At 38.6% G+C, this 72,089-nt stretch overlaps 1 long non-coding RNA gene across 1 annotated transcript; it reads left to right on the forward strand.

Annotated features, from left to right (window-relative positions):
* Positions 1–10,047: 10,047 nt before the first annotated feature.
* On the forward strand, positions 10,048–27,326 carry LOC118979377 (uncharacterized). Its single transcript, XR_005064897.1, has 3 exons — positions 10,048–10,059; positions 17,334–17,341; positions 27,129–27,326. It is a non-coding gene; the product is annotated as an uncharacterized LOC118979377 (long non-coding RNA).
* The last annotated feature ends 44,763 nt before the right edge of the window (positions 27,327–72,089 follow it).

Genomic DNA, 72,089 nt, shown 5'->3' on the forward strand with positions numbered 1-72,089 from the left:
AACACCAGGATACCCAAGGAAATAGGAAATCCAATAACAAAGGAACCTCCAACAGAAAACAACAGAAGAAGGTGAAGGAGGGAATAGAAACCACACAAACCTCAATCCAAGACCTATCTGGAAATACAACTAAATAGTGGAGAAACTATCCAGGGCAAACAACTGAACAAGAGCAAAAGAGAATCCTTAAAACCCTGTACACCCAGAAGAACTAGCTTCAACGGAACCTGCCCTCACCAGCACAGCAAATTAAAATGGGTAGTGGACAGAAAGACTATAAGTTAACCAGCTGGTGGGAAGGACCCACAAAAGAAAGACCCCTGAGCAACCTAACCCAAAGACAAATACAGAGCCTACTTAAAGAACAGCCCAAGACCAGGGAGCTTTGGAGATCAAGGAGACTACACCACCAAATCTCACAGGTATTTTACTGCAGAAGTTCACACCATAAATCCAGGAAGCCAGAACAAATCAATTTAAGAAGCTGAAGCTAACAAGAAAAGTCTCACAAACAATGGGAAAAGAAAGAAACAAACCCCCAATGAAAGGAAGGGAGGAAGCCTCAGAAAGAATGCTAGATGAAATAGAGGCAAGTCAACTATCAGATCTTGAATTTAAAGCACTGGTTGTCAGGAAGTTCAAAGAGCTCACAATGAGTTCCCAGAAACTACAGGGGAGCTACAATGAACTCACAGCAAACTATATAGAAATGAAAAAAGGAAATAGAAACTATCAGCAAGGGCCAAGAGAAAATGAAAAATATAACTTCGGAGCTGAAGAACACAGTGGAAGAAATCAAAAGCAGGATGGATGAAGCAGAAGATCGGATCAGCGAGTTGGAGGACAAAGTAGAAAGAAACTCCCAGAAAGAGCAAGAAAAAGAAAAGAGGCTCAGGAGTGGGTTAAGATGGCGACAGAGTAGCACGGAGGGATCCCAGCTCCGGTGTATCTGGTGGAAAATCTGGGCAGATCTACCAAAGAACAGCATAATCAACCAAGAGTTCCCCAACATTTATGAAAATAGGAGACCACAGAGTGTGACAGAGGAAACAGATACCTGCAGGTCGGGGAGGACTCCAGAAGGCGAGTGAGGACAAAAGCGGCTGCGCGCCCACGGCCTCCTAGGCTACAGGCTGTGCCTGGGCTCGCCCAAGGCGGGCCACCTCCAGCGGCACATGAGGACAATCTGGGCCGGCACCATCAGTGGGAAACAGAAGCCCCGTCTGAATCCAGGGCCGGTGCGCCTGTGGAGGAGGGAACTCCAGAGGACCGGCACCCAGTGGGCAGGCAACAGACTCCTGCAACAGACTCTGTGGGAGATAACTGACTCCCCCCACCCCTCTCTAGGCAGGCAGGTTAATACCGGGCAGAGACCAGTAGGCTTAAGTTAACGTAAAGGGTGGCAAGGGCGGACTCTGTGGTCACCAGCCCGCCAGCCCACCAGTCCAGGGGTTTTAAGAAGGACACTGTAGTTCCTGGTCTTTTGGGATTGGGCTGGGCTGAGAGACAGGCTTTGTGGAGAAGTCTCCATTGGAAAGTGAACTGAGGGGTTCTAAGACCGCAGCTTGCCTCATGGCCCAAGCAGCCAGCAGCCATCCAGGGGAGGGGTGGGAACACCTGGGTCCTGCCATGGGACTGAGGAGAACGGTGCCGGATACCACAGGACACAGGCAGCCCCCGGGGGTTGTTCGCACCCACAGCTGAATGGCCAGCCTCCTCTCCTGAGTGCCTGCATACCTGCCCTCAGAGACGCCGCATTCAGAAAAACGGGTTTGGACAGTTGAAACCAACAAAGGAAGGGTGCTTCTTTTTTTTTTTTTCCTCATCTAGTGTGTGTGTGTGTGTGTGTTTTTCCGTTCCCCCTTTTTTTCTCTCTCAACTTCTTTTGTAATTAATCTTATATCTTGTAAATTGTATTGTTGTTCTACCTTTCAATACTCTGTCCTTCATTTCTTTTTCTTTTTGTCCAGTTTTAGTCCTTCCGTTCTTCCCAAATTTTCTGCTTATTCCTTTTTTCTCCTGACTTGTGTGTGTGTGTGTGTGTGTGTGTGTGTGTTGGATTGTTTGTTTCTGTGTTGCTTAGTTTTCTTTTAGGTGTATTATTATTTTTTGGCATTATTCTTACCACCCCCCCCCCCCTTTTAAAGAATATCTTTGTATCCCTCCTCTTTCTGTACAGGTTTCTTAGTACTGGCTGGGTATATTGAACTACCTGACAGGTATCCACTGCTCTTTCCTCCACAGTGTATTGCTAATTTTCTATACTTCACTTGCTTTCCTTTGCTATACTACCCAAGCTCTATAACCACCATTTAGACAGATCACATACAATCTACCACGTGAGTGTTGCTCTAATATTATTGTAAATAAGAGTTTTTTTATACAACAGTAATACTTCATAACACATCTCTTGTACCTTAGACCACCTTACAGGTGCCTGAATTCTATTACTCTATTTACTCACACGCTACACCCAGTTACTAACCTGTACTATCACCTTACCTCAAATCTGAACACCCGCAACCACACTGCTTTCTAGATACAACTCAAAAGCCCCCCCCTTCTCAACAAGACACTGAACTTATGTCCACCCTTTCCTAAAAGTGTCAAGCAGGGTCAAAGAGCACGATTAACTCTATACATAGCCTAAAGATTGTCTATTTCTTCTCGGCCAACTGTGTCTGTAAATAACATAAAATAATCTTCTGCTATCATAAACCATTTTGCCTCCCCCTCCAACTGATCACACATGTACAATAAAGAAAGGAGTAGGTGGAAGCGGAGAACACCAAGATACCTGCAGGAGACCGCACAACTGAATTTCACAGGTATCCTACCACAGAAGTTCACACCATAAACCCAGGAACCCAGAACAGATCAATTTAAGTAGCTGAGGAAAACAAGAAGAGTATCACAAACAATGAGAAGACAATGAAACAATCCCCAAATAAAAGAAAAGGAGGAAGCCTCAGAAAGAATGTTAGATGAAATAGAGTCAAGTCAACTATCAGATGTGGAATTCAAAGCACTGGTTATCAGGAAATTCAAAGAGCTTACAACGAGCTACCAGAAACTACAGGGGAGCTACAATGAACTCTCTGCAAACTATACCAACATGAAAAAGGAAATAGAAACCATCAGTAAAGGCCAAGAGGAAATGAAGAATACAATTTCTGAACTGAAGAACACAGTAGAAGGTATGAAGAATAGAATCGATATGGCAGAGGATCGCATAAGTGAGATTGAAGACAGGATGGAAAGAATCTCCCAGACGGACCAAGTAAGGGAAAAGAGAATCAGAAAAAAAATGAAGAGAATTTAAGAGAAATGCAAGACAACATGAAACGTAATAATATCCGAATAATAGGAATGCCAGAAGGAGAGGAAGAGGAACAAGGGATAGAAAACCTGCTTGAAAGAGTAATAATGGAAAATTTTCCTAAGTTGAGGAGAGATAAAGTCACACGGATCCAGGAATCACAGAGAGTCCCAGGCAGGTGGAACCCAAAGAGGCCAACTGCAAGACACATCATCATTAAAAAGACAAAATTCCAAGACAAAGAGAAAATCCTAAAGGCAGGAAGGGAGAAAAAGGAAGTAACATACAATGGGGTCCCAATAAGGCTGGCTACTGACTTCTCAATGGAAACACTCCAAGCAAGAAGAGAATGGTAAGAAATATTCTAGGTAATGAGAAACAGAGGCCTACAACCAAGGCTACTGTACCCAGCAAGGATCTCCATCAAGATAGAAAGACAAATAAAGAGCTTCCAAGACAAAAGAAGTCTAAAAGAATACACTTCCACCAAACCAGCTCTACAAGAATTACTAAAAAGGCTGCTTTAAGGAAAGGAAGGAAAAGAGAGAGACAGAGAGGAACATAGGTATATAAATGGCAATGAATAAGTACCTTTCAATAATAATCTTAAATGTAAATGGATTAAATGCACCAATTAAAAGACATAGATGGCTCAATGGATAAGAAAGCATGACCCACACATATGCTGCCTACAAGAGACCCACCTCAGGTCTAAAGACCACCACAGACTAAAAGTGAAAGGATGGAAACAAATTTTCCAAGCAAACAGACAAGAAAAAAAAAGCCGGGGTAGCAATTCTCCTATCAGATAATGTAGACTTCAAAAACAGGGCCATAAAGATAGACCCAGAGGGTCACTTCATATTGCTCAAGGGAAGAAACATCGAAGAAGACATTAACATCATAAATATATATGCACCCAACTCAGGAACACCCAAATATATAAAGAAAATCCTAGAGGACTTCAAAAAAGATATTGACAGCAACACAATTATAGTAGGGCATTTTAACACCCATTGTCAAAAATGGACAGATCTTCCAAACAAAATATAAACAAAGATATTGCAGCAGATGAAATGGACCTAATTGAAATATATAGAGCACTTTATCCTAAAGAAGCTAAATACACATTCTTTTCAAATTCACATGGAATATTTTCCAAGATAGATCACAAGATAGGGCACAAAATGAGACTCAACAAATTTAGGAAAATAGAAATCATACCAAGAATTTTCTCTGATCACAAGGGACTGAAATTGGAAGCTAACCTGACAGGAAAAACCCCCAAACACCCAAAATGATGGAGACTGAATGGTATGCTGTTAAACAATGAATGGGTCAAGATAGAAATCAGGGAAGAAATCAAAAAGTTTCTGGAAACAAATGAAAATGAACTCACAACAATCCAAAACGTATGCGACAAAGTGAAGGCAGTCCTGAGAGGGAAGTTCATAGCAATACAGGCTTACCTAAAGAAAATAGAAACATTTCAAACAAACAACCTAACCCGACGCCTCCCAGAACTTGAGGAACAACAAGAAAGAAAACCCAGAGCAACTAGAAGGAAGGAAATAACCAAGATCAGAGAAGAATTAAACGACATAGAGACTAAAAGCACAATTCTAAGGATCAATGAATCCAGGAGTTGGTTTTTTAAAAGATAAACAAAATAGACAAACCTTTAAGTAGGCTCATCAAGAAAAAAAGAGAGAGGACCCAAGTAAACAGAATCAGAAATGAAAGAGGAGAGATTACAACTGATACCACAGAAATAGACGGGATTGTAAGGAATTACTATGCAGAGCTGTATGCCAAGAAATTTGAAAACCTAGATGAAATGGACAAATTTCTAGAAAAACATAATCTTCCAAAACTCAATGAAAAAGAAACAGGAAACCTTAATAGGCCAATAGCAGCAAATGAAATTGAAGAAGTAATCAAAAAACTTCCATCGCACAAAAGCCCTGGACCAGGTGGTTTGACAGGAGAATTCTACAAAGCTTTTAAGGAAGAATTAACCCCGATTCTTCACAAACTATTCCAAAAAATCCAAAAGGAGGGAAAACTCCCCAGCTCTTTTTATGAAGCCAGCATCATCCTAATTCCAAAGCCAGATAGAGACACAACAAAGAAAGAAAACTTCAGGCCAATATCGCTGATGAACATAGACGCTAAAATCCTCAAGAAAATATTGGCAAATCGCACCCAACAGTACATCAAAAAGATCATACACCATGACCAAGTGGGATTCATCCCAGGGATGCAAGGATGGTTCAATATTTGTAAATCATTAAATGTAATACACCACATAAACAAAAGCAATCACAAAAAGCACATGATCATATCAATAGATGTGGAAAAAGGTTTTGATAAGGTAAAGTGCCCCTTTATGATAAAGGTACTCAGCAAAGTGGAAAAAGAAGGAGCGTTCCTCAATATAATAAAGGCCATATATGAAGGACCTACAGCCAACATCATACTCGATGGACAAAAACTAAACTCTTTCCACTAAGATCAGGAACAAGACAAGGTTGTCCATTTTCACCACTTGTATTCAATATAGTATTGGGGAAAAATATTGTATGAGAAGTTTTAGACACAGCCATCAGACAAGAAAAGGAAGTAAAAGGCATCCAAATTAGAAAGCAGGAAACAAAACTGTCATTGTTTGCAGATGACATGATAGTGTACATGGAAAGTCCTATAGACTCCAGGAAAAAACTGCTCGACCTAATAAATGAATTTGGCAAAACAGTAGGTTACAAAGTCAATAACCAGAAATCAAAGGCATTTTTGTATAGTAACAATGAAACAGCAGAGGTAGAAATGAAGAAAAAAATCCCATTCGATATAGCAAAAAGAAAAAAAAATATCTGGGAGTAAACCTAACCAAGCAGGTTAAAGACCTGTATGCAGAAAACTACACAACACCGAAGAAAGAAATCAAGGAAGACACAAACAAAGGGAAACATATACTGTGTTTATGGATTGGAAGAATTAACATCATCAAAATGTCCTTACTCCCCAAAGCAATTTACAGATTTAATGCAATACCTATTTAAGTGCCAATGGCCTATTTCACAGACATAGAACAAGCACTTCAAAAATTTATATGGAACCATAAAAGACCCCGAATAGCAGCTGCAATTTTGAGAAAGAAGTACAAAGTAGGAAGGATCACAATACGTGATATCAAACTGTATTACAAGGCCACTGTAATCAAAACAACCTGGTACTGGCATAAAAACAGGCACATAGACCAATGGAACAGAACATAGAGCCGAGAAATAAACTCAAATCTCTACAGTCAATCAATATTCGACAAAGGAGGCAGTAACATAAAATGGAGTATAGATAGCCTCTTCAACAAATGGTGTTGGGAGAACTGGACACCCACATGCAAAAAAATGAAACTCGGGGACCAACTTACACCATACACAAAATAAATTCAACGTCGATAAAAGACTTAAATGTAAGCTGGGAAACCATTGAAGCCCTAGAGAAGAGCATTGGCAGGAAAATCTCAGATATTCCACGGAACAAACTTTTTACTGATTCGTCCCCTAGAGCAAGGGACATAGAGGAAAGTGTAAAGAAATGGGATCTCATCAACATTAAAAGCTTCTGCATGGTCAAGGAAAACAGCATCAAGATAAAAAGAGAAGCAACAGTTTGGGAAAACATATTTGCAATGATACCTCAGACAAAGGTTGAATCTCCAAAAATGTACAAGGAACTCACTCGACTCCACTCAAAGAAGATGAGCAGCCCAATTAAAAAATGGGCAAAGGACTTGAACAGACACTTCTCCAAGGAGGACATACAGAGGATCCAGAGACACATGAAGAGATGCTCGATATCACTAGCTATCAGAGAGATGCAAAACAAAACCACAATGAGATACCAGTTAACACCAGTCAGAATGGCTACCATAAAGAAAGAAACAAACAACAAGTGTTGGAGATGTTGTGGGGAAAAGGGTTGTAGTTCACTGTTGGTGGGATTGCAGACTGGTACAACCACTATGGAAAGCAGTATGGAATTTTCTAAGAAAACTAAAATTGGATGTGCCTTTTGACCCAGCAATTCCACTATTAGGAGTATATCCTAAGAACCCTGAAACACCAATCCAAAAGAACCTATGCACCCCGAGGTTCATAGCAACACAATTTACGATAGCCAAGAGTTGGAAGCAACCTCGATGCCCATTGTTAAATGACCGGATCAAGAAGCTATGGTACATTAACACAATGGAATTCTATGCTGCAGAAAGGAAGAAGGAGCTCCTACCCTTTGCAATATCATGGATGGAACCGTAAAGCATTATGCTCATCAAAATAACCCAGGTGGTGAAAGACAAATACCATATGATCTCACCTTTAACAGGAGTCTAAACAACAAAACAAACAAGGAAGGAAAATGTAACCAAACACACTCAAATACGGAACATGCTGACAGGGTCCAGAGGGGAGAGGGGAGAGAATCACAGGTGAAAAGGGGAAGGACTCACATGAATAAGTATAAAGGACACATGGACAATAACTAAGGGTGGGGGGACCAAAATGGTAGGGAGGTCGGGAGCATGGGGCGGGGAGCGGGCAGGGTTGGGAATATAAGACAGAAAGCTGTACTTGGAGAAGAATTAAATTAAAAAATATTAAAAAAAGGACATATGGACAATAAGGTGGGGGGTGGAGATCGTAGGGAGGTGGGGAACACTGGGGGCAGCAGGACTGGGAATACAAGAAAGAAAACTGTACTTGAATAAGAGTTAAATAAAAAAATCAAAAAAAAAAAAGAAAAGAGGCTCAAAAATATTTAAGAGGGATTAAGAGAAATGCAAGACAATATGAAGCATAATAATATTCAAATAATAGAAATACCAGAAGGAGAAGAAGAAGAAGAAGGGATCGAAAACCTATTTGAAAAAGTAATGATGGAAAACTTCCCTAATTTGATGAGGGAAAAAGTCACATAAATCTAGGAAACACAGAGAATCCCAATCAAGAGGAACCCAAAGAGGCCCACTTCAAGACGAATCATCATTATAAATGGGAAAATTCCAAGACAAAGAGAGAATCCTAAAGGCAGCAAAGGAGAAAAAGGAAGTAACATACAAGGGATCCCCAGTAAGGTTAGGTGCTGACTTCTCAATGGAAACACTCCAAGCAAGAAGAGAATGGCAAAAATATTCCAAGTAATGAGAGCCAGAGGCCTTCAACCAAGGTTACATTATCCAGCAAGGCTCTCAATTAAGATAGAAGTCCAAATAAAGAGCTGTTAAGACAAAAGAAGTCTAAAAGAATACACCTCCACCAAACCAGCTCTGCAAGAAATACTGAAAGGTCTGCTTTAAGGAAAGGAGGGAAAAGAGAGAGACAATGAGAAGCACAGGTATAAAAATGACATTGAATAACTACCTATCAATAATAACCTTAAATGTAAATGCATTAAATGCTCCAATAAAAAAGCATAAAATAGCTGAATGAATAAGAAAGCATGAGCCACACATATGCTGCCTACAAGAGACCCACCTCAGCACAAAAGACCTACACAGACTAAAAGGGAGGAGCTAGAATAAAATTTTCCAAGCAAATTGACAGGAAAAAGAAAAAGCTGAGATACCAATACTCACATCAAACAAAATAGACTTCAAGAAAAGGGCCATAGAAAATATATCAGAAAATATATCAGACCCGGAAGGTCACTTCATAAGACTCAAGTAAAGAATCCACCAAAAATACATAAACCTTGTAAATATAAATGCACCCAACATAGGAGCACCCAAATATATAAAGAAAATCTTAGAGGACTTCAAGAAAGATATTGACAGCAACACAAGTATAGTTGGGGATTTCAACACCTCATTGTCAACCATGGGCACATCTTCCAAACAAAATATCAACAGACATAGTGTGGAATTGAACAACATCCTAGATGAAATGGACTTAACTGATATATATAGAACCCTTCATCCCAAAGAAGCCAAATACACATGCTTTTTACATGTGAATGGAATATATTCAAAGATAGACCACATGATAGGACACAAAACAAGCCTCAATAAATTGTAGAAAATTGAAATCATCCTGAGCATTTTCTCTGTTTACAAGGGAATGAAACTAGAATCAACAACAAGAGAAAAGACCCAAAACATTCAAAATCATGGAGGTTGAATAGCATGCTGTTAAACAACAAATGGGTCAAGAATGAAGTTAGGAAAGAAATTTTAAAAGTTTCTGGAAACAAATAAAAATGAACTCATGACAACCCAAAACTTGTGGGACACAGTGAAGGCAGTCCTGAGAGGGAAGGTCGTAGCAATATATGCCTATCTAAAAAAAGATAGAAATATTTCAATGAAATAACCTAACCCTATGCCTATAAGGACTTGAGGAACAAAAACAAAGACAGGCCAGAGCAAGTAGAAGGAAGGAAATACCCAAAATCAGAGAAGAATTAAATATAATAGGGACTAAAAGCGCAATTCTAAAATCTAATGAATTCAGGAGCTGCTTTTTTGGAAAGATAAAATAGACAAGTCTTCAAGCAGGCTCATGAAGAAAAAAAGAGAGAGAACCCAATTGTATGGGAAAACATATTTGCTAATGATACCTCAGATAAGAGTAGCTATGGCATCTCATCTGCTGCCTCCCGCTGTGGCCCCCACAGGTGCCGCAGCTGCCACTGTCACTGGGGCCGGCATGTTTCGTTCCACTGCACACGAGTGTGCCACCGCCGTCAGCCCTCCACCACTGGGTTCACCCCCTGGGGCCTGCGTGGTCCGTCTCACTGTGAGCGAATGTGCGACCACGGTCATTCTGCCCCACACCCCGACTGGTTCTGGGCTGCCTGCGCACCTAGGTCAGGGGATCCTTCCTGCCCAACCCTGCTCCGCTGCTGGCTCCGCCCCTCTTACCATCCAAGTTGAATGGGTTTGTTGTAGTCGGACTTTCATATAATTCAATTTTCTGTTCTTTGGCTGTGTCTTTGTTCTCCAAACCTTTGTTGTATTCCAACTGGGTTGTGCGAGAAGGCACAGTGTTTCCACCTATGCCTCCATCTTGGTGGAAGTCCTATATGTCTGTTCTTATGCCAGTAACTGATTGCTTTGATTACTATGGCTTTGAAGTATAATTTAATATCAGGTATGTAATCCATCCTACTTTGTTTTCCTTTCTCAAGATTGCACAGGCTATTCAGTGTCATTTTTGGTTCCATATAAAGTTTTTGAATATTTGTTTTAGATCTGTGAAATATGCCATTAATATTTTAATGGAAATTGAAACTATAGATTGCTTTGGGAGGTGTGGACATTTTAGTGATGTTAATTGGTATGTGGTTTTATTCATTTGTATCTTCCTTAATACCTTTCTTCAGCGTTCTGTAGTTTTCTGAGTCTTTTACCTCCTTGGTTAAGGTTATTCCTAGGTACTTTATTTTTCTTATTACTATAGTAAATGGAAATTTTTTTCTGGCTTTTGTTTCTTGAGTTTCATTGTTGGTGTACAAAAATCACTCTGATTTCTAAATATTACTTTGTACCCCACTATTTTGCCAAATTCACTTATTAGGTCATTTGGTTTTTTGATGCAGACTGTAGGCTTTCCTATATACACTATCATGTCATCTGCAAATAATGCCAGTTTTACTTCGTCCTTTCCAATTTGGATGCTTTTTCTTTCTTTTTCATGTCTTATTGCTGTGGCTAGAGCTTCAACACTATGTTGAATAAAAGTGGTGAAAACAAACCTCTTGTCTTGTTTCTGATCTTAAGTGGAAGGTTTTTAGCTTTTTCCCATTGAGCATTACATTGGCCATAGTTTTCTCATATATGGCCTGTATTATGTTGAAGTATGCTCCCTCTATTTCCACTTTGCTTAGTGTTTCTATTATAAATGGAGATAGACTTTATCAAATGCTTTTTCAGTATCTATTGCTATGATCATGTAATTTTTCCCTTATTTTGTTTATGTGAAAAAATGTTTATTGATTTGTAAATATTGTATCATGGTTGCATCCCTGTGATGAACCCCACTTAATCATGGTGTATGATCATTTTTGTGTGTTTATGGATTAGGGTTGCCAATATTTTGTTGAGGATTTTGGCATGTACGTTTGTTAACGATATTGGCCTGGAATTTTCCTTCTTTGTTGTGTCTTTACCTTTTTTGAAATTAGGATAATACAAACCTGCTAAAAAATTTGGTGGTCTCTCAACTTCTTGAACTTTTTGGAATATTTTGAGAACAATATGAGTCAGTTCTTCTCTGAATGTTTGTTAAAATTCCCCTGTGAAGCGATGCAGTCTGAGGCTTTTGTGTGCAAGGAGTTTTTGCTTACTGCTTCATTTCACTTGTTGTTATTGGTCTATTGTAGCATTCTGCATCTTCTTAATTTAGTTTTGAGAGATTGTATGTTTCTAGAAAATTATGTATTTCACCCAGGTTGTCCAATTTCTTGGCTTATAGTTCATGGTAATTTCTTCCTATCCTTTGTAATTTTTGTGATATTGGTTATAACATCTCTATTTTTGTTTCTAATTTTATTTGGCTCCTCTCTCTTTTTCTTCTTGGTGAGTGTGGTTAAAGGCTTGTCAATTTTATCTTTTTGAAGAACCAGCTCTTGGATTTTTGAATCCTTTGAATTGCTTATTAGTCTCTATGTCATTTTATTCTGCTCTGATCTTGATTATTTTTTTCCTTCTATACACTCTGGGCTTTTTTTGTTGTTATTTTTTCTCTAGTTTTTGTAGATGTAGGTTTGGTTGTTTGAGATCTTCCTACCTTTTTGAGATAGGCCTGTAATACTATGAACTTCCCTCTTACAACTGCCTTTGCTGTGTCCTGTAGGTTTTGGGCTATGTTGTCTGTTAATTTTTATTTGTTTCCAGAAACATTTTGATTTTTTCCTTGATTTCATTGTTGACCCATTCATTATTTAATTACATGTTATTCAGTCTCCATGTATTTGAATATTTTTAGTTGTTTTTTCCTTGAGTTTGGTTTTTAGTTTCAAGCCACTGTGATCAGATAAGATGCTTGATATGATTTGAATTTTCATAAGGTTGTTGAGGATTGTTTTGTATTCTATCATGTGGTTTATCTTTCAAAATGTTCCACATGTGTTTGAAAATAATGTATATTTTACTTCTTTGGGATGAGTAGTTCTGTATCTATCAATTAAATACTTTCGATCTAGAATGCTGCTCAGTGCTTCATATCCTTGTGGATTCTTTGCTTAGAAGATCTATCCATTGTTGACAATGGGGTTTTAAAATCCCCTACTGTAGAAAATATACAGGGTGGAGGGTGGGAATGCTATGGGAAATACAGAATCTAAAGAAATTGTGAGACATGGACATGAACAAAAGGAAGGTAATGGTGGGGGAGGAGTGTGCAGGGTGGAGGGGAGTGAAGAGGAGGAAAAGGACAACTGTAATGGCATAATCATTAAAATATATTAAAAATAATACTATAGAGGATTCAGAGACACATGAAAAGATGCTCAATATTGATAGCTATCAGAGAGATGCAATTTAAAACCGCAATGAGATACCACTTCACATTTGTCAAAATGGCCATCATAAACAAAGCAACAAACAACAAATGTTGGAGAGGTTGTGGAGAAAAGGGGACCCTAGTTCACTGTTGGTGGGATTGCAGACTGGTACAACCACTAAGGAAAACAGTATGGGACTTTCTAAGAAAACTAAAAATGGACCTGCCTTTTGACACAGAAATTCCACTGCTAGGATTATATCCTAAGAACCCTCAAACACCAGTCCAATAGAATCTATGCACCCCAATGTTCATAGCAGCACAATTTACAATAGCCAAATGCTGGAAGCAACCTAGGTGCCCACCAGTAAATGAATGCATCAAAAAACTGTGGTACATTTATACAATGGAATTTTATGCAGCAGAAAGAAAGAAAGAGCTCCTACCCTTTGCAACAACATGATGGAACTGGAAAGCATTATTCTAAGCGAAATAAGCCAGGTGGTGAAAGACAAATACCATATGACCTCACCTTTAACAGGAACCTAAACAATAAAATATACAAATAAGCAAAATATAACCAAAGACACTGAAATAAAGAACAGGCTGACAGTGACCAGAGGGCAGAGGGGATGGAATTTCAGGGGGAAAGGGGTAGGGTTTACAGGAACAAATATAAAGGACACATGGACAAAAACTAGGGGGGATGGAAATGGGAGGGAGGTGGGAAGGGATGGGTGGGTGGGCTGGGGTGGGAATAAAATACAGAAAACTGTACTTGAACAACAATTAAAATAAAAATTTAAAAAAATAAAAAATAAATAAAAATCCCTACTGTAAACCTCTTTCTGTTGTTATCTTTTTTGAAGTCCTCTAAGATTTTCCTTATATATTTAGGTGCTCCTATGTTGGTTGCACATATGCTTTCAAGGGTTATATCTTATTGATGGTCTACTCCATTAAGTATTTTATAGTAACCTTCTTTGTCTCTTTTTGAAGTCTGTTTTGCTTGATATAATTTCTACCACAGCTTTGTTTTCAAGGCCATTTGCTTGGAATATTTTTTCCATCCCTTTACTTTTAGTTGGTGTAGATTTTTTCCTTTGAGTCATTCTTCTCTCATTAGATGTGGTATATACATAAGAAACTGCAAACACCACTATGTGTGTCCCTAGCTTTTCTTTGCTTCCACAACACCCTGCCAAATTCAGAGATGATATTCTTTTATTAGTTAGCTCTCTTTTAAAATTTCTTATGGTGACCAAGCTCTGTGGTTATAAAGAGGTGAATGCTTCAACAGGAGAGGAGGGAGGGTTTTAGTATTCTATTTCCTTCCATTAGCTAAAAAGGTGATCTGTGGCAACCAGCATTCAACACAACTGCCTCAGTGATGTTAGTTCCACGAGGAAGTTGTCTCTGAAAGAGATATTTAAAAAGCAGGCAAGCAATATTTTAATGAGGAAAAAAGTTTTTCACAAGGATCTTGGTAATAACTTTTCCCCTCACTTATTTTAACAGATATGTATCATTGATTTTCTGGATAGAGGGATACCTAAATCATGAAAAATGGCATTAGAACAAAGGGTTAATTTTCACATTTTCCTGATTTCATTTTTTTTCAGTAGACAAAAAATTATTAATGATTTTGTGGTTATTACTGGTGCTTCAGGCTTATAGGGGGATTTAACTTGGGTTTCCCCAAACTTCACAGCTATATTCTGTGCTTTATGTGAAAACATCAAACAGAAGACTGTGCTGCAAATTTCCTGAGGGAGTTATTAATTCCATTGCATATAGCACGGCAGCTCTAGTGGGAAAGCCCAGCTGGTTTGCCAGTGTGCTTGGTGACTTAAATTACTTGTGAGCTTGGAAAGGTCTTGGAGGAAGCTGAGCCTTTTCTCTCCTCCTCAGACTTTGCTGCTTCAGGGTGCAAAGCAAGGAGAAGGTGAATTCCTCAAGCTGGTGCCATTAGTGTTGTGCTTGATGGAAATCTTTCCTAGTGATAAATAAGTGACTGTTTTCCATCTTGCTCAATATTACCAGGAGATAATACTTCTTGTTGGTTTGTTAATTTTGAAAAATTAATAGAACTTCAATCTTTTGGTATTTAAAAATTTTGGTATCTTATAAATTTTAATTAAAAAATACAGCTTCACTCTACACTCAATTTTATCCTAACTTATGTGTCTTTTCAATTCTTAGAGAATTATTTTATTAAATATCTGATGCTTGGGTAGGATTTTTTATATTCAATTGTTTTGCTTTGCATGGAGTAACCCATACTTTGATGCTGACACCCAGTACCTCTGAGATGATCTGATTCAGCTTTTGTGTGGTCCAAGGTAGGGTCTCATCACACATGCAGGCCATCTGTATTGTACAAGCATAAACCCATCTGCCTTATTTATGTACCTCTGTCAAAGATGCAATTGCATGCTTATGGATCAGAGGTACCCTAAGCTACAGTGTAGCTGGGCTTGGTTTGACATGCTGGGAGTGTGGTTATAATGGTTCCATTTGTAGTACCCAACTGCTAAGAAGACACTTCTCAGAGTTGGGGTCTGCATTCACATATTTAAGTTGCTTGGTCATGAAATTGAAACTACCCCTTTGAGGAGAAATTGGCCATCTTTGGAACCAGTCTTCTTCAGAACTATGGAATGTCAGGTTGAGAAGAAAATATAAAATAGGAATATTGGGGAACTTGGAAGTGTAAAGTCAAATCATCTTCATTTTCCTTCTATGTATCTTTATTAGAGATTTAGTCATACATATGCTGGATAACTGAATAAATATATATGAGTAGATGAAAACAAAATATATTAACATAATGAGTATTAACAAATAGCTCACTGCTTTAAGGGACTAGAAAAAGAACTTGTATGGATGACCCAAGACATGGACAACAGTGTGAAAATTGAACGTGGGAGCTGGTGGGGGTGGGTGGAAGAGGGCAAAGAAGGAAAAATTGGGACAACTGTAATAGAATAAAATAAAATAAAATAGTTTTTATTTTTAATAAAAACTATTAAAAATAAAACAAAATAAAATAGATTTTTAAAAATAAAAGAAATAGCCCACTGGTTATGCCACCAAATCTATGTTCTTCCAGTTCATGGAAGTTTATTTCCTTTGCTGGATTGGGTAAGTTCTCCTTCATTATATTTTCAATTTCTTTTTCTTTCTCTTGTCCTTCTGGCACCTCTGTCATTCAGATATTAGAATGTTTCAAGTTGTCCTGGAGGTTCCTAAGCCTCTCCTCATTTTTTTTTTGAATTCTTATTTCTTCATTCTATTCTGGTTGAATGTTTATTTCTTCCTTCTGATCCAAATATTTTATTTGAGTTCCGGTTTCCTCCCTTTCTCTGTTGATTCCCTGCATATTATTATTTACATAACTTTTCATAGCCTTTACTGTTTCCTCTATTTTGTGGCTGTACCCAATCATTTCTGTCAGCATCCTGATTACCAGTGTTTTGAACTTTGCATGTGATGGGTTGACTATCTCTTCATTACTTAGTGTTGTTTTTTTTTTGAATTTCTGATCTTTTCTTTCACATGGGCCATATTTCCTTGTCTTGGTACATGTCATTAGGGTGGGGCAACCCTCTTTGTTGTGTTGAGGCATTGTCTTGGGGGAGGGGTCTGATGATGAACAATGTCACTTGCTTGGCTCTCAGTCGCTTTCAGTCACCTCCCCCACTACCTACAAGCAAATTAGGCCCTTATGGTGCTAATTCTGAGTGAGTGAGTTTGGGTATATTCTGAAACAATGTGGCTCTATCTAGTAGACCCTGCTATAAGGCTGGGAGTTTCTCCTGCTGCCACAACCCCCAAAGATTTTTATAGCCAGAGGTTTTGAGGTTCTTTTTCCCCACTATTGAACCATGGATTGTGTGGTTCTCACTCCCTAGTTCCTCCCGGTTTATCCTCACAGAAACGTGGGACCACCAGCCACTGCCTTACTTACCTGCTCCTCCAGCTGCTGCCTTGCTACACATCCTCTTCACCTCATCCACCCATCTCTGCTACTCCTTCCAGTCTGAATGAATGTTTCTTCCTTAACTCCTTGGTTGTTGGACTTCCATAAAATTTGATTTTCTGACATTCCTGTTTTTTTTTTTAATTTGTTGTTGTTCTTATTTTTGTTGTGTGAGGAAGCAAAGTGTATCTACCTATGCTTCCATCTTGGCCAGAATTTCCTTTGTGTTTTCTGAGTACACCTTCCTTTTGTGGTTGAGATTTGGTTGCTCTTGGCAGCTCAATGGGAAGGATTTATTTTTTTATTTTTTTAAAATTTATTTTTTATTTAATTCTTATTCAAGTACAGTTTTCTGTTTTATATTCCCTGCCCTGCTCCCCCCCGGTGCTCCCCACCACCCTCCCTTTTCTGCCCCCCACCTTAATTATTGTCCATGTGTCCTTTATACTTATTCATGTGAGTCCCTCCCCTTTTCCCCGATGATTCTCTCCCCTCTCCTCTCTGGAGCCTGTCAGCCTGTTCCGTATTTGAGTGTCTTTGGTCATATTCTGCTTGCTTGTTTGTTTTGTTGTTTAGATTCCTGTTAAAGGTGAGATCATATGGTATTTGTCTTTCACTGCCTGGCTTATTTTGCTCAACATAATGCTCTACAGTTCCATCCATGATGTTGCAAAAGGTAGGAGCTCCTTCTTCCTTTCTGCAGCATAGAATTCCATTGTGTAAATGTACCATAGCTTCTTGATCCGGTCATTTAACAATGGACACCTAGGTTGCTTCTAACTCTTGGCTATTGTAAATTGTGCTGCTATGAACATCGGGGTGCATAGGTTCTTTTGGATTGGTGTTTCAGGGTTCTTAGGATATACTCCTAATAGTGGAATTGCTGGGTCAAAAGGCACGTTCATTTTTAGTTTTCTTAGAAAGTTCCATACTGTTTTCCATAATGGTTGTACCAGTCTGCAATACCACCAACAGTGAACTAGGGACCCCTTTTCCCCACAACCTCTCCAGCACTTCTTGTTTGTTTCTTTGTTTATGATAGCCGTGATATCTCATTGTGGTTTTAATTTGCATCTCTCTGAGAGCTAGTGATATTGAGCATCTTTTCATGTGTCTCTGGATCCTCTGCATGTCCTCTTTGGCGAAGTGTATGTTCCAGTCCTTTGCCCATTTTTTAATCGAGTTGCTCATCTTCTTTGAGTGGAGTCGAGTGAGTTCCTTGTATATTTTGGAGATTCAACCTTTGTCTGAGGTATCATTGGCAAATATGTTTTTCCAAACTGTTGTTTCTCTTTTTATCTTGATACTGTTTTCCTTGGCCATGCAGAAGCTTTTAATTTTGGTGAAATCCCATTTGTTTATTCTTTCCTTTATAGTCCTTGCTCTAGGGGACGTATCAGTAAAAATCTTGTTGCATGGAATATCTGAGATTTTCCTGCCAATGATCTCCTCTAGGGCTTTAATTGCTTCACGGCTTATATTTAAGTCTTTTATCCACCTTGAATTTATTTTGGTGTAAGGTGTAAATTGGTACTCAAGTTTCATTTTTTTGCATGTGGGTGTCCAGTTCTCCCAACACCATTTGTTGAAGAGGCCATCTTTACTCCATTTTATGTTACTGCCTCCTTTGTCAAATATTAATTGACTGTAGAGATTTGGGTTTATTTCTGGGCTCTCTGTTCTATTCCATTGGTCTGTGTGCCTGTTTTTATGCCAGTACCAGGCTGTTTTGATTACAGTGGCCTTGTAATACAGTTTGATATCAGGTATTGTGATCCCTCCTACTTGTTCTTTTTTCTCAAAATTGCAGCTGCTATTCCGGGTCTTTTATGGTTCCATATAAATTTTTGAAGTGCTTGTTCTATGTCTGTGAAATAGGCCATTTTTACTTTAATAGGTATTGCATTAAATCTGTAAATTGCTTTGGGGAGTATGGACATTTTGATGATGTTAATTCTTCCAATCCATAAACACAGTATATGTTTCCATTTGTTTGTGTCTTCCTTGATTTCTTTCTTCAGTGTTGTATAGTTTTCTGCATACAGGTCTTTAACCTCCTTGGTTAGGTTTATCCCCAGATATTTTATTTTTGTTTTTGTTATACCGAATGGGATTTTTTCCCTGATTTCTGCTTCTTCTGTTTCATTGTTGGTATACAAAAATGCCTTTGATTTTTAGACATTGACTTTGTATCCCGCTGTTTTGCCAAATTTATTTATTAGTTTGAGCAGTTTTTTGGTAGGGGCGATAGGCTTTTCCATGTACACTATCATGTCATCTGCAAACAATGCAAGTTTTGTTTCCTCTTTTCCAATTTGGATGCCGTTTAATTCCTTTTCCTGTCTGATTGATGTGGCTAGAACTTCTAATACTATATTGAATAGAAGTGGTGAAAGTGGGCAACCTTGTCTTGTTCCTGATCTTAGTGGAAAGAGTTTAGTTTTTGTCCATTGAGTATGATGTTGGCTGTAGGTCTTTCATATATGGCCTTTATTATATTGAGGAATGCTCCCTCTATTCCCACTTTGCTGAGTACCTTTTCATAAATGGGTGTTGTACCTTATCAAAAGCTTTTTCCGCATCTATTGATATTATCATATGTTTTTTGTCTTGCTTTTGTTTATGTGATGTATTACATTTACTGATTTACGAATATCGAACCATCCTTGCATCCCTGGGATGAATCCCACTTGGTCATGGTGAATGGTCTTTTTAATGTATTGTTGGATGCGATTTGCCAATATTTTCTTGAGGATTTTAGCGTCTATATTCATCAGCGATATTGGCCTGACGTTTTCTTTCTTTGTTGTGTCTCTATCTGGCTTTGGAATTAGGATGATGCTGACTTCATAAAAAGAGTTGGGGAGTTTTCTTTCTTTTTGTATTTTTTGGAATAGTCTTTGAAAGATAGGGGTTAGCTCTTCCTTAAAAGCATTGTAGAATTCTCCTGTGAAACTATCTGCTCCAGGTCTTTTGTGTGATGGGAGTTTTTTGATTACTGCTTCAATTTCATCTGCTCTTATTGGCCTGTTCAGGTTTTCTGCTTCTTTTTCATTGAGTTTTGGAAGATTATATTTTTCTAGAAATTTGTCCATTTCACCTAGGTTTTCAAATTTCTTGGCATACATTTCTGCATAGTAATTTCTTACAACCCTTTCTATTTCTGTTGTATCAGTTGTAATCTCTCCTCTTTCATTTCTGATTCTGTTTACTTGGGTCCTCTCTCTTTTCTTGATGAGCCTACTTAAAGGTTTGTCTATTTTGTTTATCTTTTCAAAAAGCCAGCTCCTGGATTCATTGATCCCTAGAATTGTGCTTTTAGTCTCTATATCATTTAATTCTTCTCTGATCTTGGTTATTTCCTTCCTTGTACTTGCTCTGGGCTGTCTTTGTTGTTGTTCCTCAAGTTCTTGGAGGCGTTGGGTTAGGTTGTTTGTTTGAAATGTTTCTATCTTCTTTAAGTAGGCATGTATTGCTATGAACTTCCCTCTCAGGACTGCCTTCCCTGTGTCCCATAAGTTTTGGGTTGTTGTGAGTTCATTTTCATTAGTTGCCAGAAGGTTTTTGATTTCTTCCCTAATTTAAATCTTGGACCATTTGTTGTTTAATAGCATACCATTCAGTCTCCATACTTTTGGGTGTTTGGGGTTTTTTCCTGTGGGGTTGGTTTCCAATTTCAGTCCCTTGTGATCAGAGAAAATGCTTGGTATGATTTCTATTTTTCGGAAATTGTTGAGACTCTCAATGGGAAGGATTTACTCCAGCCAGTCAGCTGCAAGGACTGGGTGTGACCACTGACCACCAACCTCCACTCTCCATGGCGGATTAGCTGTGCAGGGGCAGAGTTGTGGTGCTCTGATGTGGCCTGTAGCTATCCATTGGTTGGGCAGGTTGTGTGTGTTTCCTTGGTGGTGCCTGCCATGGTCAGCTCCCACCTTTGTTGTACCTGTGGCTATACTGCATGAGCTATGACACAGTCTGAGGTGACTACTGCTTAGAAATTCCAAAAGTCAAGCTGTGTATCTAGGCTGGCTACTGGTAGTTTTAGGCCTGGGGCCACTTTGCAAGAGATACAGGGTCTTGGGGCTGACTGAGGCTGGTTGTTGCTTGTTTGATAGGATTTAGGATGTGGTGAAGTATGAGCCAAGACCAGTCATTCATATAGAATAGTCACAGTTAACAGTTTGGTTGGTCCAATAAGTTGGGTGGGATGGAGTCTCAGGTGATCTGGAGTGGAGCATACAGTGCTGGCCAGGTTGATCGGAGTCTCAGGTATAGCAGTTGCCTGTCAGCTTTGTTGCTGTGTTGGGGGAGGGTTCAGAAAAAGGACAATAGCTTCTGCCCGCCTTATTGTCTGAGCAAAAACTGTCCCCTAGCTCTCATCTTGATGCAAGACACTTCAGTTCCTCCCTGTATTCTATTGGTTCCTTTCAAGCTGCTACTTCAGTGCTGAGCTCAGAGGGAGTAAATCTGAGTAAGTCTTTGTGTGGGTTCTTTAAGGGAAACTTCTTGGAACACCAGAACTTTCTTCTACCAACTCAAATTCCCACTTTTTTTTTTTTGGCAGCCAAAAGTTAAGGGACTTATCTTACTGGAACCCTGGGTTTGGGCTCCTGGGGTGGGGCTGAGACTCCTTACTCCAGAGATATCTCTTCCAAATATTTTATCCACCACACATGGTTGTGGGCCAGCTTGTTCCATGTCTCTATCCCTCCTACCAGTTTGGATGGATGTGGTTTCTTTGATTCTGTAGTTCCCAGTGTTCATTTCAACTCAATTTCTGATGATTCTTAGTGATGGTTGCTCTATATTTTAGTTGTAGTTTTGATGTGACTATATGAGATGGTGAGCCATGTTTACCTATGCCACTATTTTGACTGTGGTTGATTCTTATAGGTGTATTAGTTGTTTTACCTTAGCTCATTTGGATAAAATCAGGATCAATATTGGCCTTGGAGTAATAGCTTATCCTGATTTATTTGACTTCTATTAATAGTAACCTTTACTCAGGTGACCTAATGAAAGTGACATCGCATTGGGCCACTGTGGTGGAATTGAACCCTGACTCATAAGACTGTGCCATTAGAGGTTTAGTTTACAGGGCTCTAGAGAACATATCAAGGGTTTGGAGAGAGCTATGTCTGTGACCCATAAAGGAGCAGCTTTGTAAAAGGCTGTGCCTTGCCTAGCTGCCCCTGATTTCTTGTCACTCCCACCACAGACCCTGATGCAAGAGTCTTCAGAGGTATCCTTCCCATTAAACTTTCCTGCTACCCTGTGCAGTGGGCTTTAAGAGTGTTCCCCAAGGGTCACAGCCTCTTGAGTACAATAGAAAAAGTGGCTGTAACTGGATATAAATCACTTATAATTTGATAGAATTGTCTAATGTCTGGTTATTTAAAAGGAATAAGTTTTTGATCCCTAATAGTGTCCATTGTTATTTCTTTGGATTTCTTCAAGCTGCAATATTTGCACTCATTCACTGAAACCTGGCAGGATCCTGTATACATGTAGCACGAATTATGAACCCATTTGGATCTGTAAACTTAGGAGTGCTGGAAGCAGGGGGATAGAGCACTTATCTTGTTGCTATGATGTAGAGAAATCACTTTGTCTTCATTTCATGTTTTAATCCTCACTTGAGGATATATTTACTGATTTGAGAGAGAGAGGCAGGGAGAGGGAGAAACATCCATGTGAGAGAGTAACAGTGCCCTCATTGTGGATCAAACCAGCATCCTAAGTATGTGCCTTTATTTGGAATCAAACCCACAACCTTTTGGTGTAATGGAGGACAATCCAATCAACTGAGCCATACAGGCAGGGCCTCATTTAAATTCTTAATTTCCCTGGACCGCAACTTATTTCTGCCCAGGGCCTCCTAGTAAGGTGGTGTGTGATTTCAGGGTTTTGAGATGGATCTTTGTTAGCTTTTCATTTTTATATAAAGTCTCCATTTCTGCCTTCATTTTTCTTTACCAGCATCAAGTTTTTCAGTGAAACAATTAGAAAACTGGAAAAAAAAACAGTTTAGAGAAAGCTGTAAAGTGAAATCATCTGTATCCTCAGTGCTAAGTATTAAATAATAACATGTAATTTGAATGGTCTTTTTTTTTTCTGTTGTGCTTACCTTCTTGGTGTGTTTCTGTATGTTTGATTAACTGGATCAGCATTTGGTTTAGGACAGGTGCAACTAAAGATTTCTTTTATACCTTCTAAAGTCTAGACTATGAGTTCCTAAGGAACTCAGTTGGCCCCTGATCTTTCAATCACTTATTCATCCAATTCTCATCATATATAGAGAATGCCCTTGTACCAGTCTCTGTGTAAGTACTAAGGATAACAGCCCAGCTGCCAGCAAATTTTCTAGCAAAAATTTTGCAAGACAGATATTAAACAAGTTACATTAATAGGTCTTTAGAAGTATTTTCAAAATTGCCCAGATAAGTGCAGGGTGATATTCCAGGGGCATCTCTTCTGTTTAGGAACCACAAAGGCTGAGGAAGCATGTTTCAGACAGAAGGAATAGCATACTGAATTCTCCAAGGCAAGGAGAAACAAGTGCCTCGGAAAACAGTAAAATTCTCTGTAGCTGGGATGTTATTGGTGGAGTGAAGGGAGATAGGCAGTGGGGACAGGACGGAGGTAGGGACATATATTTTTTCATGTTTGCATGAAATAAATAAATCTCAAACTTGTATTTTGCACTTTAACCTAAGGGAATTTTGAAGCCACTAAAGCAAGAAGTATCACAAAAGATGTTCCCTGTATAAAAAGTATTCTGTTTGTTGTAGAGAATGGCATATTTTGATGTGTATAATGTACTCCCATATGTAATGAACACCCATGTTTCTGTCCCCAACTTTCAGAAAAAAATCCTTCATTTTAATTTTAATTTTGTAATTCAATTATGTATTTATATTTAGAAACAAAACCACTTATCATATTTCATGATATTTTGCACACAGATATCATTATTGCTTTCTAGAGATACACTTTTAATGAATAAGCATAAATAAAATAATTGAAAACATTTATATAGGTGCAGAATAAGTGCTACCCATATATAATGTGCATCCTTATTTTTCCCTCCATAATTTGGACAAGAATGGTGTGCATTATACATAGCAAAATACAGTGTTTAGGACAAGGGTAAGATGGGGAGACCATGTAGGGTGAATTTAACTGGGTAGGAGGGACTCTTGTGTCATAATGGAGGAGATAGAAATAGTGGGAAACAGATGGATTCTGAAACTGTTAAGAAATTTAGGCAAATGAACTGGGTGCTTCACTGAATGAAGAATATGGGTTGGGGAGACAAAAGGAATTGAGGTAGACTTCCAAATTGCTGAGAGGGAGAGCAAGTAGGTAGAAGAACCATTACTAAGTCTGGGCTTCTAGGGAGAAGATCAGATTTGAGGTTAAATATCATGAGCTCTTTTTATGCTGCATTCCAGTGGGTGTTGTGTTTGGACATTAGAAGAAAGCTTTTAGCTTTCACAGAAATCTGGGAATATAAATGCTCAGATAATAATTGAGGTCATGGGCAGGAATATAAGCACCTAGTGTGAACATAGGAGGGTCTGAGGACCTGCAACATGGAAGAGCCCACAAATGAAGTAGAGCTGGGTAGGCTGAGGAGCTTCTGGGAGGCCAGTGGTCATGATAGGAAAAGGAGTCTTAAGGAGGGAATGCCAGGCAGTTTGTCTAACACTGAGAAACTAAACATCACCCTGCATAGGGTTGGTCACAGAGCAGGATCTTAGTACATAATAGTCAAATTCTCTCTTTCTCTACTTTCAAATCTTATCAGCCCAAAGATGAGACCATGATTTGTGCATCCAGAATGCAAGCTTGTGACTCATTTGCCAGCAAAAATTCATGTTTAGTTGGGGTTTTGGAAACCTGACATAATATCCCACTTTCTTCTAAAATAAGACCATATTGATTACTGTCTTAGCAACTTTAACTTTGGAGAAAATGAGGTTATAAAATCAGAATAAAGACTCATGAACTAAAGTGGTACTTGGGTTATGAGGACATTGGTAAAATACCTTCAGCAATTTTCCTGTGCCTGGCATCTTTTTGGTTGAGTCCTGTTTTTTGTCCTGGTTTCTGTCCACTAGAGTGCTGATGGTGTGACCAGTGATTGCCATTTGGAGGAGTACTCTCCTAGACTCTCCATGTAATGTGAAGTACTCTCTCTTGAGTCTTTCACATTTGAGTACATGCCTGAGTGAGAAATGCACCAGGGTTAATCGGTGATATTTTGGTATTTTGACTATAGATCCAGTTTCTTTGTGGTTGAGGAGGTTTTATGAGTGGAGTATGTCTGAGGATGCTTTAAGTATTCTCAGAGGATGGAGTAGAGGGGGTAGACAGAACTTTTCCTCCCCCAAAACACCACCCCAAATCTTGGTTTTCTGAAAAAAAAAAAACCCTCACAAAACTCCCCAACTTTTAGGCTTCTGATTCTTACTCTTAAAGTTAAATTTAAAAATCCAATTCAAAGTATTCATGACACAAAGTAATGTTGCTTGCTACATTTTGTCCATTTTAACAAAATGTGTATGATCCTCATGTAATTTTTCTCCACATATTGGTTGCCCAGGAGTGTATTGGTGGCCGATGGAGGCACCAAGATTTTCACATGAGTAATGTCACTGATTTTGTTTGCTTGAAGTCTAGACTGAGTTAACTTCATTGGACTTTCCCCAGGAATTGATGCGCATATACATGTTGGGTCATTATGCTGCTGCACCTGTGTAGTGTGAAGGTCAGTATAATTTTCTGATTATTAGAACCTATCTATGTCATTCTATTATAAATCCTATTCACTCATAGTGAAATGTGCCTCAGTCCAGAGTTTACTGCAGGTGTCCAGCCCAGAAATTCTATCAAGTGAAGTTCTCACAGTTGAGATCCATCACTTGTTCCTCCCTATTGCCTTCATTCATCCCAAATTTGACTGTACTTTATTTTAAGGTAATGTTCTTTGCATGCCAACTCCTCTTTTGTGATGTGAAAGTACAGTTATGGCAAGTGTATACCTGGAAAAAATCACTCTATGATGGTTCTTCCAAAATGGCAGCTGCAAATTTTGCTGTGGTGTAATTAATTACCTCACATAATATTTGGGCACACAGAAATACACCTGAAGACCAGAGCGGTGCTCTCTCCTGTTGACTCAGAGTCAGGCATGCCATAGAGGAGATTGCCAGTTCATTAGAGGGACCTCTGACAGTTGATGACTGTCCCAGGAAGGACTTACTCAACTTAGTTCAGACATCCCTCTTAGTCTACTCTTTTCCATATTTCAGAAGTTTTACAATTTCTGGTGACAGCACCACATCTATAGGACACAATGAATCATGATTTGTGTTGGATGCTTTTCCTGTGTGAATTCTTATCTACTCATCACAATCCAAAGTCATGAGTATGACCCTTGTTCCTACCTTACCTATTAAATAACTGGGTTACTTACCTACCTACTTACCTAGGTAGGTTCCTAACTTACCTATGAAATCACTGCTCCAAAGTTTCTGGTGTGTAAGTGAAGAGCAAATATGCAAATGAAGCCACCTATTTGAGCTGGAATCCCCATCTACTGGGCCTTCATACTGCCCTGGCAGTATGCACTCAACCAATCCTTAAATGAAGGTTTTGTTTAAAAAATAAATAAAAGTTCACCTTTGCATAGCACTTTGCAAATTTACTAAGTACATGCCCACAGGTGGGTGGGCTCTGCCTGCAGAACTCCCCTGGGCCCCTGTGGATAAATATAATTCTACCAAGACATGATCTGCTTGGGTAGGAAGGCTGACCAGTCTCTCAGAGGAGAAAGGTGTTTAGCCCCTCTCTCAATGGGCTTTTATTGAGTTTTGCTTGCATAGGGAATGCACATCAAAGAAAGAAGGTATGGTTTACAAATAACATTTCTGGGATTATGGGGTACTTTCGAGTCAGGGTCTGGTAGACAAGGTGATGCCAGTTGGCTGTAAAACCTTGGGAAACAAACTTATTTTGTGCTTGCACCCTTAACATTTATATTGAGGACATTTTTAGCAGGTTTTACAGAACTTTATGTATTCTTTCTTAGGCCTGATCACCTCCCACCTGGAACTGCCAGTTCCAGCACAGGGCTGCACCCCCTTCAGCATTGTTTCAGGCCTGAATCAGGTGGAGAAAGCAAGGCAGCCAAGAGATTAGGAGACTTTTTACAGATAGAAGGAGGACTCAGGCTATGATAAAGCTGAAGGGTGAGGGTCTTTTGTCCCTTCTCCACAATGCCCTAAGTTCTTCCCTGATGGCCCCTTCATGACTGTAGATTGTTCCTTTCTTGAGGAATCTTACATGTCATTGACTATCCATCCATCCTCCAGGAACCAAGCAGGGTAAAGTAAAAGGGGCAGAGGCTGTTCCCCTGCTAAGAGGATAAGTTTTGTCTTCTTAGTGGCTTATGGTCCTAAGGTCCCCTAGCCATGGGGCCTTTTTTTCCTGTTGATGGGGTTATAGCTCCTGAAACCAGGCAGGATGGTTCCCAACACCAACATGCATATTCAGTTAATTCCTGAAGTGACCTTGCAGTAAGGAAAAGGAAGCCATGAGATGTTCAGTGAGGTCTTGGCATTCATGAGCTCACAGGTGGGTGAGCAACCCTCAAGCTCATGTCTTCTCTTCCATCACAGGATGCTGCTTCCAACTCACCAAGATGAGAACTTTCTTAATTGGTAAGTTTAGAGTAATTTGGAGAATGAATATTTTGTGTGTGTTTTTCAGGAAGCATTGAATTAATGCTTAATCACTTGCTGCCAAAAACCAAGGACAGTCACAGTATGCTAACTTAAATGACCTTTTTCTTATTGAGTGTCCCAGTTTTTTGTGCTGTTGGCAGAGGCTTGATTTCTATCAATTCACTTGGATAATCCTACCCTAGTCTTCTTCATTTGGAAAGGTTTGACTTTTCCTAAGAGTACATTTTTCACCAACACACAACACTCTAATCTGTTTACATTCACCTGGGGCTTGTGAATTTTGTCTTTGGCTTTGAATATACAGAGGGTTCTTAAAAACAGCCAGGTAGTTCCTTTTGGGTGCATTCACCATTCCAGGAGAATGCCCCTCCTCTTCTCTTTCTAGGACTGGTATTCTTGGAAAGTTAGGAATTCCCTGTCCTGGAGAATCTCAGTTCATGTGTGTATTCAGATACAAATGTTGCCTTATATAATACTCCTTGAATTTAACATGTGTACGCAGATCACTTGAGAGAATTTATTCAGTGATCTAGGAAATGTAATGGCCAAATATTCTACCTGGACATTTATGTGAGTAAGTTCTTAGTGATTCATGAGAGAAAGAGAGAGAGAGAGAGAGATAAGACTGAGATCACAACTGAAGGACATAGTTTGTGAAATAGGAGCATAACCACAACTTCTTGCACAACAATGACACTGGAAACAAGAAGGGAGAGAACATAGGTAACTTATTATAATTTCCATGAAAGCTCAATGCAAAACTTCTTTACCCAAACTCTACAATAAGGAAAGCCCTATTACTTTTGTGTGTGTGTGTGTGGGGGGGGGGGGGTTGCTTAAATTTTTTAAAATAAAATTGATCCCAGGGTTTTTTTTTACCTTACCATAAGACTTTCTAAGAAGATTCACCATGCTTTGAAGTGAGTCTGCAACATTACTAATTGGACTTATAAGACTATCTGGAGATGAGGTAGGGATTATTTATTTGACAATTTGGTGCAAAATACCTTTCAACACAGGAACGATCCTTAGCAAGATGAATGCTCATCTCTGGAAGAAGCCAAAATAAGGGGCAATTTCATGCTAACACCATTGGTACATCTCAACCCACCAAATATAGCTTTACGTGTGGCATGTACACATTGAAAAAGTCTTTGGGGTTATTCTTATATGTATCCCTGGTTAAGAACTACTGGATAAAACTGATAGAAACTAAGTAGCTATGTGTCTGTGAATAATAGAATGGACAAGAAATTTACATTCTTTCTGTTACAAAGAGGAATATCTGGTTTCTGAGAGATAAGTTTCCTGAAGCTGAAGATCCATTTTGGAAAACAAAAAAACATTAGGACTTCTGTGTTACAAGTATTACCATTTCTGTGTCTGTCTGACTTAGATGCCACTTGGACAAGAGAGAAGTAACACCTGTGGTAGAAAGAAGGAGGAATTAAATTTCTGGCAGGAGCTATAGCCTGACAGAGTTTCTTCCAGCACAATGAGCCCCCAAGAGCTAATCTACCTGTTCAGAGACAGCTGTGTTGGGTAGGAGCTTCCAGGCCGACCTAGCTAAAAGCATCCTAAACATGACCACACACCTTAAAATGCATCAGAACAGCTCATGTCCACGTCTGCTATACTCTTTGAAGAATTTAGTGACCAGTTCTTTTGGCTTTTTCAGAATTTCTGTAAAACCACCTGGAGTAGGTAGGCAGAATTAAGATGTGGACCTTTACAAGTATTGATTTTTTTTTTATGTGGATGGAGGGATGGGAATGGAAGAAATAGGGAGAGGAATGGAAGAAATAGGGAGAAAAACGTGGCTCATTAGATTTCTTTCTATATAAGAGCATGTGCTAGGTGCAGGAAGAATAGGGCATTAACTCTTTAAATCTTCTCATGTAGAAAGCGATGCATGACTTCCAGTCAAGATGGTGGCATAGGTAAACACAGCTTACCTCCTCACACAATCGCATCGAAATTATAACTTAACTATAGAGCAAGCATCACTCAGAACCATCAGAAATTGAGTTTATAGAATTAAAGAAACCACATTCATCCAGACTGGTAGGAGACATGGAATGGGCTGGTCCCATATTCATGTGTGGTGGATAAAAATTTGGGAGCAATATCTCTGGAGTGAGGAGTTCAAGTTCTACACCAGGCCCCTAATTCCAGGGTTCCAGTGTCAGTAAGATAAGTTCCTATACCTTCTGGCTGCAAAAACGAGTGGGAATTGAGTCAGTGGGAGAAACTTCTGGAGTCCCAAACAGTTCCTCTTCAAGAACTCACACATGGACTTAACTTACTTCCTCTGAGTTCTAGCACTGAGATAACAGCTTGAAAGGCACCAGTGACATACAGGGGGAATGAAAGTGTCTGGCATCAAGGCAAGTGCTAGATGATAGCTTTCTCCCAGGCAGAAAAGCAAGCAGAGGCTATTGTCACTTTTCTGAACCCTGCCTTCACACAGCCACAGAGCCAGCAGGCAGGTTCCATATCTGAGATTCCATCAACCTGGCTAACCCTATTTGCCTGTCCTAAAGATCTCCTGAGATTCTGCCTCACCCAACTTATGGATCTACCATCACGCTGTTAAAATGGCTTTTCCATATCAATTTCTGGTCTTGGTTCATGCTTCACAATTTCTTAAATCTTCTCAAACAAACAACAACAGCCAGTATCTATGAGCGTTCAGCCATCCTACCACTTGCTAAGTGATCTCTGGCCCAAAACTAGCAGCAGCCAGCTTAGGTTCACAGCTAGGTTCGCCTGGGAATCTCCAAGCCAGCACGAGTAACATCGTCTCAGGTTGCTTTATAGCTCATGCAGGGTGGCCCTGTGCAGAACAGAAGAGGGAGCTGACATGGCCTGCACCACACATGGGAAAACCCAGAGCCTGCATATCCCGTGGATAGCTACAGACCACATAGGAGCACCAATACCATTTCCCTGCACAGCTGATCCTCCTGGGCCTTGCAGCTGACTTGCCTGGGCAAATCCCTTTCGTTGACCTGCCAACAGCAAACAAGGTTCAAATACCAGGTGGGTTCACTTAGAAAACATAAAGAGTGTGCATCAAGTACCCAGCTTGGCTGAAATGGCAGGCTGTGCCAATAAACCCTACAGGGACACCTACTACATTAGGCCACACAACCAATACAGGGAGTCATAGCAGCTCTACCTAATATACAGAAACAAACACAGGGAGGTGGCCAAAATGTGGAGACAAAGAAACAGACCAAATGAAAGACAGATCAAAACTCCAGAAAAATAACACATGGGAGATAAGCAATCTATCAGATGCAGAGTTCAAAACATTGGTTATAAGAATGCTCAAGGAAATTAGTGAAGACAGAAACAGCATAAAACAGAGATAGTCAGAAACAAAAGATACACTAGTGGAAATAAAGAACTATTTACAGGGAAACAACAGTAGAGTGAATGAAGCCAAGAATCAGATCAATGATTTGTAATGTAAAGAAGCAAAAAACAACCGATCAGAACAATAAGAAGAAAAAAAGAATCCTAATAAATGAGTAGCCCGTGGGAAAACTTCAAGCATTCCAACACCACCTCCTAGGGGTGCCAGAAGGAGAAAAATAGAAAGAAATTGGAAATATATTTGCAAAAATAATGAAAGAAAACTTTGTTAATTTGGTGAAGAAAATAAACATACAATTTGAGGAAGCACAGAGAGTCCTAGTCAAAATGATGGAAAGAGACCCATGTGAAGACATATCATAATTAAAATGACAAAGTTTAAAGATAGAGAATCTTAAAAGCAGCAGTTAGTTACCTACAGGGGAGTTCCCATAAAACTGTCAGTTGACTTCTCAAAAGAGACTTTAGAGAGCCCAGAAATAAACCCATGTCAATATAGTCAGTTAATGTTTCTCAAAGGGGGCAGTAACATAATATGGTGTAAAAATAGCCTCTTCAATAAATGGTATTGGGAGATCTGGACAAGTACATGCAAAAAAAAAAAATGGAACTAGACCACCAACTTACACAATACACCAAAATAAACTCAAGATGGATAGAAAACTTAAATATAATTTGTGACACCAAAAAAGTTCTAGAGGGAAACATAGGCAGGAAAATTTCAGATATCCCGTGCAGCAATCTTTTCACCAATATATCCCCTAGGGCAAGGTATATAAAGGAAAGAATAAACAAACAGGACTACATCAAACTAAAAAGCTTCTGCATGGCTAAAGAAAACATCAACAAAATAGAAAGGGAACCAACTGTATGGGAAAACATACTTGCCAATGATACCTCCAACAAGGGTTGGATCTATAAAATATGTAAACAACTCACATGACTCCACACCAAGAAGACAAGAAATACAATTAAAAAAATGGGCAAAGAAACTGAACAGACGCTTTTTCAGAGAGGACATACAGAGGGCCCATACTCATATGAAAATGTTTAACATCACCAGATGCAAATGAAAAGCTCAATGAGATACCATTTCACACAAGTGAGAATGATCATCATTAATAAATCAATAAACAACAAATGCTAGCAACGTTTTAGAAATAAGGGAACCCTAGTACACCCTTGGTGGGAATTCAGACTGGTGCAGCCACTGTGAAAAACAGTATGACTTTCCTTAAAAAACTAAAGATGGAACTGCCTTTAGATCTAATGATCACTCAGTGGATTGAATGCTGGAAGGAAAAAAATAAAAATAGAGGACTCATGAGCAAAGACAATGAGTGGGGATTGATTATGGGAGGGGGTGGATAGAATAGGGGTGAGCAATAGGGGAAATGGTGGGACAACTGTAACTGAACAAAAATAAATAAATGAACTAAAAAAATAAACATTAAGGCTAGAAGGGATTGGCCAGTAATATTCAAAGTCATGAAAAGTAGGGACCTACAGCCAAGATTGTTCTACTTAGCAAAGATATCATTTTGAATCAAAGGACAGATAAAGAGCTTCCCAAACAAGAAAAATCTAAAGAAGTTCATCATCACCAAACCATAATTATCTGAAATGTGAAAGAGACTTAGATAAGAAAAAGAAGATCAAAACTATGAATAATAAAATGGAAATAAATACATATCTATCAAAAATTGAATCTAAAAAACAAACTAAGCAAACAAGAATAGTGACAGAACCATGGATATGATGAGTGTTTTGATGGTTGCCCAATGGGAGGGGTCATAGGGCAATGGGTAAAGAGGTGAGGGTTTTAAAAAGTTTAAATAGGTAGTTACAGAATAGCCATGGAGATGTAAAGTATAGTATATAAAATGAAATAGCCAAAGAACTTATATGCATGACCCTTGGACATGAAAAATGGGAGAGGGTTATCTGAGTGGGTGGCAGGTGCTGGGTGAGGAGTGCAAAGGAGGAAAAATTGGGAAAACTGATGCATCTAGTATCTGGGACCTTTCCTTACTTGAAGGCATAATCAATAAGATATAATAATAAAAATAAGAAAGTGATGCCTAAAAGTTTGTATATTATTCAAGATCAGCTGGGGAGAGACAGCAGGGCTCAGTGGGATCTGAGTCTAGCCCTGTCTCCACTCAGCTTTTGTCTGCTCATGAATGCACACTTCTTTCTTGATACGGTATGTTCCTGTCATTTCTTTCTCCTTGTCCCCAATCTCTATATGATAAGGAAAATCTATGGTTCTATAATTTTTGTGCTCTTGCTTAGTTCTTCCAAACTGAAAGAGATACCACAATAATTGTTCTGAACATCATCCTGATGCAGCACCCAGAGGACCAGGCCACTGAAGTTCTACTCCTTGTGTTAATCATGTTCAGCAGGACAAGAGCCACAAGCACAGAGCAAGCCCTTAGCTTTGAACGATTTTCTGGTGTGCTCTTTAGATGGAGTCCAGTTTTAAATGTATAATCAACCTGTCATAATTTTTAAAACTTACTTCATTGTTGTTCAATTACAGTTGTCTGCATTTTGTCCCCACCCCAGCCAAAACCACCTCCCTCCCTTGCTTCCACCCTCCCCCTTGGTTTTGTCCATACGCCCTTCAAAGTAGTTCCTGAAAACCCTTCTCCCCAATGTCCTCCTCCTTTCTGGCTATTGTTAGCTTTTTCTTAATTTCAATGTCTCTGATTATATTTTGTTTGCATTTTTGTTGTTGATTATGTTCCAGTTAAAGATAATAAAAGGGATTAGAACATCTCATTATTATGACTTATTACTTAAAAGTTATAATAATAACTTTTTAAAATGATACTTTTTAAAAGATTTTATTTATTTATCTTTAGAGGAGAAGGGAAGGAGAGAAGGAGAGAAATATCAATGTATGGTTGCCTCTCATGGGTCCCCTGCTAGGAACTGGCCTGCAACCCAGACATGTGCCCTGACTGGGAATCGAACCACGATCGTGTGGTTCACATGCCCACACTCAATCCACTGAGGTATGCCACTGAGGTATGCCAACTGATTAAAGCCAATCAGGGCTTTAATAATAACTTTTTAAGTAAGTGCTTTTATAAAAGGTCTGGACTGTCCTTTAAATATATGTTTTTTTCTCTTAAAGGGAAATGTATTTGTAGTCTCTTTGTGGACTCAACTGTAGGAAGGGAGACCAGTACAGGAAGGATGCTTTTGTGTGGAATTAAAAAATTAGTTTATACTTAGGGCTTACAAATTGCATAGCTATTTTCTTCAGAGAGAAGGTGGTTGAAAACCTGTGTGTGTAGCTATTTTGAGCTTTGCTTATTTGAGTAGTGGAGAGTGAGTTTTTTTCCCAAGCAAAAGAGTGCCAACTTTATGTTCAGCCACAGATGAGATGCCTTTTTTTTCTTGATAGTACTGGATTTAGAGAACAGAATTTTCTTTTTCCAGCAATAAATACAAGTCCCCTAGCATTGTTGTCTATCCTCATACCCATTTACATTATACTGAATTATTTTTAAAAGTTTTTATTGCTGTTTAATTATAGTTGTTTCTATTCTTCTTCCATTACTCTCTCCTGCCCTACCCACCCACCACCTCCCTAATTCCAATCTCCCTGCCTCATTGTCTTTGTCCATAGGTCCTTTATACATGTTCCTTGACTTGCCCCTTCCCCTTTTTTCCTTCATTATGTTCCTTCCCCCTGTCTTAGAGAAGAGGGCATCACTTATATTCTGCTCTGTTCTCAGTTCAACACTGTGTGTCAGCAGATACAAGTCCTGAGTCTACTTGCTTAGTTTTGTTTTCTTCATGAAGGTTCTTGCTTCATATTATGATTTCAAACAGTAAGAATTTTCATGGTGACAGCGAATTATATACCACAAGTGGGTATGTATTTTCCTTTCTATTATGTAGAATTTTAAAAAATATGTAAGTGAGATTTGGCAGTCTTATATTTGCCTTACATTTTTTAAATAGAAATTATGCTGGAGTGCTCCATGAATTGCTAGGAATTAGACATTGGACCCTGAAATATGGGGCCAATGATACAGGCTCATCCTGGCTTGAATGTTTCATGTGGAGGCATGGACAGGTCCTTTATTATTTACTTGGCACTTGTTTATTAAACATTTGCTAACATACCAGATCTGGTTGAAGTGTTGGGGAACAGAGCCATGAACAAAAAGACAGGTACCTGCTCCCCTGGAGATTTTATTCTAGTTGGGGGAGAGGGTTGTTACAAAATAAAAATCACAAATAAGTGATATAACATGAGTCAAGAACTGGAAGTACAAAAGGAGAGAGAAAACAGGATGAGGATAGTTGGACAAGAGTGGACCCAGAGCACCTGTGTTCTCTTGCTCTGACATTGTACCCAACCTCTGGGTACAATTTCTAAAATACATGCTTTTGCTGAATTTTCATAAAAATATAATCCAGAAGTCACCACCTTTACACTCTCTCATGAGGTCATTTCACTTGACTGATAGTGGTCTCTTTAATTTTTAATTTGATGCTGTTAATGACCTTATTTAAAAAGCAGACAATTTTATATTAAAATTCAGAATATTATCTTCTCAAAAATATCAAAACTCTTGACAAGCACTTTTTCTGGAAAGTTATGATAAAGAGTTTAGCAGAATGTACTAGAAAACACACCTATAAAACATTAAGTCAATATACATCCACTGACATCATACACACAGACGATTCAACAAAAACTTCCTTTCATACCCCACCATTGTTTTATTCCCCCCAAACAGAGGGTTCAGCTTTTCAGCTACTTTGGAACATCACATATGAAAATGTGTGAGGAAACCAGGACCCTCTCAAGTCCACCTCTTTTGAATTATTATTTCTCATTTCTTTTAGCACTGGTCCTACCTCTCACAGGAATGGTCATTCTGTACTTGAAAACCACAGAACCAACCCTAGCTGTTATCTAAACTTGTCTCCACAGTCACTTATAGCTCTGAGACTTTTTGGTGTCACTAGAAGGAGCAGTATGTAATTACTTTCTTTTAGATCATTTTGTCATTCCTCACTGGGCTGCCCAATAGCATCTCTCTACACTTACTCTAAAAATCTACTTCTTCTTATAAAAATTGCATTTATATATGAAAACCTGTAATTACAAGTTAAGAAGGGAAAGCACAATATTCTAGTTAATCAATATAATAAATTAAAAATAGGAGAGAATCATAGGGGAAAAGGGAATGGACTCACATGGACAAGTATAAAGGACACATGGACAGTAACTAAGGTGGGGGGCGGAAATGGGAGGGAGGTGGGGAGCACTGGGGGGCAGGGCTGTGAATATAAGACAGAAAACTGTACTTGAACAAGAATTAAATTAAAAAATAGATTGTAAAACATCTATTGTAAATATGTTCAAGTTTTTTCCTGAAAAAACATGGCCAAAATAGAATAAAGAATCTTAGCATAAAAATGGAAACTATAAAACAGAACCAAACAGTATTCTAGATTAAAGCATCTTAAATAAACAAATATATTAGATGAGAGTCTCAGTCTCTTGGGCTATTATAACAAAAATGCCATAGAATCGGTGATTTACAAACAACAGAATGTGTTGCTCACAGTTTTGGAGGCTGGGACATCCAAGATAAAGGCATGGACACTTTTGGTATCTGATGAAGGCCCACTTTCTGGTTCCTACATAGCCATTTCTCTGGGGACTATTTATAAGAGTATTAATTCCATTTACCAGGGTTTCAAGTTTGTGACCTAATCAATTCCCAAAGGCCCCATCTGCTACTGTGGGCTAGGTTTCAATGTGAATTTTGGGGGAACACATTTTTATAACAATGGGATTAACAGAATAATAGAAACTATGAAAAAAGAATCAATGAATTTGAAGACTCATTAATATCATTCAAACTAAAGCACAGAGACAAAACATTATAAAACACTTTGGTCTAATATACATGATTGTGGAATCTCAGAATGAGTACACATAGAAAAGAGGCCAGAACATGTACTGAAGAAATAACATCTGAAAAAAATTTAAATATGATAAGAAAACATCAGTCTACAAATGCAAGATCTCAGTGATTTTCAAGTAGTAGATATATAAAGAAACCATACCTATACACATCATAACCAACATTTAGAATCAATAGTAAAGGTTATAAAAGCAGTCACAGGAAAAATTGACATATTTCATAGAGTGAGATAATAACAAAAATGGTGTCTGACTCCTCACAGAGAACAATTAAAGTCAAAAGGCAATAAAAAGTTATATTAAATTGAGAAAGGATATGTGGAGGAAGAATACAATAAGCTTTAGGGACAAATATCAGTGGTATGCCCTAGTGAAGGGGTGAAGAAAATATCTGAGCCTAGGCAAAGAGTGGGGAAGATTCATCTGTGTGCAAAGGTCCACTGATAAGAAGAACAGTGTCACAGGAAAACCTGAAAGGTCCAGTTTAAGTTGGAACACAGATACCAAGGGAAAAATAGAAATCAGACTTGCCAGAGCAGATCAGAATATTGTGTAATTTTAAGAAAACTGAGTAGACTTTTAAGAATTCTAAGCATCAGAGATCATTTAAAAATATGTGTTTTTGAAAAACTCTTCTTTTTTGTTTTTGTTTTTGCATTTCCTTTTACATTTATTTATTTCACATTTTTTGTTGTTCTATTACAGTTGTCCCAATTTCTCTCCCGCATTGTTCTCCACTTCCATGCCCAAGCCCCATTCCTATAGTCCATAGGTCATGTATACTTTTTCTTTAACTAGGCACTTCCTGTTTGTTCCCCCCTTATTTTCACCCCCACTCCCTTCTGATCACTCTGTTCCTTCTTTCCATGTCTTTGGTTCTATTTTGCGTATTTGTTTGTTTGTTTTGTTCATTATATTCCACTTATAGGTGAGATCATATGGTATTTGTGTTTCGCTGCCTGGCTTTTTTCACGTAACATAATACTCTCCATTTCCATCCATACTGTCACGAAAGTTAGGAGTTCCTTCTTTCTTTCTGCTGTATGGTATTCTGTTGTGTAAATGTTGCATTTTTTTATCTACTCGTTTATTGATTGGCACTTAGTCTGTTTCCAGCACTTGGATATTGTAAATTGTACAGCTATGAACATTGGGGTGCTGATGATAGCACTCCAATAGAGTATGATGTTAGCTGTTGTTTTCTCATATGTGGCTTTTATTATGTTGAGGTACATACCCTATATTCCAACTTTGCTGAGTGTTTTTATCATAAATGGGTGCTGTACTTTATGAAATGCTTTTTAGCATTTATTTATATGATCATGTGACTTTCGTCTTTTATTTTACTTCTGTGGTGTATTACTTGTATTGATTTGCAAATATTGCAAAATCATATATCCTTGCATCCCTGGGAGGAATCCTACTTGATCATGGTGTATGATGTTTTTAATGTATTGCTAGATCTGGTTTGCCGATATTTTGTTGAGGATTTTAGCATCTATGTTCATTGGAGTATTTGGCCTGTATTTTCTTTCTTTGTTGTGTATTTACCTGGCTTTGGAATTAGGATAATACTACCTTATAAAAAGAGTCTGGGTGTCTTCTTTCTTCCTGAATTTTTTGGTATAGTTTGAGAAGGATAGGATTTAGCTCTTCCTGATTTATTTGGTAAAATTCATCTGTGAAACCATCCAGTACAGGACTTTTGTGTCCCCAAGTATTTTGATTTCTGCTTCAATTTCAGTAGTTGATATTGGCCTATTCAGGCTTTCTGTTTCTTCTTGATTCAATTTTTGGAGACTATGTTTCTAGAAACTTGTGTAATTTGCCCAGGTTGTCAAATTTCTTGGCATATCATTAGTAATAATTTCTAACAGTTCTTTATATTATGTGGTATTGGTTGTAATTTCTCTTCTTTTATTTCTGATTATGTGTATTTAAGTATTCTTTCCTTTTGTCTTGTTGAGTCTAGGTAAAGGCTTGTCAAAATTTTACCTTTTCAAAGAACCATTTCCTGGATTGACTGATCCTTTCAATTTTTCTTTTGGTCTCTATGTCATTTAATTCAGCTCTGATCTTGATTATTTCCTTCCTTCTACTCACTGGTCTTTGTTGGTTGTTGTTCCTCTAGTTCTTATAAGTGTAGGGTAAGAGATTTGAGATTTCTCTATCTTTGTTAGATAGGCCTGTATTACTATGAACTTCCTTCTTAGGACTGCCTTCACTGTATCCCATAGGTTTTGGTCTTTTGTGTGTCTATTTTCATTTGTTTCCAGAAACTTTTTTTATTTCTTCCTGGATCTCATTGTGAACCCATTCATTCATTAATAGCATGGTCTTCAGTCTCCATGAATATGAATGTTTTTGAGGTTTTTTTCTATGAAGTTTGTTTCTGGTTTCAAGCCATTATTATTTGATAAGTTTCTTGATATTATGAATTTTCTTGAGTTTGTTGAGGCTTGTTTGTGTCTTAATATGTGGCCTATCTTTGAGAATGTTACATGTGATTTTGAAAAGAATGTATATTTGGCTTCTTTGGGGTGTAAGTTTCTGTATATATTATATCCATTTGATCTAGAGTTCTGTTCAATGCCACATGTCCTTTTTGATTCTTTCCTTGGAAGATTTATCCATTGTTGATAATGGGGTGCTAAAATCCCCTATTATAAGCATGTGTTATAAGATATTGTCTATATGTTTTTTGAAATCCCCCAAGATTTCCCTCATCCATTTAGATGGATAAGGAAAATACATTTTGCACTCCTATGTACTCCTATTTTGGGTGCATAGATATTTACATAGGTTATATCTTCTTGATGGATTATTCCCTTAAGTATTATGTTGTGTTCCTTTTTTCTCTTTAATGATCATCATTTTGAAGCCTATTTTGTTTCATATATGTATTGATACACCAGCTTTGTTTTCAAATCCATATATGTGGGTCATGTTTTCTTATCCATTCAGCTACCCTATGTCATTTAATTGTATCATTTAATACATTTACAATAAGGTTATTATTAATAGATAGTTATTACTTGCCTTTTTTTTCATTTTTATCTGTCTTTCTGTCTCTCTCTCACACTTTCTTCATCTCTAAAAGCAGTCCCTTTAGCACCTATTGCAGTACTGGTGAGGTGGATATGTTTTCTTTCAGCAATTTTTTGTCTGAAAAACTCCATATCTCTCCTTTGATTTTAAATGAGAACCTTGTTGGGTAGAGTAATCTTGGTTGCCTACCTTTTGTCTTACTTGGAATTTGTTGTTATTGCTTTCTGTCTTGTAGTTTTTCTGTTGAGTGATCCGCTGATGGCCTTATTGGAGCTGCCTTGTATGTTACCAGCTGTTTCTCCATTGCTGCCTTTAAGATTCTCTCTTTGTCTTTTAATTTTGCCATTTTAATTATGATATATCCTGGAATGAGCCACTTTGAATTCATCTTGTTTGGAACCCTCCATGCTCCAAATGTGTATGACATTTTCCCTTAGGTTGTTAAGGAAGTTTTCTGACATTATTTTTTAAACAGGTTTTCTATCCCATGTTACTCTTATCCATCTTGTTTCTCTATGATGTGGATATTATTATTTTTCACATTGCCCTGCAATTCCCTCAAACTCCTTGGTTCTTTTGAGTCTTTCATTTTGTTTCTCTGCCTGGGAATTTTTTTATGCCTATCTTCCAGCTTGCTGATTTGATTCTCTGCTTCATCTAGTGATTGTTTTTAATTCCTTGTTTTTAATTCCTTGTTTTTAATTCCTTGTACTGTGTTATTGATTTCAGATATTGCATTATTCATTTCCTCCTGGTTCTTGTTGATAGTTTTTATGTCCTTTTTCATGCTGGTGTAGTTCAAGTAATTTCCCTGTATTTTCCCTGGAATTCTTTGTAGTTCCCACTGAGCTTATTTAGCATCTTAGTAACCATTATTCTGAACTCAAATGTCTGATAGTTTGCTCTCCTCTATTTCATTCAACACTCTTTCTGGGGATACATCTTTTCCTTTTAATTGGAGGTTGGTTGTTAGTCTCTCTATTTTAGATGACTCCTCTTGTTTGTTTTTGTGTATTAGATTGGTGTACTTTGACTCCCTCTCTTCATGTTGTGATCTGTGGTAGGAGACCTGTGGAATTAAGTGGTGCAGTCTCCTTCATCTCCTGAGTTTGATGATTTTGGGATGCCCTTTATGCCATTTATGTGGGCTTTCTTGTTGTAATTGGGTTTAGATTGTTGTTGGATCATTCTTTTGGTGAATCTTTTTCTCCAGCTGGCTGATTGAGAGTCTCTTCACCTACCATGTCTTGTATCCTGTTGTACAGGTGCTGCTAGAAGAAAACCAGACAGCCCAGGAAACAAACCCACACTCACAAAAATAACCCCCACCTAGGATCATACCACCAATAGCAAATGAGCCATTATTAATAAAGGTGTAAAGAAAGTGAGACTATTCTAAAAAGGAAAAATAAATATGAGATGACTAACTGAAAGAAAAATGATTTTGTCAGCTTATAGGGAAGAGGAATAAGAGTAGGGAATAGAGACAAGGCAAAGAGAGAGAAAAAGTAAAACTAGTGACCTAATAGGCACAAAATTGAAGGACAACAAATTAATGTTAAAAGGCTATGCGAGAGAGGGAATTATGCAAATCATGAAGAAGACTATGGTGGAATTCATCTCAGTACTACCTAGTATTTACTACTGTCTTCCTTTTCTGGATCTGCCACTGGTGATGTCAGATGGTGTCTGAGCCTGGCCCTTGGCAGCCTGTTCAAGACTACCAGTGATCCACAATTTGTGGCTGTCTCCTTCAGTTGTTAATCTAGTTATATGTATTCAGCAGTTAAGCTTAAGCACAACAGGGTGGGGGCAGAATAATTCCTGTGGGCAATGCTCCCCATCAGGCTGATGCCAGTTGGAGGGGAATGCTCTGACTGAGTAATATGGCTTTTGCAGCATGGGGAATGACTGAGCACAGGGATCTTGGTGGCTTCTCTCTCAGCTCCCCTTTTTTTCCAGTGCTCTTTTCCAGTGCTCCTAGCCCCAGATTCTCCTCAAGCATTTTTAGTCCAATCTTCCCTCCCTCTGCCTTCACTCAGGGTAAGTGGTTGAAAATCAATTTTTATGCTCTGACCTGTTAAGATACTCCCTGTCTCCAGCCATTTCTCCCTGGCAGACAGAAACCCAACCACTTTTCATAGCTGGAAGTCTGTGGTCATTTCGGGCTCTGGTACTGTAGGCTCTTGCGTCCTGTCTGGGGTTTAGCCCAATATTTTCAGGGGAATCCTCCCAGCTGCTTAAATATCTCTCTAGCACTTCAACTGCCACCTGTGGGTGACCAGCCAGTCCTCTTGTGTCTCTTCTGTGCTCTGTACCACTCACGTTATACTGAAGTGGTTTCTTCTGTCTGTCCATGTTTATAAGGTATATCCAGGTATTTTAAAATTGGTTTCTAGATGATTTCTCTACAATTTATTTGGAATTTAGATTGGTCCTGGGAGGAGGTTAGTGTAGCTTCCACTTGCTCCCCTGCCATCTTGTATCTCCAAGCTACGTATAATTAAGGACCAAGAGTCAGGATGAAAACACTGGGCTTTATCAGGTTAATTATGTTTTAACAAGTGCCCTGCTCTTGGAAAGTAGAAAAAGTACAGGCCTAACTTTTTGCTAAATAGACTTACGTAATCTAAATGATAGACTGGTGCTGAGGTCTGGTTTTCATGTCTGGTAAAACAAAAATTCAGTAATATGCATTTGATTAGTGTGTATAAGTTATAGTCCCTGAGATCTAAACTGCATGATTCAACACATTTTTAGACTTTAATCTTTTCTAAAAACAAAAAATGTTATTATAGAATACTGTGTACTTTAGTCAAGAACTTCTAAAATGTGCACCTAGATCCCAATTTTAGCACTCCTTGGTAAAGTGTAAATCATCTTTGCTTGTTTCAAAATGAATCCATGACATATTTTATATAATGCTCTTTCTCTGTGTTTTTAAAAAATATTTTATTTTTCCATTACCATTTATTCCCCTTACACTCTATCCCACAAACTATCTGAATTCAAAATGATTATGATATTGCTCTGAATCAACTCACTTCATTTTATGTACTCAGTGTTGTAAAACAAAAACAATAAATCACATGCATTTTTTATTCTCACCAGAGACAATGTTCTCTGACAATAACATTAGCTTTGAGGGAGACACTGATCTCATTGAAAATGATGGTGCTTGAGGAATAGTGGTATATCTGAGATCCTTATACAAGATTTGGGTGTCCAGAGACATTCTGCAGAGTGAAAGATAATAATTGGGGTTGGGATGACCATCTCACCCAGCAGGGACCGCCTCTGACTCCAGACTGTGTCTATAGGGTCTTGAATGCTGTAGGAATCACTAAAATATTTACTGATAATTAACAATTTTTATCCTAAAGAAGGATAAAATTGGATCTAACTGAATTGACATGGAGAACTCAAGAGGTGGCCTTTTGTTTGGGGGCAGTTACACTTTCAGAACCATTCTATAAGAGTGGAGGCCTTCTAATACCAAGCAGGTTGGGGTGTGGGGAACTGGAAGTGGTAGGCTCCAGCACAGTTTCAAATGCAAAGATCCTTGATGAGCTCACATTTTCATTCTTGCCTTCTTTATATGAACCCAGAGTCACAGTATTTGTCCTGAGGAGGGTGCTCTTGTGTTTCAAATCTTCTTAGGGATCTGCTCACTCACAGCTCCTTTCTCATAGCACATCCTTCATTTTATGTGAAATGAATGACCTTGTGGCTAGGATCTTCTGCCCTTGATGATTGTCTGTTTGTCCCCACAGAATCTGTACCAGAACAGGTTTTTGGGCCTGGCTGCCATGGCATCTCCATCTAGAAACTCTCAGAATCGGCGCCGCTGTAAGGAGCCACTTCACCACAGCTACAACCCTAGCCATTTCCACAGCATGGCCATCAGGACTGGCCCCCATGACACTGTCACCATTTCCCGTTCCACCAGTGACACTGACCTGGTTACCTCTGACAGCCGTTCCACACTCATGGTCAGCAGCTCCTACTACTCCATAGGACACTCCCAGGACTTGGTGATCCACTGGGATATAAAGGAGGAAGTAGATGCTGGAGACTGGATTGGAATGTATCTCATTGGTGAGTAGGACAGCACTTAGACAAACTGGTTAATGGGATGCGGTAGATATAATGGTTTTAGGAATATGGTTTCGGCATTCAACAAGTATATTGTTCATAATTTACTCTTATATATGCTTTAATCTCTATAATTTAATTAAAATGCACAATTGACAATTGAACATGTTATGCACCAAATTCTAACAAATTGAATGCTATACACACTAGCTTCTCTTGCCATCTCTATTCCATAGAAAAACCCCATGAGATAGTAGTGTGAGGTGTGCTTGAACAAAGACATTGATACTATTTGCACAACTATGTGGAGTCTATTTTACTTTTATTTTCAACATAATCATAGGCCTCTTTTCATTTACACTTTCAACATTCTTTCTGCTCCATATTATTGCTTTCACTCTTGACCAGTGAATGCAAGCACACCAGAGGCTAAATAACAGCATTGTGACTGAAAGGGAAATGACTGCATAGGTCTGCAGTATGGGGGCAACTTTGCCTGCAAGTCCCCCTGTCTGCCACAGATGAAAATAATACTGCCAAGCCCTGGCTGCTGTAGCTCAGTGGATTGAGCGGGGGCCTGTGAGCCACAGGATTGCAGTTCGATTCCCAGTCAGGGCACATGCCTGGGTTGCGGGCCAGTTCCCAGCCGGGGACCCACGAGAGGCAACCATACATTGATATTTCTCTCCTTCTCTCCTTTCCTTCCTCTCTAAAGATTAATAAATAAAGTCTTAAAAAATAAAATAATACTGCCAAGACATGATCTGCTTGGGGAGGAGAGGTGGTCAATCTCTCAAAGGAGAAAGACTAAGAGCCCCATTCTCAAGAGCTTTTATTAGGTTCATAATACACAGGAATACAGGTAAAGCTCATCAATCAATGTCAGGTGGCAAGAATCGAACAGTAGATAACATTTCAAAGAAATCTGAGAGCTTAATCTGAGTCAGTTTCTGTCAGATGAGGGGGCTGCAAAAACTTTGGGAGACATACTAATTTCCTGCTTGGACCCTTATCATATGAATGAAAGCACTCTTACTAAAGCAGGCTAAATGCTATTTTACAAATTCTTCTTTATGCCCGATCACCCCAGAACCTGCTATTGCTGGCAAAGTGTTGCGCAGCCTTCCCCATCATAGTTTTTTAGGCTTAAGTGGATAAGAGCCAGGAAGAGCTTCTCCCAGAGGACATGGGGACTCAGGCTATGTCAGAATAGCTGGGGATCAAGGGTCCATCACCCCCTCTTTACTACAGCCCCCCAAGTCCTTCCTTGAGGGCCTCCCAAGTGATTGTGTCTGGCTTAGGTTGCCCCCTCCTCTGAGGAGTTGTACCCATCATTGACTAACCGACCAAGTGTTGGGAGCTAGAGATGGATGAAGCAGAAGCAGTGCTCCTGCCAGGGAGATAAGCTTTGTCTCCTTAGTGTCTCACAGTCTGGAGGTTTCTCACTCAGCCTTATTCATGGGGGATGGTTACAACTCCTGAAACCAGGTAGAGTGGTTCCCAACACTGCAGTGTTAGAGAACATAAATTTCACAAATTTGAAATTATGAAAGTAAACATTTGAAAATATATTGCATCTATTTTACATGATATAATCAGGTATGGTGAAAATTGGTGCATTTACACTGCAAATCAGCAAGTGAAGAGGAACCAATAGAGTCAAACATCATGTTCAATAAAGTCTAGGCATTCTCTCTACAATGAAATATTTACACATTCAGACATGCAAAACCAAATTTAACATCACCAAATATCACAGACCCTGATGATTACTATGAGTATTCTATAACATGGACTGTTTTTATGATATAATATGAGGGATCTTCTCTGACTAGCTGTCAAGGAAATATTTTTGGCTCACTTCAGGGTTTTGTAATTAGTTTAGGTACACAATACACACAACATTACAAAGATTCAGAAAAATATTTTTAAGAGTTTCATGTAAGTAGTGGCTACTAGCTAAATTGAACTTCCAAAGAAATAAAATTTAATTGGCTTTGAAAATAGTTGTTGAGCCCTGGCTGGTTTAGCTCCGTGGATTAAGCATGGGCCTGAGAGCCAAATGGTGATTGGTTTGATTCTCAGTCAGGGCACATGCCAGGGTTCCAGACCATGACCCCAGTAGGGGGCACATGAGAGGCAACCCCACATAGCTGTTTCCTTCCAACTCTTTTTCCCTCCATTCTTCTATCTCTAAAAATAAATAAATAAATCATTTAAAAATAAATAATAGTTATTTAATAAGTGTTTAGATACCATTAATCTAGAACAGCATTTGTAGAATAATAGCCTACCAAACATATTCTGTTTTTTTAAATTGATTCATTATTAATACTAAAAATGTAGAAATTTAACATTCAAATTCTAACCGTCCTTCACAAAGCTATCAATTTAGCAGACAGGCTGTAGTCCCACATGGCTCTAGTCAGCCTGACTTAAGCATTAAGTCTAGACCAGTCTAGACTGGTCTACATCCTTCAATTTTATCATAATCTCCCCCCTACCCATCCCTAATATAATTGTGAAACTTACTTGTTTAGGACATTAGCAATTAGATATTTTGGCCTGTGATCTAGTTTTAAGTTAACTCTTTATAGCTGTAGCTGTGTATTCCTGCAGAGGTGGATGTCAGTGCCACTCATTCCCCGAGTCAGGGAATAGCTAGAATAGAAGCATGGGGAGGGGCATGTGACCACCTTAGGGACATTCAGCTCTGGTGAGGGAATGGATGGATTTGGAGCTCAGGCATAGATCTGGGCTAGGGGTGTAGATGTGAGGTAACTGGCATTGTGAAAGAAAGAAGATCACTTGTGGACTGTGTGCAGAAAAAGACCACCAGAAAGCCCGTGTCACACAGAGAGGCAAAGAATAACTCAAAACGAGATGGATGTGGTTGGAGATGTGGAGTAAAAAACTAGAAGCTCAAATCACAACAAAATAAAAGAAGGAAGAGTGTTCAGTAGTATAAATCTGTCATAAAACTGTGAATGAATACGATTTGGTATTAACATGACATTGTGACTGACACAAAAATAAAGACAGTTCACCATCTTAGAATATTTTTAAAACAGATTTTATTTATTTATTTTTAGAAAGAAGGGAAGTGAGAGACAAATAGAGAAAAATTGATGTGTGAGAGAAACATCAATTGGTGGCCTTTCATATGTGCCCCAACCAGGGACTGGGTGCACAGACCAGGCATGTGCCCTGACCAGGAATTGGGCTCAGGAATTGAACTGGTGACCTTTTACCTTGTGGTAAAACACCCAACCAAATAAGCCTCACTGGATATGACTCATCATCTTAGAGTCTTTTTGTCCTATTAAATTATTTTAATTATTATTCTATGACAGTTGTCCTAAATTTTCCCCTTTGTCCTCCATCCATCACAATCCCTGCTCCCATAATCAATTCCCACAATGTTGTCTATGTCCATTGGTCAATCATAAATAAACGTTCTTGTCTTGCCTCTAGCCCCTTGCCCTCCAGTCACTAACAGTCTGTTCCATGTTTCCATGCCTGTGATTTTATTTTGTTTATTAGTTTATTTTATTCATTAGATTCCTCTAATAGGTGAGATCACCTGGTATTGGTCTTTCAACAAGTGGCTTATTTCACTTAGCATAATATTCTTCTGTTCCATCCATGTGTCACAAAAGGTAAGGGTTCCTTCTTTCTTTCTACTGCACAGTATTGCATTGTGTAAGTGTATTACAGGTTTTTGATTCACTCATTTACTGATGAGCACTTGGGCTGTTTCCATCACTTGCCTATTGTAAAGAGTGCCACTGTGAAGAGATGGATGTATAAGTTCTTTTGAATTGGTGAGTCAAGATTCTTAAGGTATATTCCCAGAAGCAGGTCAAAAGGCGGTTCCATTTTTAATTTTTAAAGGACAATCCATACTATGTTTCAAAATGACTGTACCAGTCTGCACTCTCGTGAACAGTGTGCTAGGGTTCCCTTTTTTCTGTATCCTCACCAGCACTTGTTGTTTGTTGATTTATTAATGATAGACATTCTGACAAGTTTGAAGTGGTAGCTCATTGTGGTTTTAATTTGCAACTCTCTGATGGCTAGTGATGTTGAGTGATGTCTTAGTCTGTCTATGGGCTATCTGTATGTCCTCTTTGGGGAGGTACTTATTTAGATCCTTTCCCCATTTTTAATTGGATTCTATGTCTTCCTAGTGTTGAGTTCTATGAGTTCTTCATGCATTTTGGAGATCAATCCCCTTGTGCAATGTATCATTGGCAAATATGTTCTCCTATACAGTCAGTTCCCTTTCATTTTGATGATGGTTTCTTTAGCCATGTAGGAGCTTTTTAGTTTGATGTAGTCCCATTGTTTATTTTTTCTTTTATTTCATTTGTCCTAGGAGATATATAGGCAAAAATATTGCTATGTGAAATATCTGAAATTTTCCTGCCTATATTTCCTCTGGGACTTTTATGATGTCATGACATTTGTTTTTTAATCATTTCTTATTGTTATTCTATTACAGTTATCTCGATTTAGTCCCCTTTACCCTCATCTGCCCATCCCACCCCTGGCTCCCATAGTTGATTCCCACAGTGTTGCTATACATGTTCTGTGTCTGGCCCCTGCCCCCTCTTTCCACCACTGTTCCTCCCCACTCTGGTTGCTTTTAGTTTGCTCCATGTTTCAATTTGTATGGTTCTACTGTTTATTAGTTTATTTTGTTTATTAGATTTGACTTATAGCTGAGATCATCTGGTATTTGCCTTTTGCTGACTGGTTTATTTCACTTAGCATAATATTCTCCGGTTCCATCCATGCTGTCACAAAATGTAGGAGTTCTTTCTTTATACTGCATAGTATTCCATTGTGCAAATATACCCCAGTTTTTTGATTCAGTCATTTACTGTTGGGTACTTAGGTTGTTCCCAGGACATGGTTATTGTAAATAGTGCCACTATGAACATAAGTGTGCATAAGTTCTTTTGAACAGGTGCTCAGGATTCTTAGGGTATATTCCCAGCAGTGGAATTACTAGGTCAAAATCAATTCCATTTTTACTTTTTAAAGGAAATTCTATACTTTTCCCCAAAGTGCTAGCACCAGTCTGCATTCCCACAAGCAGTGTACTATGGTTCTCTTTTCTCTACATCCTTGCCAGCACTTGTTGTTTGTTGACTTATTAGTGATAAATCAACCATTTATCACTAATAATTAGTGATAAATCACAGCCAATTAGTGATGCCAGCCATTCTGACTGATGTGAGGTGAATCTCAATGTGGTTTTCATCTCTATATTTCTGATGGCTAGCGATGTGAAGTATCTTTTTGTATGCCTATGGGCCCTCTGTATGTCCCACTTGGAGTAATGTTTATTCAGGTCCTTTGGCAATTTTTAAATTGGATTGTTCGTCTTCTTGGTATTGAGTCATATGGGTTCTTCATATTTTTTTGGAGATCAAACCCTTGTCTGATGTATCATTGATAAATATGTTCTCCCAAACTTGGTCCTCTTTTCATTTTGATGATGGTTTCTTAGCCATGCAGAAGCTTTTTAGTTTTATGTTCTCCCGTTTAAAAAAATTTTCCCTTTATTTCTCTTGCCCTAGGAGATATATTGGCAAAATAAATCTTACTACATACAATGTCTGAAATTTTCCTACCTGTATTTTTCAGTAGGACCTTTATGGTATCATGACATATTTAATTCCTTTATCCATTTAAAATTTATTCAGGTGTGTATGTAAGTTTGTGGTCTAGTTTCATTTTAGGGCATATACCACTTTATTTCTCCCAACAACATTTATTGAAGAGACTGTTTTTACTCCATTGTATACTCATGCCTTCTGTGTGGAATATTAATTGACCATAAAGGCTTTGGTTTATATCTGGGATCTCTATTCTGTTCCATTGATCTATTTATCTGTTCTTATGCTAGTATCAGACATTCTTTATTACACTGGCCTCATAGCGTAGTTTAATGTCAACTATTGTGATCCCTCCAACTTTGTTTTTCTTTTTCAGGATTGTTGAGGCTATTTAGAATCTGTTTTGGTTCCATGTAAAGTTTTGGAATATTTGTTATAGATATGTGAAATTTGTTATTGGTATTTTATTTGGAATTGGATTAACCACAGATAGATGTACTTCCTAATGATATTGATTCTTCCAATCTATGAACATGGTATATGCTTCCAATTATGTGTATATTCCTCAAATTCTTCCTTTAGTGGTGTATAGACTTCCAAATACAGGTTCTTTACTTCCTTGGTAAAATTTACTTCCAGGTATTTTTTTCTTGTTGCTATGGTACATAGGGTTATTTTTCTTAGTTTTTCACTCTGATAATTTGTTGTTTGTATACAAGAGTGCCATCAATTTCTGAATATTGAATTTGTCTTCTTCTACTTTGCTGAATACACTTATTAGGTCATATATAGTTTTTTGATGGAGGCTATAGGTTTTTCTATGTGCACTATCATGTCCTCTGAAAATAATGACAGTTACACTTCCTCTTTTCAAATTTTGATGACTTGTATATCTTTTTCTTGTCTGATCACTTTCTTTCATAGTAATGAAAGCTAGAACTTTCATTACTATGTTGAATAAGAGTGGTGAAAGTAGGAAGCCTTGTTTTCTTCTGATCTTAAGGGGAAAGCTTTTAATTTTTGTCCATTCAATATAATGTTGGGTGTAGGTTTCTCATAGATGGCTTTTATTATATTGAGATATGATTTCTCTATTCCCCATTTTCTAAGTGTTTTTAACATAAACAGGTGTTGGATTTTCTCAAATGCTTTATCAGCATCTATTGTTATGATCATGTGATTTTTATCCATCATGTTTTTTGAATGGCTGAATATTGATGCGTTTATTTATTTTTCCTCCCATCACTCCCTCCATCCCAGCCATCCCCACTTCTCACCCTTGGTCCTAACCTCCTTTGGCGTTGTCCCTGTGTTCTTTATACATGTTCCTGACCACCCTTCCCCCTTCCCCTCCATTTTCCTTTCCCGCTTCACCTCTTGTTACTGTCTATCATATTTTATGTGGTGTGTTATATTTATTGATTTCTGAATATTGTATCATCCTTGCATCCCTGAGATGAATCCCAATTGATTATGGTGTATGATCTTGTTAATGTATTTCTGAATCTGGATTGCCAGTATTTTGTTGAGGGTTTTAGCATCTATGTTCACCAAAGATATTGGCTTGTAGTTTTCTTTTTTGTTGTTTAATTACCTGGTATTGGAAATAGGATGATACTTGCCTCATGAAGAGAGTGTTGGAGTCTTCCCTGTTCTTGAACTTCTTGGAATATTTTGAGAAGTTCTTCCTTAAATATTTGGTAAAATTCTCCTGTGAATCTTTTTGGTCTAGGGCTTTTGTGTGCTTGTGGGAGTTTTTTTGATTACTGTTTCGTTTTTTTTAAATATATTTTATTGATTATACCATTACAGTTGTTCTATTTCCCCCCTTCATTCCCCTCTACCCGAACACTCCCTCCCCACCATTCTCCCCCGCCCCTTAGTTTATAACCACGTGTCTCAAGTTCTTTAGATTCTATATTTCCCCCACTATTCTTGCCCTCCCCCCTATCTATTTTCTACCTACTGTCTATGCTATTTTCTGTACCTTCTCCTCCTCCCAGACCCCTGTTGCTAACCCTCCAAGCGTTCTTCATTTCTATGGTTCCACTCCTGATCTAGCTGTCCTCTTGGTTTGCTTTTGTTTTAGGTGTGGTTGTTAATAACTGTGTGTTTGCTGTCCTTTCACTGTTCATATTTTTCATCTTCTTTTTCTTATATGAGTCCCTTTAGCATTTCATATAATAAGGGCTTGGTGATGATGAACTCCTTGAACTTGACCTTATCTGAGAAGCACTTTATCTGTCCTTCCATTCTAAATGAAAGCTTTGCTGGATAAAGCAATCTTGGCTGTAGGTCTTTGGATTTCATGACTTGGAATACTTCTTTCCAGCCCCTTCTTGCCTGTAAGGTCTCTTTTGAGAAATCCGCTGACAGTCTGATGGGTACTCCTTTGTAGGTGACTGTCCCCTTATCCCTTGCTGCTTCTAGGATTCTCTCCTTCATTTTAGTCTTGGCTAATGTAATTATGATGTGCCTTGGTGTGTTCCTTCTTGGGTCCAACTTCTTTGGCACTCTCTGAGCTTCCTGGATTTCCTGGAAGTCTATTTCCTTTGCCAGACTGGGGAAGTTCTCCTTTATTATTTGTTCAAATACGTTTTCCACTCGTGGCTGTTTCTTTCCCCCTTCTGGTACCCCTATAATCCGGATGTTGGAACATTTAAAGATGTCCTGGAGGTTCCTAAGCCTCTCCTCATGTTTTTGAATTTTCATTTCTTCATTCCTTTCTGGTGGGATGTTTCGTTCTTCCTTCTCGTCCATTCCATTGATTTGAGTGCCAGTTTCCTTTCCATCGCTATTGGTTTCTTGGACATTTCCCTTCATTTCAATTAGTTTAGCCTTCATATGTTCCTCTAATTTGTGACTATAATCTACCAGTTCTGCGAGCATCCTGATAAATAGTGTCTTGAATTGTGCTTCTGAGAGGCTGGCAATCTCTTGGTCGCTTAGAGTTATTGGCTCTGGGACTTTGAGTTCTTCATGTGCTATCTTTTGGGCTGTTCGTGCCTGTTCCGTAGCAGGATCGGAGCCCTAAAGTGTTCACTAGAGCAGGGCAACTAAGTCGCTGGGTTGTGACATTGTAAGTGTGGGTGGGGTCAAAGAGGGACAATGGCTTCCCATCTGCTGCCTGCCTCCGCGGCCCCCACAGGCGCCACAGCCACCACCATCACCAGGCCCACGAGTTTCGTTCCACTGCACGGGAGTGTGCCACCCCCGTCAGCCCTCCACCACTGGATTTGCCCCCTGGGGCCTGTGTGGTCCGTCTCACTGTGCGCGAATGTGCGACCGCGGTCAGTCTGCCCCACATCCCGACTGGTTCCGGGCTGCCTACGCGCCTAGGTCAGGGGATCTGTCCTGCCCGACCCAGCTCCGCTGCTGGCTCCGCCTCTCTTACCGTCCCCATTGAACGGTTCGTAGTTGTCGGACTTCCGTATAATTTAGTTTTCTGGTCTTCGGGCGTGTCCTTGTTCTCCAAACCTTTGTTGTATTCAAACTTGGTTGTGGGAGAAGGCACAGTATTTCCACTTATGCCTCCATCTTGGAGGAAGTCTCTCCAAGATTTTCTTTATAATTTATGTGCCACCATGTTGGGTGCACATATGTTTACAAGGGTTATATCCTCCTGTGTACTATTCCTTTTCATATTATGTAGTGACCTTTGTTGTCTCTTTTTACGGCTTTTTATTTGATCTCTCTTTTGTGTGATATAAGTATTGCTGTTCTATCTTTCTTTTCATGCCTGTTTGCTTGGAGTTTATTTTTCCATCCTGTCACTTTTGACTTGTGTACATTGTTTGTTCTGAGGTTCATCACTTGTAGACAGCTATGTCTTCCCATTCATTCAGCCACTCTATGCTCTTTGATTGGAATGCTTAATCAATTTATGTTTAAGGTTATTATTTATCAGCACTTATTCTTTGCCATTATTTCCTATTTGGGTTCCTCTCTCTCTTCTCCTTTTTATAGCAGTCTCTTTAGCATGTGTTGCAGTGCTGGATAGGTGAAGATGTACTTTTTTAGCTTTCTTTGGCCTGGGAAGTTCTCTATTTCACCTTCCATTTTAAATGAGAGCCTTGTTTGCTAGAGTAGTCATGGTTACAAGTTCTTGGTTTCCATTAACTGAAATATTTCATGCTAGTCCCTTCTGGCTTGCACTATTTATGTTGAGAAATCAGCTGATAGCCTTATTGGAGCTCCCTTGCATGTTAGTAGCCGTTTCTCCCTTGGTGCCTTTAAGATTTTCTTTATGTTTTTAATTTTTTTCATTCTAATTATGATGTTTCTTAGAAGGCACCTCTCTGGGTTCCTCTTAATTGGGACCCTCCATACTTCCTGAACTTGCATGATTTCTTCCCTCACCAGGTTAAGGAAGTTTTCTGTCATTTTTTTCAAACAGATTTTCTATCCTTTGCCCCTTTTCTTCTCCTTCTTATATTCCTCTGATGCAAGTGTTGTTATATTTCATGTTGTCATGAAGCTCCCTTATACTGTCCATGTTCATTTCGAGTATTTTTTTCATTTTCTTCCTCTGACTTTTTTTTTTGTTGTTGTTCTCTATTTCCCAGCTCTCTGATTTAGCCCTCTGATTTATTGAGCCTTTTAAAAATTCTTTCTAGTGTATTCCTCATTCCTGATATTATATTCTTAAATTTTTCCTGGTCTTATTCACAGTTTTTTGTGTCCCTTTTCATTCCACCATTGTTGCCACAAGTTCCTTGTAGCTGTCATGATATTCCTTGTAGTTCTTACTGAATTTCTTGAGTATCTTTATAATCATTATTTTTAACTCTATGTCTGATGAACTGCTTCCCTGAAATTCATTTAGCTCATTTTTTAAGCATTCCTCCTTTCCTTTCAGTTGGGAATTTTTTTCTTTGTCCTCTCATTTTAGGTGACTCTTTCTGTTTGTTTCTGTATCTCAGATTTGCCAGTTTTAACTGCCCATCTTCATGTGGATGGTATTTGTGGTAGGTATTCTGTGAGACTCAGTGGTATAGTATCTTTAATTTTCTGATATGGATGCTCTAGGGATGCTTTTTATTCAATTTATTTGGTCACTCTTATTGTAATTGTGCTTTAATTATTGATGGCTCCTTCATTGTTGTGTTCTCCCCTCCAGCTGGCTGACTGAGAATCAGAACCCCACCATGTTTTGTATTTTTGTATGCTGTTGTTCAGGTGCTGGCAGAGCAAAGCAAACTACTGGGAAAACAAAACCCATTACAGCAAAAATGCCCCTTTCTACATCAACAATATCAACAGCAAGTGAGCAAAGTTTAATATGGGTGGAAAGAAAGAATATTGTAAGACAGGAAAAAAGAATATGAGATGACTAAAGGAGAGAAAAGTGATTTTGAAGGGAAACAGGGAGGAGAAATAATAAATGCAGGAAATTGAAACAAGGCAGAAAAAAGGGAGAAAATAGAATTTGAAATGTAAGTGAAAAGGGGGAAGGTAATGGCAAAATGGAGTAAGAAAAGGCAAGAGTATAATATGAGGTTTGAAATAAAATTAAAAAATAGAGAACCAATAGGAACTAAATTGAAGAAAAACCACAGAAAAGTCAATAACAACAAGAAGCAACAATTAGTAAAGGGGAAAGAGAATAAGAATATTATAAGAAATAGAAAAGAGAATAAGAAATGACTACAGTAAAGAGAAATAATTTTGAGATCAGAGGGAGGAGAAATAACAAGGATAAGTAATAAAATCCAAGCTTAGTGGTAAAAAAAGCAGAATATTCAAAACTCAAATAAGTAAGGGCAGGAGGAAAGCATAATATAGTAAAACAGGGGGAGAGTAACAGGAGTTAAAATAGAAAATAGTGAATAAATAGGAACAAGACAAAAAAACAACAGTAACTATAATATCCATGCCAAACAAACAATGATTTTAAAGTTGGAAGGAAAATAAGAATGCTAAGGGGAAAAAGAATGTGAGCTGAGTAAAATAAGAAAAATGATCTTGAGAGTATAGAGGAAGGACAAATAGTAATGGTAAATAATAGAAACAAGGCATTCGGTATCTGCCTCTGGCTTTTTATCAGTTCAGTTTCCAGGGCTAGGTCTTCTAACTTCTGGCAGCAATGCATGACCACCTTCAGTTGCCTCCAAAGGGGACTTCTGTTGTGACTGGGGCAGACCCCTGGGTCCACTCTGGGAGTCCCAGTTCAGTCTCTTGGGATAATTGTGGGTGTGTTTCCCTTGCCCGTACACCACCCAGCTTAGTCTATCCCAGTTTATTTACAATGATGTATAGTTTCTGATGAGCTAGCTGCCCATTTCAAGGGAGGAGCCAATCTTTGTATGAGAGTCAGCTATTTTCTGCTTGGTGCAGATGGTAGCGTTATGTGAGAGCCAAGGCAAGGTGAGGCTCTGATTCTCCCTTGATATACTGATTTATGAACTCTTTGTCTTGCTGGTCTCAGTGGAATAGGGCCCTAGGAACCAGTGTATTTTGTCTGCCTGAGAGGAGTTCAAAATGGGCACTTCAGGCATTTCTCTTCCTATCTTTGTCCTGCAAGGGGTTCTTGAGCCTGACTTGCCTGTTTTGCAGATCTTCCCCATTGTTGGATATGGTGTTTGCAGTCTGGCAGGATGTGGGGTCTGGGCGCACCCTTCTCTTCTCAGAGTTATGAACTCTGCTAGGGAAGGTGACTCTGCCTGGCTGTAAATAACCACAGGTGTTCAACTCTTGCCCATCCAGTTCCTTGCCCACTGCCCTCACAGCAGACCCAGTCCCAGACTCTCGACTTTGGGCAGCCTCTGGCCTACTAGCCGCACTGGGATGGGGCCCAGAAATCCCCTTGCTGTACAACTTTCTGATTTCTCTGCCCACCTGTATTTAGTGGGAGTAAACCACACTTCCAGTCTTGTCTCTTTGCTGGCTAGGCAGCTAGCTGTGCATGGGGTCCCTGCCCAACATGCTGCAGCTCCACTTTTAAAAAGTCTCTCTGGGAACACCCATTGCTGTACCAAGTCACTGTCCAGAACATACCACCAAACATACCACCAAACATACCACCTCTCCAAAAAGCCAGAAGTCTCTGTCACAGCTGGCTACACCCTACTTCTGCCTGACCCAGGTGCTCATAGAGATCCCTCTCTCTCTAGCACTCTTTTGTTTGGCATCTGGTGCTGCAGCTATGGGCATGCCGCTCACTTGCATGTGTAGCCTGCATCTCCCCAACTTCATATATCCTGCCAATTACTTTCAGCCTAGGTCTGGAGGTTCTCTGTCCTGGGAGAGGAAGGAGCTGCAAAGCTGAAATTTGTGACTAGTCTCTTCACCACTGCAGGTGCCACGTATGGGATATTTCCCTTTCAATCTGTAAAATCTCCCCAGACCCCACTGTGAAGTGTCTTTTGTACCCCTTGGTTGCCAACTTCGTATCAGCTAAGATTTCATTGACTGTTCAGGTTATTTGTTGGAAGAACAGTTGAGAATCTGAGTTAGAGTCAAGAGCAAGTGATCTCAGCTTCCATTTACTTGACCTCCGTCTTCTCTGGTCACCCCCAAATAACTTTGAATATAAATTGCTTAAATGTTGCAGTAAAAATACATTGGGTAGATGAAGTAATAAGAAAATGAGACCTACATATACGCTACCTAACAGTACCCACATCAGAATGAAAGAGACACATAGAGAAAAATAAAGGAACGTAAAAAGATATGTCTTGCAAATAAAAACTTAAAAAGCTGGGATAGCAATACTTATATGTGACAAAATAAACTTTAATCCAGAGATTATATAATAATAAACAGTGAAGGACACTATATAATGATGAACAATTTAACACAGAGATATATATTTAAAATATTTATGTACCTCAATATATAAAGCAAATCTTTTCCCTCAAGTTAAAGCATTTTAAATTTATTATTTTATTTTATATTTTTATTGTTGTTCAAGTACAGTTGTCTCCATTTTGCCCCCATTACTCCTCCCTGCCCTACCTATCCCCACCTGCTACCCTCAATCTTACCCTATTTTTGCTTCATCCATGTATCCTTTATACATGCTCCTTGATGAAACTTCCCCTTTCCTCTCCCTGTTATTCACCCCCATCACCCCTTGTTCTTCCAGTGTATTATTTTAAAAATATTTTATTGTTGCTCAGTTACAGTTGTTTGCATTTACCACCCATGACTCCCCCCCACCCATCCAAACCCACATCCATCCTTCGCTTCCACCCACTCCTTGGTTTTGTGCATGTGTCCTTTAAGTTGTTCCTGAAAACCCTTCCTCCATTATCCCCTCCCACCTACCCTCTGGTTACTGTCAATTTGTTCTTCATTTCAATATTTCTGGTTATGGTTTGCTTGTTTTTTTCTTTTGTTATTAGGTTCCTGTTAAAGATGAGATCATATGGAATTTGTCCCTCACTGCCTGGCTTACTTCACTTAGCAAAATGCCCTCCAGTCCTATCCATGCTGTTACACAGCGTAGGGGCTCCTTCTTCCTCTCTACTGCATAGTATTCCACTGTGTAAATGTACTAGTGTTTTTATCCACTCACTTACTAATGGGCACTTAGGTTGCATCCACTACTTGGCTATTGTATATTGTGCTGCTATGAACATTGGGGTTTGCAGGTTCTTTTGGATTGTTTTTTTCCCCGTGATTCTTAGGGTATAATCCCAGCAGTGGAATTGCTGAGTCAAGAGGCAGTTCCGTTTTTAGTTTTCTGAGGAATTTTCATATGGTTATCATACAATGGCTGCACCAGTCTGCATTCCTACTAACAGTGCACTGGGGTTTCCTTTTCTCCACATCCCATCCAACACTTGTTTGTTGATTTGTTTATGATGGCCATTCTGACCAGTGTGAAGTGGTATCTCATTATGGTTTTAATTTGTACCTCCCTGATGGCTAGTGATGCCCAGAATCTTTTCATATGCCTGTGGGCCCTCTGTATGTCCTCTTTGGAGAAGTGTTTGTTCAAGTCTTTTGCCCATTTTTTAATTGGGTTTTTTGTCTTCCTGGAGTGGAGTCAGGTGAGTTCTTCGTACACTTTGAAAATCAAATCCTTGTCTGAAGTATCATTGGCAAATCTGTTTTCCCATATAGTTGGTTCTCTCTTCATTTTAATGCTGTTTTTTCAGCCATGCAAAAGCTTTTTATGTTGATGAGGACCCATTTGTTGATTCTTTCCTTTATGTCCCTTGCTTTAGGGGACATACAGGTAAAGATGTTGCTGAGTGGAATGTCTGAGATTTCCTGCTGATGTTTTCCTCTAGGACTTTTATGATGTCACAACTTATATGTAAGTCTTTTATCCACGTTGAATTTATGTTTGTGTATGGTGTAAGTTGGTGATCAAGTTTCATTTTTTTCCATGTAGCTCTCCAGACCTCCCAACCCCATTTCTTGCAAGAGGCTAATTTTACTCCATTTTATGCTTCTGCCCACTTGGTCAAATATTAGTTGACTGTAGAGACTTGGGTTTATTTCTGGGCTCTCTGGTCTGTTCCATTGGTCTATATGTCTGTTCTTTTGCCTGTACCAGGGTGTTTTGAACACAGTAGCCTTGTAATACACTTTGGTATCAGGTATGTGATCCCTCCTACTTTGTTCTTTTTTTCTCAAAATTGCTGTAGTTATTTGGGGTTTTTTTACGATTCCATAAAAAATTTGCAAATGTTTGTTCTATATCTGTGAAATATACTACTGGTATTTTAATAGGGATTGTATTGAATCTCTAAGTTGCTTTGGGTAGCATGTGCATTTTGATGATGTTAATCATTCCAACCCATGAGCATGGTACACGCTTTCACTTGTTTGTTTATTCCTTAATTTCCTTCTTCAGTGTTGTGTAGTTTTATGAATGAATACAGGTCTTTTACTTCCTTGGTTGGGTTTACTCCCAGATACTTTATTTTTTTTTGATACTGTATCAAATGGGATTTTTTTCCCTGATTTCTGTTTCTGATATTTTGTTATTGGTGTACAAAAGTGCCTTTGGTTTCTGAATATTGACTTTGTATTTTGCTATTTTGCCAAATTTACTTATTAGATCAAGTAGTTTTCTGGTATAGTCTATAGGGTTTTCTATGTATACTATCATGTAATCTGCAAACAATGACAGTTTTGCAACCTCCTTTCCAATTTGTATGCCTTTTCATTTCTTTTCTTTTTTTTTCCTTTTTTTTTGATCCAGTAATTTTTTATTTTTTATTTTTATTTTTTAATATATTTTATTGATTATACTATTACAGTTGTTCTATTCCCCCCCTTCAATCCCCTCCACCCACACCCTCCCTCCCCCACCATTCTCCCCCCCTTAGTTTATAACCACGTGTCTCAAGTTCTTTGGATTCTATATTTCCCCCACTATTCTCGCCCTCCCCCCTATCTATTTTCTGCCTACCATCTATGCTATTTTCTGTACCTTCTCCCCTCTTCTCCCCCTCCCACCCCCCTGTTTCTAAGCCTCCATGTGTTCTTCATTTCTATGGTTCCACTCCTGATCTAGCTGTCCTCTTGGTTTGCTTTTGTTTTAGGTGTGGTTGTTAATAACTGTGTGTTTGCTGTCCTTTCACTGTTCATCTTTTTCATCTTCTTTTTCTTATATAAGTCCCTTTAGCATTTCATATAATAAGGGCTTGGTGATGATGAACTCCTTGAACTTGACCTTATCTGAGAAGCACTTTATCTGTCCTTCCATTCTAAATGAAAGTTTTGCTGGATAAAGCAATCTTGGCTGTAGGTCTTTGGATTTCATGACTTGGAATACTTCTTTCCAGCCCCTTCTTGCCTGTAAGGTCTCTTTTGAGAAATCCGCTGACAGTCTGATGGGTACTCCTTTGTAGGTGACTGTCCCCTTATCCCTTGCTGCTTCTAGGATTCTCTCCTTCATTTTGGTCTTGGCTAATGTAATTATGATGTGCCTTGGTGTGTTCCTTCTTGGGTCCAACTTCTTTGGGACTCTCTGAGCTTCCTGGATTTCCTGGAAGTCTATTTCCTTTGCCAGACTGGGGAAGTTCTCCTTTATTATTTGTTCAAATACGTTTTCCACTCGTGGCTGTTTCTTTCCCCCTTCTGGTACCCCTATAATTCGGATGTTGGAACGTTTAAAGATGTCCTGGAGGTTCCTAAGCCTCTCCTCATTTTTTTGAATTCTCATTTCTTCATTCCTTTCTGGTGGGATGTTTTGTTCTTCCTTCTGGTCCATTCCATTGATTTGAGTCCCCGTTTCCTTTCCATCACTATTGGTTTCCTGTGCATCTCCCTTCATTTCAATCAGTCCAGCCCTCACACGTTCCTCTAATTTGTAACTTTGTTCCTCTAATTTGTGACTATAATCAACCAGTTCTGTGAGCATCCTGATAAATAGTGTCCTGAATTGTGCTTCTGAGAGGCTGGCAATTTCTCGGTCGCTTAGAGTTATTGGCTCTGGGACTTTGAGTTCTTCTTGTGCCATCTTTCGGGTTGTTCGTGCCTGTTCCATAGCAGGATCAGAGCCCTAAAGTGTTCACTAGAACAGGGCAACTCAGTCGCTGGGTTGTGACGTTGTAGGTGGGGGCAGGGTCAAAGAGGGACAATGGCTCTCACTGGTATTGCAGGGCAACTAAGTCGCTGGGTTGTGACGCTGTATGTGGGGGCGGGGTCAAAGAGGGACTATGGCGTCCTGTCCAACGCCTGCCACCACGGCCCTCACTGGTGCCGCAGTTGCTGCTGTCACCGGGCCCACGCGTTTCGTCCCACTGCACGTGAGTGTGCCACCGCCGTCAGCCCTCGCCCCCTGGGGCCTGCGTGGTCTGTCTCACTGTGCGCGAATATGCCCCCACGGTCTGCCCCCCACCCCAACTGGTTCCCGTCTGCCTGCGCGCCTGGGTCGGGGGCCCTGTCCTGCCCTACCCTGCTCGCTGCGGGCTCCGCCCCTCTTACCGTCCCCGTTGAACGGTTAGATGTAGTCGGACTTCTGTATAATTCAATTTTCTGTCCTTTGGTTGTGTCTTTGTTTCTCCAAACCTTTGTTGTATTCGAACTTGGTTGTGGGAGAAGGCACAGTGTTTCCACCTATGCCTCCATCTTGGCGGAAGTCCTATTTTCTTTTCTTGTCTGATTGCTGTGGCTAGGACTTTCAATAGTATGTTGAATAGAAATAGTGAAAGTGGGCATCCTTGTCTTGTTCCTGATCTTAGTGGGAAAGCTTTTAGTTTTTGCACACTGAGTATGATGTTGGCTATAGGTCTCTCATATATGGCCTTTATTATGTTGAGGAATGCTCCCTCTATTCCCACTTTGCTGAGTGTTTTTATCATAAATTGGTACCTTATCAAATGTTTTTTCCCACATCCATTGATATGATCATGTAATTTTTTTAAAGATTTTATTTATTTATTTATCTTTAGAGGGGAACGAGAGAGGAAGAGAAACATCAATGTATGATTGCCTTTTGTGTGTCCCCTGCTGGTAGTTGGCCTGCAGGGAACCAGCCTGCAACCCAGGCATGTGCCCTGACTGGGAATCAAACCACGATCATGTGGTTCGTAGGCCCAAGCTCAATCCACTGAGCCACACCAGCCACGGCCTTGATCATGTAATTTTTGTCTTTCATTTTGTTTATGTGATGGATTACATTTTTTGATTTGTGAATATTGTACCATCCTGGCATTCCTGAGATGAATCCCACTTGATCATGGTGTATGATCTTTTTAATATGTTACTGGATGTGTTTACCAATATTATGTTGAGAATTTTAGTATCTATGTTTATCAGCGATAGTGGCCTAAGGGTTTTTTTATTTTATTTTATTATGTCTTTATCTGGTTTTGGGATTAGGATGATGTTGGCTCCATATGAAAGAGTTTGGGTATCTTCCATCTTTATGAATTGTTTGGAATTATCTGTGAAGAATAGGGGTTGGCTCATCCTTAAATCCTTTGTAGAATTATCCTGTAAAGCCATCTGATCCCGAGCTTTTGTGTGTTAGGAGATTTTTGATTACTGCTTCAATTCCATCAGCTATTATTGGTCTGTTCAGGCTTCCTTCTTCTTCCTCACTCACTTTTGGAAGATTATATTTTTTAAAAAATTTTTTCTGTTTCACATAGGTTTTCCAATTTCATGGCATACAATTCTTTGTAGTAATTTCTTACAGTCCTTTGTATTTCTGTGGCATCAGTTGTAATCTCCCCTCTTTCACTTCTTATTGTATTCATTTGGGTGCTCTCTTTTTCTTGATGAGTCTGCTTAAAGTCTTTTTGATTTTGTTTATCTTTTCAAAGAATCAGCTCCTGGATTCACTGATGCTTAAAATCGTGCTTTTGGTTTCTATGTTATTTAATTCTCCTCTGATTTTTGTTTATCCTTCTTTACATTTGCTCTGGGATGTCTTTGTTTTTGGTTCTAGAGTTCTTGTAGGTGTAGGATTAGGTTTCTTATTTGAACTATTTCTCTTTTCTAGGTAGTTCTTTACAGTTTTGGCCTCCAGCTTTCAAATATGCTGGGATACTGCTGGCTGTTCACTCTGTACCTCAGGACATAGGCTAGGTATTCCTCCCATGGGCTGAGGGATGTGGACTCTGCTCCCACCTATCTCACTGCCACCTGTCACTGCCAGTTCATTTTTTATTTCAATGTATCTGGTTATAAATTGTTTCCTTGTTTGTTTTGTTAATTAGGTCTTCATTATAGGTGAAATCATATGACATTTGTCTTTCACCATCTGGCTTATTTTATTTAGCATAATGATCTCCATTTTTATCCATACTGTCATGTAGGAAAGGAGCTCTTTCTTTCTTTCTCCTGTGTAGAATTCCATTGTGTAAATGTACCATAATTTTGATCTGCTCATTTATTGATGGATACTTAAGTTACTCCCAATACTTGGCTATTATAAATTGTGCTTCTATAAGCATTGTGGTACATAGGTTGTTTTGAAATGGTGTTTCAGGATTCTTAGGGAATAATCATCATAGTGGAATTGCCTGTTCAACAGGTGGATCCATTTTTAGTTTGAGGAAAATTCCATGCTGTTTTCCACAGTGACTGCACCAATGTGCATTTCTACCAACACTGTACTATGGTTCCCCTTTTTCCACAACCTTGTCAGCACCTGTTGTTTCCTGAGTTGCTTGTGATGGGTATTCTGACCCATTTGAAGTTATAAAGCAAGTCTCTATGGACACAAAGGGAGAGGCTGACAATAGTACAGTCATGGTAGGCATTTAACACCCTTTGGGACATCAATGGATAGATCTTCCAGATGGAAAAGCGAGAAGAAATGTTGTCCTTACACTGTACACTAGAGCAGAGGGTATCAATATATATCTTCAGAGCATTTTATTCTAAATCAGCAGAATATTACAGTTTTAAAAGTGTAATGGATTATTTTCTGGGATATACTACATGTTAAGACATAAAACAAGTATTAATAAATTTAAGGAAGCTGAGATCTTATCAATATTCTTTTCTGACCATACTGGCATGAAACTAGAAATCAAAATCAAGAAAAATACTGAAGAACACACAGACATGTAGGCTAAATGATGTCACTAAACAATAAATAGGTTAACAAAAGATCAAAGATAGAAGTCTAAAGATACCTTAAACCAAATGCAATGAGAACATCACAACCCCAAATCTATGGTGCACAAACAAAGCAGTCCTAATAGGTAGTTTAATAGCAATGCAGGTCTACCTCAATGAACAAACAAAGAAAATCTCAAATAAACAATATAAGTTTACACTTAAAAGAACCGGAAAAAGAAAAACAAATTAAGTGCAACGTCAGCGGAAGGAAGGAAATCATAAAGATTAGAGCAGAAATAAAAGATAGTGAATCTAAAAGAAACAATACAAAGATCAATAAAGACAAGAGCTGTTTTTTTGAACTGTTAAACGAAATTGAAAAATCTTTAACTGGACCCGTCAAGAAAAAAAAAACCCAAGAGGGCACAAATAAATATAATAAAAAATGAAAAGAAGTAACAAGTGATACCAAAGAAATACTAAGAATTTTAACAAAATAATCCAAAGAATTATAAGCCAACAGATTGCACAATCTAAATAAAATGTGTAAATTTCTAGAAATACAAAATCTTCCAAAACTAAATCAGACAAATCAGAGAATTTGAGTAGACAGATTACAGGTAGTTTAATTGAAGCAGTAATTATTAAACTCTCAACAAAAACAATAAAACATCTTGGGATGAGTTCACAGCTGAATTTTCCAAACATTCAAAGAACTCAAAACTGTCATTCTTGAACTGTTCCAAATTATGGAATAAAAAGGAAGACCCCCAAGCTCATTTTATGAGGCCACAATTATCCTAATTCTTAAACCAGATAAAGACTCTACAGAGAAAGAAAAATATAGGCCAATATTCCTGATGAACATACATACTAAAGTTTTCAATATAATATTAGCAAACTGGATCCAGCAATACATGGAAATGAACACAAATATGATCAAATAAGATTTATTTTCATGATGCAAGGTTGGTATGATATCCACAATCAATCAATGTGATATTTCACATAAACAAAATGATGTATAAGATCACAATATCATATCAATAGATGTAGGAAAATCATTTGATAAAACCCAGTGCTCATTTGTGATTAAAAATGCAGCAAATTTCAATAGAAAGAACATATCTCAATGAAACAATAAAAAGTAATATTTGAAATATTACAAATATACACCCATCTTCATACACAATGAGCAAAAGTAAAAATGTTTCCCTTAAGACTGATAAGAGGATGTTGACATCTGCTCTCACTACTCTTATTAAAAATAGCACTGAAAGTTCTAACTACAGTCATCAGAATAAATGGAGAAATAAAAGGCATCCAAAATGAAAAAGAAGCAGCAAAACTGTCATCATTTGCAGATGGCATGATACTGTATATAGACAACTGAAGATTTCACCAAAAACTAGAAATGATAAGTGAATTCAGTAAAGTAGCAGGATGCAAAATAATCGTAAATTGGTTACATTTTTATACACCAGTAAAGAACTATCAAAGAGACAATGTAAGAAAAAACCCTTTGTAATTGCAATAAATAAAATACTTTATGTAATGTAATACCTAATATAATATGTAGTGTAAGCAAGGATATAAAAAATCTGTACTGGGTAAGCTATAAAACACTGGAGAATATAATTCCTGAAGATACAAATAAGTGGAAACATATGCCCTGTTCATGGATAGGCAGAATTAACATTACAAAAATGTACATTCTACCCAAAGCAATCTTTCAATTAAATGCAATTCCTATCAAGATAGCTGTGGCATATTTCAACAAATTACAAGAAATATTTCCAAAATGTTTATGGAACTACAAAATAACTAGAACTGCTGCAGTAAAGTTGAGCTATGAAGAAGAACAATGCTGGAAAATTCATGGTACTGGATATCAAACTATACTATAAGTCCATAGCAATCAAAAGAAAATGGTACAGGAGTTCTGGCCAAGATGGAGGCATAGGTCACATTCTTGCACAACCAAAAGAAGGATAACAACCAATTTAAAAACAAAGAAAAACCGGATCTGCCACAAAATCACTTGCATGGAAATCCAATGACCAAAGAGTTAAAAAAAACCACACATTCATCTAGGCTGGTAGGAGGGGTGGAGTCAGGTAGCATGGACAGAGAGAGGAAGCCATGGCAGAGAGGACCTGCGGCAAGGCAGCAGGTGGTGGACTGTGGAAGCAATCTCCCTTTCATGTGCAGAGAAGCCAGGAAGAACAACAGGGGTTCAAGACAGACCATGAAACTCAGGGTTTCATGGTGGGAAACTAAAGACTCAAAACCACTGGCTATAGAAATATCTGTGGGGGGTTTGGTGATGGGAGAAACTCCCAGTCTCACACAATCTGCTTGTGGGAAGCAAGAGAAGTGATGGGAAGTGGGACGAGAGCAGAGCAAGTGGCATCATTCCCTCTCTGACACCTACCCCACAATCAGCACTAGAATGCAGTGACATTGACTGCCCCACCGTGGCAACTACCTAAGGCTCCACCCCTTGCAATGTATCAGGTACATGAAATTAGGAAATATGGCCCAAATGAAAGAACATATCACCAAAGACACTGAAATGCAGAGCGTGCTGATGGGGTCCAGAGGAGAGGGGGGAGAGATTCACAGGGGAAAAGGGGAAGGACTCACATGAACAAGTATAAAGGACAAATGGACAATAACAAAGGTGGGGAGGGAGGTGGGGAGCACTGGGGGGGCAGGGCTGGGAATACAGGAAAGAAAACTGTACTTGAACAAGAGTTAAATAAATTTTAAAAAAAGACTCAAAAAAAAGAGAAAGAACATATCAAAATTCCAGAAAAATAACTAAACAACAAGGAGATAGACAACGTATCTGATGCATAGTTCAAGACACTGGTAATCAGGATGCTCACAGAAATGATTAAGTTTGGTCACAAAATGAAGGAAGAAATGAAGGCCATACAAAGTGAAATAAAGAAAAATATACAGGGAACCAACAGTTAAAGGAAGGAAACCAGGACTGAAATCAATGATTCAGAGCAGAAGGAAGAAATAAACATTCAACCAGAACAGAATGAAAGAACAAGAACCAGGAAACAAAAAAATGAGGAAAGGCTTAGGAATCTCTGGGACAACTTTTAACATTCCAGTATCTGAATCATAAGGGTGCCAGAAGGAGAAGAGGAAGAGCAAGAAATTGAAGACTTATTTGAAAATATAATAAAGGAAACTTCCCCAATCTGGCAATAGAAATAAGCTTCTGGGAAGTCCAAAAATCTCAGAGTCCCAAAGAAGTTGGACCCAAGGAGAAACACACCGAGGTACATCATCATTAGATTACCTAAGATTAAAGAGAAGGAGAGAATCTTAAAAGAAGCAAGATTAAATAAAGGAGAGAGTTGCCAGCAGAGTAGTTCCCATAAGACTCTCACTGATTTCTTAAAAGAAACCTTACAAGCAAGAAAGAGCTGGAAAAAAAATATTCAAAGTCATGAAAGGCAAGGACCTACATCTAGGATTACTCTATCTAGCAAAGCTATCATTTAGAATGAAAGGGCAGATAAAGTGTTTCCCAGAAAAGGTAAAGTTAGAGGGGCTCATCTTCACCAATTCCTTATTATATAAAATGTTAAAGAGACTTTAACATTTCTTTTAAGAAATAGAAGATAAAAAATACTAACAGTGAAATGACAAAAACTCACAACTATGAACAACTACACCAAAAACAAAAACAAAAACTAAGTAAGCAACTGAAACAGGAACAGGATAACAGAAATTGAGATCACATTGAGGGTTATGGGGGGGAGGGGGAGAGTTGCGGGGGGGGAAGGTACAGAGAATAAAAAGAATAATAGGTAGGCAAAAAATAGACAGGAGAAGGTTAGGAATAGTATAGAAAATGGAAAAGCCAAAGGACTTATATGTACAACCCATGGACATGAACTAAGGAGTGGGGAAATGCTGGAGGGGGGGCAGTGGAGGCAGGAGGGGGAGAATGGGGAGAAAGGAATTGGGACAACTGTAATCGTATAATCAATAAAATAAACTTTTATAAAAGAGCATGCTACAGGCACAAAAACATGCATATACAGCCCTGGCTGGTGTAGCTCAGTGGATTGAGCGCGAGCCTGTGAACCAAAGGATCACGGTTCGATTCCCAGTCAGGAACATGCCTGGGTTGCAGGCCAGTTCCCAGCATGGGAACTACGAGAGGCAACCATACATTGATGTTTCTCTCCTTCTCTCCTTCCCTTCTCCTCTAAAGATAAATAAATAAAATCTTTTTAAAAACCATGCATATATAGCAGTGGAATAAAATGCAGAGCCCAGAAGTAAACCCGCATCTTTAAGATCAATTAATATTTGTCAGATGCGGCAAGAAGATGCATCGGGGTAAAAATCTGTTTAATAATGGTATTGATAAAATTGGACAAATACATGCAAAAATGAAACTATGTTACTTTCATATACCATGCAGAAATATGAAGTCAAAATGGTTGAAAAACTTAAATGATAGACTCAACACTATAAAAATCCTAGAAGAAAACAGAAGCCATAAAATCTCTCACATTTCTCGCAGCAATACTTTTACTGTTATATCATCTCAAGCAAGGGAAACAAAGTAAAAACTATTCACATGGAAAAACATCAAACTAAAAATTATTGCAAAGCAAAAAAATTACCCAAAATCTGTAAAGAATACATACTACTCAATACAAAAAAAAATCCAATTAAGAAATGGGCTAAGGACCTCCAAAGAGAACATACAGCTGGCTAATAGACATATGAAAAGATGCTCAAATCAATAATGGCCAGAAAAATGCTAACTAAAACCATAATGTGATATCACCTTATCTCATTTTTTAGAATGGCTATCATCAATGAATGAACAAACAAGTGCTGGCAAGATATGCCGAACAAGGATCCCCCAAGTGCTGTTGGTGGAAATGCACAATGGTGCAGCCACTGTAGAAAATACAGGAATTTCCTCAAAAAAATTTAAAATTGGAACTACCATTTGACTCAGTGATTCTAATTCTGGGAATATATCTTAAGAATTGGGGCAACTGTACTTGACAACAATAAAAAATATTTGCAAAAAAATTCTTGTGTGGAAGACAATAAAAAATATGTGGGAAGAATTTCTCATGTGGAACATAACCAACAAAAACAAACAAGCAAGCAAAAATATAACCAGGAGCATTGAATTAAAGAACAAATTGACAGTAACCAGAAGGGAGAGGGGAGGGGATAACTGGGGGAAATGGTCAAGGGTCATTAAGGAACATATATAAAGGACACATGGGCAAAGCCAATGGTGTGGGATTGAGGGTGGAAAGTGAGGATGGGTAGGGTGAGGGGGAGTGGTGGAGGGAAAATGGAAACAACTTTACTTGAACAACAATAAAAAAAGGAAAAAATCTTTTAAAAAAGTATCCTGAATCACCAGTTTGAAACACTATGTGCACCCTATGTTCACAGCAGCATTATTTATGATAACAAATATCTGGAAACAGCCCAAGGGCCCATGAGTAGATGACTGGATTAAAAAGCTGTGGTGCATTTACCCAGTCAAATACTATACAACAGTTTAAAAAAGAAGGAACTCTTAGCTTTTACAGCAGCATGGATGGACCTGTAGAATATTATGCTAAGTGAAATAAGAAAGTAAGTGAAATGGTGTTTCAGGGTTCTTAGGGTATACTCCTAATAGTGGAATTGCTGGGTCAAAAGGCACATTCATTTTTAGTTTTCTTGGAAAATTTTATACTGTTTTCCATAGTGGTGTACCAGTCTGCAATCCCACCAACAGTGAACTAGGGTCCCCTTTTCCCCACAACCTCTCCAGCACTTGTTTGTTTCTTTGTTTATGATAGCCATTCTGACTGGTGTAAAGTGGTATCTCATTGTGGTTTTAATTTGCATCTCTCTGAGAGCTAGTGCTATCGAGCATCTTTTCATGTGTCTCTAGATCTTCTGTATGTCCTCCTTGGAGAAGTGTCTGTTCAAGTCCTTTGCCCATTTTTTAATTGGGTTGCTTGTCTTCTTTGAGTGGAGTCCAGTGAGTTATTTGTATATTTTGGAGATTAAACCCTATGCACCCCAATGTTCATAGCAGCACAGTTTAGGATAGCCAAGAGTTGGAAGCAACCTAGATGTCCATTGGTAAATGACTGGATCAAAAAGCTATGGTACATTTACACAATGGAATTCTATGCTGCAGAAAGGAAGAAGGAGCTCCTACCTTTCACAACATCATGGATGGAACTGGAGAGCATTATGTTGAGTGAAATAAGCCAGGTGGTGAAAGAGAAATACCACATGATCTCACCTTTAACAGGAATCTAAACAACAAAACAAACAAGCAAGCAAAATATGACCAATGACACTCAAATACGAAAGGTGCTGACAGGGTCCAGAGAGGAGAGGGGAGAGAATCATAAGGGAAAAGAGGATGGACTCACATGAACAAGTATAAAGGACACATGGACAATAACTAAGGTGAGGGTGAAAATGGGAGAGAGGTGGGGAGCATTGGGGGCTGGCAGGGCTGGGAATATAAGACAGAAAACTGTACTTGAACAAGAATTAAATAAAAATAAAAAGTAAAAAAATAAAATAAATATAAATTTTAAAAAAGAAAGTGAAAAAAAAGTATCATATGTTCTCACTTACAGGTGAAAGCTAATGAACAATATAAACTAATGAGCTAAATATTAGAATCAGATGCATAGAAGCTTGGAACAGACCAAAAACTTTAAGAGAAGTGTGGGGAGGTGGGGCCTGGTTAAAGAAGGTGAAGGGATTAGCCAATAGACATATATGCATGATCCATGGACATGGACATTGGTGTGGGCATTGCCTGAGGTAGTAGGCTGGGTTGAAGGAAGAAAATGGGGAAAATTGGGACAATAAACTAATATAAAGGAAGTGACAAATTTTATAATTTAAAATATAATTTAAATTAAAAATATAATTACAAAAAAAGAAAACTGGAACTTTTAGCCCTAACTGCCAACCTTTTAACCCACCTCAAGCAAAAATAAAAAAGACAGAGAGAGAGAGAGAAAAAAAAAAGACAGGGAGAAGGAGAACATCCAAATAAAATCAGAAGGAAAGAGAAGTGACAACTGACACCACAGATATATAAAGGAGTATAAGAAAACACTACAAACAAGTATATACCAGCAAATTGGACAATCTGAAAGTAATAGGTAAATTCCTAGAAACTTATAATCTTCTGAGACTAAATAAAGAAGAAACAAGTTCTGAACAGAGCTGTCACTACTGACAAGATTGAATTAGAAAAAATAACAAAAAACTGCCAACAAGCAAGTATTGGAGCAGATGTCTTTAAAAGTGAATTTGACCAAATTTTGAAAGAAGAATTAAGCCCTAGCCAGGATTATCAGTTGGTTGTAGCATAATCTTCTACACCAAATAGTTGTGGTTTCAATCTCCAGTTGGAGCACAAACCTTGGTTTTGGGTTTGTTCACTGGTCTGGGCGCATATGGGAGGTAACTGATTGAAATTTCTCTCATCAGTATTTCTCTCTCTCATCTCTATCTATCCTCCCTCTCTCAAATCAATAAGTTATCCTCAGGTAATAAGTTACAAGAAGAATTAAGAGGTAACCTTCTAAAGCTTTTTTTTTTTAAAGATTTTATTTATTTATTTATCTTTAGAGGGGAACGAGAGAGGGAGAGAAACATCAATGTATGGTTGCCTTTTGTGCATCCCCTGCTGGGAGTTGGCCTGCAGGGAACTGGACTACAACCCAGGCATGTGCCCTGACTGGGAATTGAACCTCGATCATCTGGTTCGCAGGCCCGCGCTCAATCCACTGAGCTACACCAGCCAGGGCCTAAAGCTTTCTAAAATTTCAATTTGTGGGAAGGCTTTCAAGGTTTTTGTTGTTTGTTGTTTGTTTGTTTGTATGTTTTTATGAGTCCAGGATTAC

This window comes from Sturnira hondurensis, unplaced genomic scaffold (assembly GCF_014824575.4).
Source record: "Sturnira hondurensis isolate 20B ecotype Veracruz unplaced genomic scaffold, ASM1482457v3 Scaffold0022305, whole genome shotgun sequence".
NCBI classification, from domain to species: Eukaryota; Metazoa; Chordata; class Mammalia; order Chiroptera; family Phyllostomidae; genus Sturnira; species Sturnira hondurensis.